Genomic DNA, 72089 nt, shown 5'->3' on the forward strand with positions numbered 1-72089 from the left:
TATTGGGAATCAGACTGTTTGATAAGAAGAGAAACACATGGATTAGGCAGCAAACTCAAGTAAAGGACATTCTTATCAAAACTAAAGAACTAAAATGGTCTTGGGCAGGATACATAGCTTGAAGACATGATGACAGATGGACTTAGAAAATAACAGAATGGTACCCAAGAAGAGCTAGAAGAAAACCTGGAAGACAACAACAGAGATGAAATTCATGAGTTTGTGGGTAGTAAATGGATAGCCATTGCACAAAACAGAAGGAACTGGAAAGTTGGTGGAGAGGCCTTCATCCTGCAGTGGATTGAAAATGACTGATGATGATGGCAATCGCATGATTCTCAATGCCACAGAAGAGAAAGTAGAAACAGTCATGCAAGACATCTTTGTGGGTTGCACGAATGCATAGCAACAAACACATGTTCACTAGAAACTCTATAAAATGTCAGTTACTGACACTGACATTTTACCATAGGAGTTCCCACTGGTCATTGGAAAGCCATATATCATCACTACCATGGACATTACTGATGGGCTCGTTAATGGTGCCATGGGTAAATATTATCCAAGATCGAATACAATGAAGAGCAACAGATAGAATGATTGTGGCTCGAATTTTCCACCTTGCCTAAGATCGGAAAGTTAGCTTGCAAGAAGGCGGCAAGATACATGCAAGCAAACAATATCATTCCCACAGCAGTGCTGCTCACAAGATGAACCACAAGTATATCATTGAGCAACAACCTGACAATCTATGCAAAAAGAAATTACTTTCCTCTCATACCAGCTTGTGCAATTACAATACACAAGTAGCAAGACGGCACGTTTGATACAGTGGTTTAAGAGTACAAAAAGGGGCATGAACAGCAGCTCTGTCGCACATAACAGACATCAATGGACTTTACATTGTCTCGCTGACTAGCAATAAGAGATCCTACCATGACAAACGAACAAGACAGGACAGCTTGCTCGAATTCATCCAAGATAGGAAGGAACTCTCAGTTCTCTCACTCAGCTGCCAAAGCTTACAAGCACACCATGCCAACCTCACCGACACACAGCAATACCAAATCTTGTTACTATCTGAGACTTGATTAGACAATAACAAGAGTGTCAGCATCCCAAACTTCAGTTGTGTGGTTCAATTCAGGCATGAAATCAAACGGACAGCTGGAGTCTCAATATATCACAACAAGATGGATGAGGTACACATTGTTAGCTATACTTAGATGTCATTCTATTAACAAATGACTGGTTTGACCCGTTGGCAATATATGTACAGTGAAGTGCTCGTTACCCAACGGCCAAGTGATACAACGGTTGTCTATTTCTCCTAACAGTGACATACAGGATATAATTGACTTCATTTTCGTTTTCCTGCCATACTCCTTCAAGGTGCAGTGCTGTTAAAGAAAGATTTACAGAAAATACCCATGATCATGAGCGATGATTTCAATGTTAACTTGAGATTGGAAGAAACTAATCCATTAATTACTTTCCTGCAAGAAATGTTTGATCTAACTCAAAATGGTAATCCCTCAATTTGAACTACAAGATCGGGCAGCTCAACCAATGCTGTTTTCCAGGGACATTTAAATATGTTGCAATTGCAAGTATATGTCTCTTACTTTAGTTATCATAAATCCATTGTAACTTGTCTTTAGCTAAAATTATGGAAATTTGTGAGTGATTAATAAAATATTTACAATACAAAAGCTCTTATTTCATAATCAATATATACAAATCAAAATACATAAAAGAAATGGGAAGGATGTTTCACATCTACTGTACATGCTCAGCACACATAATTTTTTTTTTATTTTCCTATCAAGGCCTGACATAACTGAGTTATCAGGAGTGAGAGTGCAATAGCACATGCTCTTTCAGAGGAACATGGTTCAAGCTCATGTGACTACTAAATACTGTTAGCAATTGTATTCATGATTTTCCTCTGACCTGGTGGTTATGCCAGAATATAACAAAAACATTTTTAAGGAAAGAACCAACATAGTGACATAGGAGAAGAATAAGGACTTGGTTGTAATCAGACCTGTCTTATTAGACTGGTGGTTGTTCTTTCGTCTACTCAGCCAATGAAAATGGAAGTATCTACCCTAATGTTCTTCGAGGACAGTTGGGATTACAGAATTTTTTTTTTTTAAACCTTGAAGAGGGTTTCTACTTTTTAATTGTAGCAGATTGTTTGTAATTTAAGTATTTTTTATTATTATATTATTTATTATACTATTTTTTTAAATTTATTGTTTATTTGTAGCAGAGATTAAAACTCTGTTCTGTACAGAAGTTTAAACATAATAAATCTGATATAGTATTATAATTACATATTTACTTGTCCTTTATTTCTGGACGAACTGTTGATTCTATGGAAAAGCTAAGACCATATTTGAAATCAACCAAAATCAATCTAACCCCGAGAAATGCAGATAAACAGAATCTTTTTGAAAATTTTTTACACAATGTAATAATGTGATTTTTCAGTAGTTTTTATACTGCACTTTAAAATCACTTCCTATGTTGATATTTCTGGTCGTTTTTTTTTTTTTTTTTTTTTTCTGGCCCTATCTTATGCACTTTATTATAAAATCAGCCAAATTCTATCTAACCCTGATAAAATACAGATAAACTGAACATTTTTGAAAATTAGAGCTTCCATTAATTTTTCTTGCATTTATAACAAATAGTTTTTATAAAAACTGTCATAATGCTTATAATGAGATTGCATATTTATAGTTTGTATTTTTTTTTTTTTTTTTTTTTTGGTTTGGTATGCAATACCATAAGCATTGTAAAACCAAAATTCCATATTCATAACTGCAGTATTTAATTTAAAAAAAAAAAAAAAATTGGAACATTATCCCATTCTTTTTTTTTTTTTAAATTTCATGTGTCACAAACTCAGTACACACACCTTTGTGAAGGAAGTATGTTAAAATATGTTTCAAAATAATGGGAGGAAGTATGTTTCCCATTATTTTGGAAACATACCAAAATAATGGTGGAGGAACAGTTTTTCCAAGTATCTTTTTGCGATACACCCTCTCAGAAACATGACACAATAATATCAAGTTTTTATACACATTAATGTGCAAATTTTACATATCACAAACAACCATACAAAAAACAATACTTTCTCCTGTTAGTAGGCCATGGCCTGCTGACTGAAGAGTGAAAGTCTTGTTTAGTCCCCAATTTTCTGGATGTTTTTGGGTCTGTATTTTGTATCCATCCTCTCCCCCAAACCAAAATTGCCACTTATGAACTAAAATAATTGAACATCTTTCTGTACAATGTTTCTAACAGTTTTTGTGAAAATAAGGAAGTAGAGTTTCTCTCCTGTGATTTATTCCACGTTTTTCAGCCTTAATCAGTCACTGAACACACAGATTAATAGATTAACAGTAGCCGCAGGCAGAAATGGATTTGATTTTTGTGCTGTTTCAATTGGAATGAGCAGCAGCCAGGAAAGCCAGTTACTGGGGATTTCAGAAAATGCTGAGACTCATGAAACACGTAAATACATGGGCTGTCTTAGAGTAACTAAGAGTAAGAACAGGTGCATGTATATTTGCATGTACACCAATGCTAGAAGTCCTTGAGGTTCTCTCAGATATGCCAGACATGCTGTACTTGCTACCTGGGAGTCTAAAACACTGATGGAACTGATATTCGGGTGACACTCAAGTCAGGTGGACCCAATTTCGGCAAAGTCTGGACAGTCTGTGACAGCCAAAATCCTCTGCTTGCACCTTCACGATGCTGAGACTGTTAGTAATCCTGGGTATAACCTCCATGCACAAGTACATGGTGGGTGACCACCCAGGTATGAACCAACGTAAGCAGGGGTCGAGATGTAGCATTCACACCACATGGAGGAATGCCGCCCCTCTATGTTACCAGGCAGTACTAGGTGGCTTAGATGACTCATCAACCAGTGCAATACCACCACTTTGCTTATTGGAGACTTGAAGTGGTGGAACCCATGTTTAGAGCTAAGTTCCGGTCAACCCTTCCCTATCTCTTCCATCATGCATTATGATTGATGACTTTTGAGGTTATGATGAACGTCGTGGCGAGATCCAATATTCCTTCCATTTCGAGGGTACAGCTCTAAAACGGTGTTCACAAGCTGGCCGCTAGTTAGTACACCGGACCGAACCTATTGGTAACTCTCTAGGAGGCTTCCGGATCAGCTAGTGTATAATCTTGCTACCTCTACTCTGCCAGATAGTGACTGGAGGGAGTCCGAGTAGTATGTGGGGAGCATTTTCGAGTCCACATTATGTCAAGGATCTGGGTATATTCTTACTGTGTGTACGCCGTATACAAAAATTTCGTTACTTCATACAGCATGTCCCACCCACTTTTTTTTACTATTGAATACACCATGAATTGTCAAACTAATAGAGCAAGCTTATCTGCGAAAAGATCTAAACCTCCCAAGCACTTCCTAATTCATTTCACAAATACAGTGAAACTTCTAACAGACACCTCTCTACAGTGGACATTTTCAAATTCCCCAAATCACCTCTATTGGTTTTAACGTGTTTGTAGCTTCTGTCTAGCGGACATTCTCTGTAACGGACGAGGACAGGCAATCTACACTGTTTCGTTTAGATTAGCACTTAATTTGATCTCCCCATAACGGACAGCGGGCGAGCTTACGGCCCTTTTTCTAAGAACATTTCTTCCACGTATTGCCTCAATCGTGTGTTTATTTTCTATTTCCGATTCTCTGAATTTTATCAAGGTTCTAAACCCTTTTTCAAGAATTTTAAGGCACGTGTAAAACTTCTGATGAATTTGGTGTGTGTGCAGGGGCGGGAATATGGTCGTCCTTTCGTCTTTTCAGTTTCAGTTTTCAGTTTTGTTCAGTGTCGTGTGAAGTGCACAATGTCTTCTCGTAAACATTTAACTTTAAAAGATAAAGTCAAACTCATTAATGTATAATCGGCAAAAAAATAGTGTTCGCAATCTCGCTGCAAATTTCAAAATCGGGAAGACGCAGGTAAGCGACATCCTAAAGGAAAAAAATGAACTGCTCAAACAATTTTGGCAACACGGAAATGATCAGGTTCAAAAATCATTCCCGAAAACTGTTGGACTTCAAATTGACAATGTTACGTATGAGTGGTTTTGTCGCGAACGTGCTAAAAAAATGGGAAAAGGCTTTGGAGGTTTCAAAATCTATGGGAGTAAATGAGTTCAAAGCTTCTGTGGGATGGCTAGACAAAAAAGTTCAAAACTCGGCATAAAATTTCGTGGAAAACCGTAAGTGGTGAAGGTGGATCTGTTGATACTGGGGTTGTAACAGAGTGGACCGTCCAATTGGAAGATTTATGTTGTGATTTTGAAGCTAAAGATATTTACAACTGTGAAGAGACAGGGTTGTTTTTTTAAAGCTCTTCCTGAAAAAACAATGAGTCTAAAAAACGAAAAGTGCCAGGGCGGAAAAATTTCTTAGGAACGCTTGACTGTACTATTGTGTACAAATATGCTGGGAGAAGTTAAACAACCTCTTGTTATAGGAAAACCACAAAATCCTCGTTGTTTCAAGGGCATAAAGTTGAATCTTTTGAATATTGACTGGAAGTCTAATAAAAAAAAGCGTGGATGACATGAGATATCATGAGCAAATGGATAAGTCACTTTAACCAAAACCTGATTCGGTAAAACAGAAAAATTATTCTTTTCATGGATAATGCTGCATCTCACCCACACATTGAATTGTCTAACATTCAAATCGTTTTTCTGCCACCAAACACATCTGCAGAGTGTCAGCCCTTGGATCAAGGGATAATAAAAAATTTTAAACTTCACTACAGAAAACGAGTTTTAAGACATCTCATTGCAAACTTGAACGATGTAACATGTGCGAGTGACCTTGCAAAGAAAATCAGCATCCTAGATGCGATTCAGTGGATTTCCTCTTCAGTAAACGCAATTAGAAAACAAACTGTTGTGAACTGTTTTGTAAAGTCTGGCTTCTCAAACGCAAAAATTGAACTTGTGAACAGCAATGTGGAGCACCAAGAAGAACAAGAACTTCAACATCTATTGATAATGTACGATACTTCCGCTACAAGTGACCCTGGCTACAAAGATATAGACTCGAACCTCACTACAGAAGATGGTGCTCTAGATATCAACGACATTATCATCGATATTTTTCAAGAAGTTCCTCATGAGGATGAAGAAATGGAAGGAGGTCATTCTGTCGAAGAACATATTAACGACGAACCACCGATGAAAATAGAAGAAGCGCTCATACAAATCAATCGTTTAAAAATGTTTTTTGCCACTGAAGAAGATACTGAAGGACTTTCAATGGTTTCTTCACTCCAAACAAATGTTGAAAACAAAATTATCAGCCGGAAGGTGCAGAAGAAAATAAGTGATTACTGTATGTATTTTTCATAAGATAAAGTCATAATATGCATAGCACAGTTGTATGTATATTATTTACAAAAATATTGTGCAAAATCTGTATATAATTTATTTTAATTTTACATTAAACGTTTATTCTTTCTTTCTTTTTTTTTTTTCCTCCCTCAGACTTCTTGTTAGCGGACACTTCTCTCTAACGGACACATTTTTGTCCCCCATGGCTGTCCGTTAAAGGGAAGTTTCACTGTATATGTGGTCTCAATTCTAATCTCAACGATGTCCATTTCCACCTGCAGTCTGCCAAACCCCATGTACTTTTTCTGACAGAATCTCAGTTATCAGTTGATTCAACTACTGCTCACCTCAGATGCCCAAATTATTCGCTGTATGATTCCTTTCGCCTCAAAGGTGGTACTTGTGCATATGTCCATTCTAATATTTCCTGTCAGAGACTTGGCAATTTGGAATCTCCTCTCTTTGATCTTCTCTGGCTTAAAATCTCTCTACCTCATTGTGTCAAATTCATCTGTTGTCTCTACCGTTCTCCCAACTCTACTAATCACTTGGAGCTCTTCGACTTCCTCTCTTTGCAACTTGATTTTCTCCAGTCCAACTTTCCTAACAGTGAGGTAATTTTTCTTGGTGATTTTATTGTTCACAACTCCAGCTGGCTTCCATTTTCTAGTCACACCGACCCAGCTGGTCGAGATGCTGAGGCTTTTGCAATTACTAATGACCTTGCACAGATTGGTCATTTACCTACAAGAATATCGGACAATCCTAATCATACAGCCAATACGCTTGATCTTTTTCTCACAAACAACCCTTCTAAGTACGGTCAAAGTGAGAGGTCCTTTAGGCACTTCAGATCATAACTTGGTGATTGTCTCTTCTCCAATGGAACCTTTATCTCATGGCTATTCCCAACCTAGTGTTGTTTGACATTACAAGAATGCAAAATGGGATGATCTGCGAGATTTATTTTCTTCTTTTCCTTAGTCAAATTACTGTTTCAAAACTTCTGATGTCAACGTTTGTTCAGATGGTGTCAGTGAAATTATTCTTGCAGGAATGGAATCCTATCCCACACTCCACTTTAAAATCTTGTCCTCTAAATAAACCTTGGTTTTCCAATAAATGAGCTGTTCAAGAGAAGAATGTTGCATATTGTAATTAGCTTGTTTCTAATTCTCCAGTTTCATTTTCTGCCTACACCAAAGCTCGCAACAATTGTAAAGCAGTTATTAATCAGTCCAAACTAGAGTTTGAACAGGCTAAGAGTAGAAAACTTGCTTCTTGCCCTAATGGTAGCCGAGCATTCAGGTCTCTTCCCAAAGCTATTGGCCGCAACTTTTTGGCTGGAGGCCTTGGATGGATTGAGCAGGCTCATTGCTGATGGTATTCTTCCTCTTGCTCAGATTACAAACCTGAGGGGGCATATTTTCAAACTGAGTAAAAGACAGTTGTAGAATAGATGTGCGGAAGTTTGCCTTTAGCCAGCGTGTAGTTGCTTGCTAGAACATACTTCCTTTTGTTGTGAAAGTTGATAGCTTAAATAAATTCAAGGCAGAACTAGACAAGTATTTGGAATGAGTGGATCATTTTTTTTTTTTTTTTTTTTTTTCCTCTCACAAACAACCCTTCTAAGTACGGTCAAAGTGAGAGGTCCTTTAGGCACTTCAGACCACAACTTGGTCATTGTCTCTTCTCCAATGGAACCTTTATCTCATGGCTATTGATGCTGAATGAGCTTGCTGTCTTGCATCATGTGCCTCTATTAATGATAATGTGTACAGACTTAATATACAGTGGTGCAATATGATCGAATTTGCTGATGCACCTTAATCCCAAGAACAAGAAAAATAGCAATTGACACCCTGCATCATGATATACAAAGATATATTGAAATTAGAGCTTCCATTAAAATTTATGAAAATGAGAATTTGCCCCCACTGATTATTTGTCAACATCACATCTGCCCTTTGGAGGGGGATCAAAAGTTCATGCAGAACTGCTAGATATCAATATAATGTTGGTTACATACGGAGACCTCTGCCAAGGTTCCCCCAGGGAATTTTATGTATCTGTCTTTAATTGCGAGTTTGCGGGTTGACACTACTTTGTTTTCATTGTCTTTCTGTTACCACTTGAATTTCTGTTTTCACTCCCAAATTTGTTATTTGGTAATATTAGATTTTCCTGTATTTTACTCCATTTTTTTTATTATGATGTGCAAAATATGTATATTATCACCATAATCATTATGATTGGTTCATTTTTTCAAATTCCATGAAAAGTAATCCTTTCATATTAAGTACTTATATCTACAGCCACTAGTTCTTCAGGTAACACCTTCTATTAAGCAAAAAAATGGTTCCATACAATGTTTTCCGTATTGATCATAACAAATGACAATAGTAGTTAAAATTACAGCTTCCATTAAAATTTATGAAATTGACACATGTTTATTAAATCCAACAATGATTTATTTTCTTTAGGACCACAAAAATGTGTGCGAATATGGTGAAGTTCAATGCACATTTTGCTCTTTGAAACTAAAGCAGAAGGAGTTCAAAAGACACATGCAAGATGAATGCCCAGAAGTGCTATCAACATGTCATTTTTGTGGACTGGAGACCCATAGAAGGAAACTTTGGGTAAGTTTTTGCATTAAAAAGTAATGTATAATTCCAGCTTAGAAAGGGCATTTAGCCTTCTTAAAAAAAGAAAATCAGGAGCACGTAATCCAGACTACGTCTACTTCTCTTGATCCTTAAAGAGTATCAGACCTACGGAGACCAAGTACAGCCACTCCCTAACTTACGTAAAGGTTGCATTCCATGGAACTCTATATAAGTTGAATATTACGTAAGCCAGAATTTCCCTAAATGCTTATGCAGAACTCAAAACCATATGCGATGAATTTTATTGAAGCAAAAAAGTAATGTTCGATGAACATGTAAATAGAATTATTTATTCAATATTTTATCTCGTGCGCAGGAAAAATTACAAAAGTGTACAAAATTTTAAAAATTATAAAATTACAAAAAGAGAGAGGAGACAGGCATAATGTCAGCAAGTTTTTACCTTTTGAGCATCATTGCCAGAATTAACTCTCCAGCTGATAAGCATGCCACTATGGAAGTTGAGGGCTGTGGAGATTTAGAAGGGGTTATTTTTTTAAAATACATCACAAAATTTCTCTGTAGCTGCAGAATCGGCACTGGCGACTTTGCCGCATACTTTAATGCTTTGTAAACCGGCACAATGCTTGAACCTATTAAACCACCCGTTGCTTGCCACAAACTTGGCTTGGAGTTCACCGTACTTATCCTTAATATCTTCATAAATACTTTTGTTTTGCTTGAATGGCCATTGGACTCGGGGGCACTTGCTTCTGAATCGGATTTTCCATCCATATTAATAGCTTTTCCATCTTCAATATAGCACCTGAACACTGTTTTGTGATCACTGTTGATTTTATATGCATTGATCCTTTAATATGTTCTTTTATGCGTGCACTGTCCCTTAAAATAGTATTCACCATTGAAGCAGCGAGACCTAATTCTATGCAATAGATCACAAACTTTATCCTGCTTCGTACTTCTTAATTAATCATCTTCATTTTTATATAAATTTTGTTTCATTTCCTAGCACTGCCAGCACTTGCACTTTCCATTGGTCTCTTTCCCCGTCACCATTGTAATAAGTAAATAGGAATGAAGAAAAGATTCTGAAAATTTATTTATGTTTTTTATATGATTGAATGTTTCAGTGAAGGAGAACTCATTTCACCATAATACCATAACATAAAAACCCACATAATTCCAGTTATCAGGATTATTGAAAATGCAATAAGATCAAGTTTACTACCTGTTTATAATAGATTATGCCAACAGAAAAGCCCAATAAACCAGAAAGTGCAAATTGTTTTATGGTAGTGACCTTCAGAAATATGTTTTAGAAAAATATCACAAAGGTGTTCAAAATTGATTCTTATAACAGAACATGATCACAATGAAAGTGTAGTGCAATTTCCATTATAAAAATAACCTTTTAGAGAGATAAATAGCTTAGTTATATAGTGAAAATTTCAACTTCCGAGGTCGTGAAACGAATTACCAAAAAAAACTGTTATTAGGTTCACATTACAGTATTTTCACAATATCTCCATTCATTCCTACAGGATGCAAAATATGTTTCCACAATTTTTTTAAATTTGCACCAGCCGGCAAAAAATTATAGTAGACTATTACGTAAGCTGGGGAGTGCCTATACTTAGCCCAAATGTTAGCAGATTACTAGGAACTAAAATCTTCTTTTTTGCAAAATAAAAGATTTTAGTATTTAATTTGATTTAAAACAAATATCTATGGAATAGGCAAAATGATGCAATCTTCAATAAAAAAAATATTGTATCCCATATCACCCTTGTCAACAATTTCATCCATGTATATATACAACCCCTCTTGGTTTTTTTTTTTTTTAGGAACATTAGTAACTAAGGTCATATTTCTCCAGGAATATGCGGTGGTCATTCCCTGACCTTTCCGCATCCTCCGTATTTGGTGGTGATGGGCTTGAACCTCAGTCTAATCAAGAAGCATGTGCTGCGCACTGCTGCTCCTTCCCACCTGGCTACAAAGGCACCTTGCAACCCTTCTTTAAATTTACATAAGCTGTCCAATTCCATAAAGTTAGGTGGCAGTTTGTTCTAATGGCTAATTACTCTTTGACTAAAAGAATTTTTTTTATTTGGACTGCAGTATCATTTTTTTATTTATTTATTTTTTTTAAGTTAAACACATCCTCTGGTTATGCCACTTGAAATGGGCATCGCAGAATAGATGGAAAATTCCTCCATCGGTGATATCACAAGGAAGTTTATACCAGATGTAACCCTGGTATATCCCAGGATGCCCAATTGGTTCTCCCCTGGTTTTTTTTTTTTTATGAAAACCCCAAACACGAAAGGTATCAAAACCTATAGTACTTAGTACTGTGCATGGGTTGAAGGAGAAGTATGGGGGGGGGGGATGCCGGAAACTTTGCTCTAGAGACTAAACATGGGTTTCACCACTTCAAGCCTCCAATAAGCAAAGTGGTGGTATTTCACCGGTTGATGAAAGTCATCTACAACCAACGTACCTGTTCACAGGCCACGGGGCCATAAACGCAAAACTGTCACTCCTTGGGATCCAGGAGGACCCCCCCTCTTGTGCCTGCAGAGGGATTGAGAACTGACAGCATCTTATGTATGACTGCCAGCTCTATGACGACCTATGCAGCATCCTGATCACCAAACTAACCTACTCACTTAGAGGACAAGAACAGCATCTGCTGGACAACAGGAAGGATTAGGACCTAGCCTTCACAGAATTTGCACAAAAACTATTCGCAAGGAGACCTTTCCACCAGATACAACCCAACTAGACTACTAGATCAAACCCATAAAATCTGGACAACCACGACCTCCAGGAGCAGCAAAACGTAGACAAAACAACCAATAATCATGAACATCAAAAACCATCCTGATGCAAATCACAATGGAACACAAGGGCTCCCATACAGGAGTCCATACCCAGGAGTTGATCCAACCACATTGGACTAGACCATCACGACCTGAATGTGACAACCAGAAGGATATCACAGGACTATGACATGACAAATGCCATATGGCAACCCGAGCTGGGCACTCTTGCCTGACTCACTTTGCACCCATTCCCTGGGGGAAGGGGAAAGCCATGGCCTCCCAACCCTCCCTCTCCTTCATTCTTCCCTCTGGTGAGGCAAGGGCCTGCCTCACTGAACTACTGGGGTCGCCTACTCTATCATCTCCATACTTCTGCCTTATTCCCCCAGTCTTCAGACTCCCCCCCTCTATCTTTATGCAAGCTTAAGCCCCAGACACCCAAATTTAAACTTTTTTTTTTGTCTAAATTAACTTTTGCCCATACTCTTGGCCATTCCAATTTGAGTGACATTCCCCCCCACCCCCATGCAATGGAAATAATTTTTTTTTTTTTTTTTAGGTCCTAGCCACTGAAATCTCAGGAAACTAGGTGGCAGGACCTGCTAGAGTAAATAGAAAGTACTGGATACCTGGTCTGCCTCCACGTGCTGAAAGTGGGGCAACATTGGGCCTCAGCAGAGGTCCAGCGGCTATATGCCAGAGGAACAATGGTACATGACATTACACATCTACAATATCCACACACTTTTAAATCTTTGGCCTTCTTGGTAAACTGGCACACCCACAATGTATGAAACACAGAGGTGGGGGAACCCCTGGTGCCGCTTGACATCAATACACTTTACTTTACTATGCCACTTGAAAAAGATAAAATTGAAAATCAGAGAATTTATTCCTGGGTAGGTTGCAATCTGCCTTACTTCTTAAAAGACAACAGCTAAACAGATTGGTACATTCAGACATTTTATGATCTAGTCCTGTATCACTTTCACTGCCACAAAGCTTACTTTTAGATTAGAAAAGTAAGAAACAATTCTGTTTTGTTTAGATGCTCCTGCAATACATCCTTAAACATAGATTCCATAATTTTCCCTGCCACAGATGTTAAATTGACAGATCTGTTGCCCATTTCAGTATTAAAACTCCCATTTTCCTCCTGGAAGGAATTTGGCTTTGCAAGTCTGGAAGTTGGATTGAGGTTAATAAGAAAATGCCTTGAAAGAAAGAAGAAAGAAATCCAAAAAATCAGGGGTATAAAAATAGAGGATTTGTGTGAGGTGTTACAATCAGCATGAAACCAAGGTGCATCAATGTACTGCGTGTACTGGGCGCCTCCGTAGCCAGGTGGGAAGGAGCAGCGGTGCGTAGCACACGCTTCTTGATTAGACCGGGGTTCGAGCCCGTCACCACCAAATACGGAAGATGCGGAAAGGTCAGGAAATGACCACCGCATCTCCCGGAGCAATATGGCCTTAGTTGCTAATGCTCCTAAAAACCAAATAACAAACAACAACAAACAACAACTGCGTGTACTATAAAGATAAGTTTGTCTGCTTCACTGAAAATGCCTAAAATTGGCTGTTTTAAGCTAAGTGACCAACCTACAGACATGTCAGTATATAGTGTCTATAAATTTTGTACGCTAACTTTATCTGCATGCATATAGAAATTTTTCAAGAGAAAAAGCCTCTCGTTTTTTGTATCTCCATCTGAGATCAGCCAACAGCTCCAAATAAAAAAAAGTATTTATAGATAATTGCTCTAGTCAAAAAAGCCTCAAGACATTCTTCTTTTAATAATTATTAAATCTGGATAATTTAGATTACGGTATAGTTTAGGGCTAGTTAAACTATTTACATAACCTGAGGCTTTAGCCCTAAACTATACTGTAATCTAAATTACGCCACACCATCAGGCATCTCTCATATTGTGGATTTATACTTCAACTGGATTGTCACCATTGCAACACCAGGGTACCTGCCCACCCACTGATGAGGAGCCAATAATCTCCGAAACAGTGCCGTATGAGTGATGGCATCTGCTGAGAATTAGTAACAATAGTCTTCTCCTATGGTGAAGTGTTACTTATTCGAGGTAGTGCAATATCATGGCAACTCGTGAAAGTATTCACAATATGAGATATACTTAATGATGCCAATTTATAACTACTTATGTAGTTGGCTATGTACAGAAATGATGCAAATGCACTAACTTGTACATTAGTTAAACTATTTACGTAACTTGAGGCTTTAGCCCTAAACTATACCGTAATTATTAAATCATTATAATTATGATTGAGATTCTAGAACTATTCCCTTGTCAGGTTCAATTCTGACCAATCTCTTGCACACTGAAAACAGCTGATGGATACATGAGACATCACACACAATTTATTTATTTATCCATTGAAAACCTTGTTATAAAAAATATGAATCTATTTGAATGTAATCATCTGGAAGATTTATATGAACAATTAAAAATATAATACTTGAACAGTTTTAATTTTCTGGTGCACTATTAACTTTGAAATTTTTTTATAGGCACATGAACAGAATTGTGATTTAGTAATGGTCACCTGTCCTCATTGTAATGACTGGCTTTATCATAAAGATATGAAGAACCATATAAAAGTTAAATGTCCCAAGACAATCCTCAAGTTCTCCAGTATGGAAAATGACTGCTTGCAAAAATGTTTTATACCAAAAAACAGCAAGGTTAATGTGGCAAAACAATTTTCATAATGTTTCATTAGTTTACTTTTTAAAATTACTCAAATAATTTTAGTTATTAGAAGACAATAAACTGTAATGTCCAAATGCAGAACCAATGAGAACTCCTATATTTTGAACAAAAAAAATATGTATATATAGAATAAACTTTAACTAAATATGCAAAAGAATAGGGGGAAAAAAGCAATACCCTTTATAATGATATAAAATCAATACCCTTTACTTGATATTTATATATCAAGATAAAGGGTATTGCTTTTATAGGATATTAGAAAAAGAAGAGTAGTAGATTAGTGAAAGGTGAAAGAATGTTAATATCCTAGAGGTTATGATGAATTAAGTAAATCATGGGCTGAATTGCCAAGCCAATATAAAGTGGAGGGAACTGTAAAGTAAAATTAGTGCAACAAAATGCAAATGAAAATAAAATGAAAACAGTATAGCTGTCATCAGATATGGGGGGGGGAACAATTTTAGTGAATGGTCTAATATAGGTAATGCAAAAAATGCTTGATCTGTTGTCAGCTGAAATAAATATTGATACATGATCAGGTATTTTATCAGGGGACTACACCTGACCATGTATCGGGAACTGCATTTCTATACTTGTCCATAGTAGTAGAATTTTGTGAAAGGCCAAAAAGGATTGAAATGAAATTAGCACTTTCTAATACAGTATGGACAAGGTATTCCCAATGCCGTGTAATTTATTTAGGTAAAAATAAGTATTGAGTTGGGATAAAAATGTTTAATATCAGTATTTTTAATAAAAGCATCGAGTTGGGATAAAAATGGTTAATATCCAATATATTTAATATAAATATGTGGAATTTAGTGTAGAATTTAATTTTGTATAAATAAGAAATCAATGTATTTTAAAAATAGATTTGGAACAAGCAAATGGTACCAAGGGTAAGGTGTTAAATTGTCTCAACACACATTTTTCCTTTCAATACAAGCATTTGGTATTAGCTCCCTTTTATGCTAATGCTTACAAATGCCAGAGCCCTTACTAAAAGGTTGGGCCTTAAAAAGTTATTAAATAACTTTTTCTATGTTTTTTTATCTTTCTGCTGTCTAATTCTTAAGTTCTTCCCGTTAGTTAAACTATTAGTGTAATACAAGGGTGAAATGAACATTCCTACTACCTACTTCTATTGCTATTTTTGTCTTTATTTATTTAAAATACTCCTTTTCCCTTCTCCATCCTCAGTTTAATACCTTACCCTTATACCATTTGCTTGTTCCAAATCTATTTTTAAAATAGATTGATTTCTTATCTATACAAAATTAAATCCTATGCTAAATTCCACATATTTGTATTAAACATATTGATATTAACCATTTTTATCCCAAATCGATGCTTATATTAAACATATTGATATGATTTTTATTTGCATTTTATTAGTATTTTGTTGTACTAATTTTACTTTACAGTTCCCCCACTTTATATTGGCTTGGCATTTCAGCCCATAATTTACTTAATTCATCATAACCTCTAGGATATTAAGATTCTTTCACCTTTCACTAATCTACTACTCTTCATTTTCTACTTTCCTTACCCTTATAGTTACTGGCACCTTGTGTAACTTTCACATCCATTTATGCATACTTAATTTCATTTAATACTTACATATGTACTCTTGCATCCTTTAATGCTGCTTTGCACTTTTAGGTGCATCTGTCATACCTAATTTATTAATCTTGCTTTCACTGAAACCATTTCATCTACTGTATACCTCTTTTCTGTGTAGCTCTTTAAACTTTTCCTTTAAAAAGTTACATCGAAAACCCATATATATATGGGTTTTCAATATATATATATTGATAAAAAGTAAAAGTGACAATATGGAGGTATATGTCAAATATGTTTTAAAAGTAAAAGTGGTTACATGGCAGTTGTACCAAAATGTGCAAAGCAGCAGCAAAGGATACAAAAGTATATAATTAAGTTTTAATTAATAAAGCAATAGAAAAATGCATACAGATGGATTGTAAAGAACACAAGGCACCAGAACTAGAAGGAAGAGGAAAGTAAGAAAAAGAAAAATTAAGGTGGAAAGAATGTGAAGTACCTAAAAGATGTTATTGAATCATCAGAAATTAAGGCTGAATTAATGAGACAATCAAAAGGAAAGAAGCAATAAGGGAGAAAAATAATAATAATAATATACAAAGAAATAGCGTGCATCAAATTGAAGGTGGGAAAATAATTTGTTGATAAAAAGGTCTAATAATAAGCAGAAAGGTTAAAATATTTGATACAACCTAAAAATATTGAAACATAATACAGATATTTCTGCAGGGGGAAACTACATCTGATTATGTACCAATTTACTGCATACTCAAAGTTATGAAAGAAAAATATTAAAAGGAAACATTAAAAATAAAGAAAAAAAAATTGATAAATTACTAAAGGGAGGGTAAAAGCAATAAATCTTACATAAAAAATAAGTAAGGTAGCCCCGAATGCAGTATTTGTAATTAAATTAAGGTAATTAAAAAATAATTAAAAGTGAAATATGAAGTAGTAGAAGATAGGTGACATGAGTAATTTTAGAATGAAAATTTGATGCAAACATAGGTTTGCATGTCAAAAATAGTATAGAGGCAGTATAGGAAATAAAACAAGGTGAGGGAAGGAAAAATTAGTAAAACAAAAGAAGCGAAGATAGCAGAGGAGAAGGAACGTAAGTGTGTCCATATCACCCTTGCGTTGCATTAATAGCTCAATGGACCGAAGAATGAAGAGTAGAAAGCAAAAAGATATAAAGTAAAGAGAAGAGTTTAAAGGATACTTGAGCAGGCTAGGGCCCTTAGCTTCCCTGAGGGCAGTATGGACACTTACTTTCCTTCTCCAATGCTATCTTCACCTCTTTTGTTTTACTACTTTTTTCCTTCCTTTACCTCATTTTATTTCCTGTCTCTATACTACTTGTATACTCCTCTTACTATTTTTGACATGCAAACCTACATTTGCACCAAATTTTCATTCTAAAATTACCCATATCACCTACATTCTACTACTTCGTGTTTCACTTTTAATTATTTTTTAAATTTATTTTTTCTCCTGTTTGGAGAAAATTGGTACATAATCAGTAGTCCCCCTGAAGAAATACCTGCATTTTGCATCAATCTTTTTAGCTTGCATCAAATATTTTAAGCTATTTTAACCTGTTTTTCCTTTATTATTAGGTCTTTTTATCAATAAATTATTTTCCCACCTTTAATTTGATGCACGCTATTTCTTTGTTTATTATTATTATAATTTTTCTCCATTATTGCTTCTTTCCTTTTGATTGGCTCAATAATTCAGCCTTAATTTCTGATAATTTGATACATTTTTTAGGTTCTTCATGTTCTTTCCCTTTTTTGCACCTTAATTTTTCTTACTTTCCTCTTTCTTCTAGTTCTGGTGCCTTAATTTTATATATTTATTATTTTTTTAATTTTTACCAATTTCAGCACTGGCCTCATCCGCTGAGGAACCCTTCAATTTTTTTTAGATAAGTAAACAAACCATGTATAGAATACATGTAGTTTAAAGACATAAAACATATTTATGTATAAGAGGTAACAATATATGCAATTATCAGCAGCCAAATTATAGAGATCTTTCCCCACCCCTAATCAACTCTAAGCAAATGAAGGAGGAACTTATCTTCCGTACCCTCAAAACCTACTTAACCTAGTAATATAAAGTAGAATAAATTTTTGTTAGCTACTGGTATTTGTAATGTAACCATCGGTAGTTAGCAAAAAAATAGTCAAATTTGCTGATCTGTAACATAACCATCAGTAGCTGGCACAGAAATAGTCAAAATTGGTGATCTGTAGCCATAAATAAATGTCCTAAACTAGTAAACTTAATAAGTTTTTATTATATTTTTAAGCATAGTATTATGTTTGAATTGGCATGATTAAATGAAATCTTCTCAGACATCACTTTTGCCATTGGTGTCTTAAGTTGCTGAACCCTGTGCTAATTATTGGCAGGCTACAACACCAATTATTGTCTGAAGTGTTAAACTATAAATCATTTCATAGCTGGACAATCTCTTTTGATCACAATGCACCTATTTAAGGTGAACATAACTGCATGGCTGCAAAAAAAAAAAAAATGTACTAAAGTGTTTCTTAAAAGTATTTTAAAATGAAAAAATTTATAATCATTCTGTTATGTTAACGAAGTGAAGAACAAATATATTTATAAATACGACATATTACTACATTTCAAAAATTTGCTGCTGATGTGGATCATAAACTTGATACAATCCAACAATCCTACATCCTTTACTAGTTTTCAGATTGTGTACTTACTGGAGTTATTACAATCAATAATAAATAAAACACCTTTGTTAATTATCTCTGTTCATATTCTCTGTCAAGTAAACTTAACAGTTGAATCTCTTTTTGTACTTAGTCTGAATATAAAAATGTACAAAATCAAATAAACTTTTATGAAATAAAATGTTCATTTTTTAATTAAAACAGCTGTGTAATTAATTTAAATTTTCTTCTGAAATACTCAACATTATAAAATTCCTTTGGCTTATAAAGGTTTTAGGTTTGTTTATATATACCTTGCTTTTAATTGATCCCTGCAAGAAAAAGTCACATGGAATCAAATCCAGTGGTCGCAGAAACCATTCACAGTTGAACAGCAACCAATTCAACATTGTAGAAACTTTTAATCCACACACCTTCTTACATTAACGGAAGCAGCAAATGAAGTAAGTAAACCCTTAGCCCTAATTATGAAAGCTTCCTTGGTCTCAGGGGAGGTCCCCATAGACTGGAAATGTGCAAATGTGTCCCCAATTCACAAAGGGATATTAATGAGTGACAAGTAATTACAGACCATTTAGTTTAACTTCTGCTCCAGGGAAATTAATGGAGTCACTGGTTAAAGCAACAATGCAGGATCATCTAGATAAGACTGCAGTTATAGTTCAGATACAGCATGTGTTTAAGGGAAAGTCTTATCTGACATATATTGTGACATATATTGTGACATATATATTGACTTTTAAGGCAATGGTCAGGCCACACCTAGAGTACTGTATACAGGCCTGGAGGCCTCATTTCAGGAAGGATGTAGAGCTGCTGGAACGAGTACAGAGAAGGGCAACTAGATTGGTGAATGGGACAAAGGGGTTCTCTTACGAAGAAAGGCTTAAGTTTTGCAAATTACAGTGTCTGGAAACTAGGCACCAGCGGGGTGATCTGATAGAGGTGTACAAAGCCTTGAATGGTTTGAGCATGCTCAATGCTGATGGGATTCTTCCTCTAGCTCAGAAAAATCACCTGAGAGGGCATAAATTCAAATTGAGGAAAGACAGATGTAGGATAGATGTGCGGAAATTTGCCTTTAGCCAGCGGGTGGTTGGTGGGTGGAACAGACTTCCATCCCTTGTCGTGGATGTTGATAGCCTAAATAAGTTTAAGGCTCAGCTGGACAGGTATTTCGAACGAACAGAGGGGTGAAGTGGAAGTGGTTATTTTTATTTATTTATGTTACTTTTTTTTTTTTTTTTTTTTTTTTTTTTTTGGCTGATGCTGCATAAGCTTGCTTTCTTGCATCAAATGCCTCTACTAATGCTAATGCTAATGCTAATATAATTGGATACTATGATGTGATCACAAAGAAACTGGATGCAAAAAATAATTTTGATACCATTTGGAATTTAGGAAATCTTTTGGTACTGTTGCACATGGAAGACTACTGTACAAATTGGAGCAGTATGGCATTAAGGGCAAGTTGCTACAATGAATAAAAGGAGGATGGTTGAGTGAGAGAAGACAGAGTGGTAATCAGTGGACACTGCGCTTCACGGACCAATGTTATTAGCGAGATCCCCCATGGTTCGGTGTTGGGCCCATTGTTGTTTTCTGTATTTATCAATGATATTGATGAAGGTATACCAGGGTTAATGTCTAAGTTTGCAGGCGATATGAAGGTTGGCAGGGTTGTTAATAACAGTACAGTCAGTCCTCATATAGCACAATAGTTGTGTTCCTAGAAACCCTCGTGCAATATAAACAATAGGCCCTATGGGAAAAGTAGGATTGTGCCGACCACCCAAGATTGAACACACATTTGTAACTAAAACATTACCAAACACAATAAATAATTGTAATAAAATACTTACGTATTTTATTACGACTATTACGTAATAAAATATTGCTAATGCTTTTGCTTCTATCGTAAGCAAACTTGTTTTTTCTTTGATTTTCTATCCAAACAGATGACAGCCGTTCCATCCCTTTCAACTCTTTGTGTCTTGATCTAATGGATTTTAATTGCACTTTGAGTTGCTCATGCTATGAAAGTTTTTATTTTCTCTGCATTCTTTCTAATTCTCAGTGTTGCCTCATTTATGCCTGTAGCACAAGCAATATCACATGGTCTTTCATTTCACTCAAAGTGTTTCACAATTTCATATTTTTTCGCTATTGACAGTGGTGGACTGGCCATAAGCCTTACCGGGGAAACCCCGGTAGGCCGGAGGCTGGTGTGATTTTGGCCATAAACCATGTTTGTTTGTTATTTGGTTTTTAGGAGCATTAGCAACTAAGGCCATATTGCTCCGGGATATGCGGTGGTCATTCACTGACCTTTCCGCATCCTCCGTATTTGGTGGTGACGGGCTCGAACCCCGGTCTAATCAAAAAGCGTGTGCTATGCACTGCTGCTCCTCCCCACCTGGCTACGGAGGCGCCCCCATAAACCATAGTATGGGGCCACTAAAAATTTTCTCAGGTAAGAATTTTTGACCCAGTCTGCCTCTGTTTATCGATATTGCTTTTCGTTTTCTCTCTGAATCTGTAGCGTCTTCACCAGGACGCTTCCTTTTCACACCTTTTAAGTATTTCACTCATTTTTAGGGAATAAAGCACAATTACAAAATAAGGAGGCAAGCTTGATACACATAAACAAAGCTGCGCACGTGTAGGAATTGAATAAACAACACCGTAAAGGCAGAGATACACTATTAACACCTCACATTTTACTAAAGCACATTTCTGGGGGTTACTACCATAAAACAATAAAAACAATTTCCAGTTGCATTTCTGCTAGTGGAATCTGTTATAAACTGGTAGTAAACTTGATCTAATGGCATTTGCGATATGGAATTGTGTGGGTTTTTACTTTATTATGGTGAAATGTGTTTCCCCGTCACTGATATAAAAAACATAAAATACATTTTTAGAATCTTCTCTTCATTCCTATCGTGTTGCGTTCAGTTGGGGTGATTCCGCGTTTGACTGCATTTCTTGTAAACAGAAAGGCGAATTGTGCATAAGCGAATTCGGTTCGTGTTATATACGATATCGTTCCCCTATTTATAAATCATGTATGATTGAATTTGTGTAGTGTAAACACGTGTTATACGAGGACTGACTGTACACTACTGCAACAGGATCTGGAAAGTTGAGCAATGGGCAGAGAGGTGCCAACTGAAGTTTAAGATTGACAAATGTAAAGTACTGCATATGGGTAGCAGTAACTCAGAGTAATGTACCAACTGAGTGGAACTACACTCAGAATAGTAGAGAATGAAAAAGGACCTGGGGGTAACTGTGCCGTCAGATATGAAGTTTTCTGAGCAATGCAAGGATAAGGAGGTGATTTCCCCCTTGTTTAAGGCAATGGCCAGGCCACACCTTGAGTACTGCATACAGGTCTGGAGGCCTCATTTTAGGAAGGATGTAGAGCTGCTGGAACGAGTACAGAGAAGGGCAACGAGATTGGTGAGTGGAACAAAGGGTTGCCGTTACCAAGAAAGGCTTAAGTTCTGCAAATTGCAGTGTCTGGAGACTAGGCACTTGCAAAGTGATCTAATTGAGGTGTATAAGGCCTTGAATGGTTTGAGCAAGCTCAGTGCTGATGGGATTCTTCCCCTTGCTCAGATTACACACCTGACGGGAGATAAATTCAAATTGAAGAAAGACAATTGTAGAATAGCTGTGTGGAAATTTGCCTTTAGCCAGTGGGTGGTTGATAGTTGGAACAAACTTCTGTATGTTGTAGTGGAGGTCAACTTAAATAAGTTCAAGGCAGAACTAGACAAACATTTGGAGTAAATAGATGGATGAAATGGGAAGGGTGTTTTTTTTTTTGGCTGATTCTATGTAAGCTTAAAGAGAGAGAAAAAGTGTGGGAGGTTTTGAGAAACTTGGAGATAGAGGAACATTTTGTGGAGATTAAGAATATGTGCACCAATACAGTGAGCAAAGTAAGAACAGTGATGGAGAGCTTTGCAATAAAATCAGGTGTGAGGCAAGGAGGCATCCTGTCACCACTACTATTCATAGCTGTCATGAATGATGTGCAATATAGAGTGGTGGAACAACTTGGATAGGACCAGATGAAAGTCATGCTCTTCGCAGATGATCTCTGCATATGGGAAGAGAGCAGGGAACAAGTGCAATGGCAAGTTGATATATGTGCAATGAATTTGGACTGGTTTTCATTCAGCAGAAGAGTGAAGTAATAGTTCTAAAGAGCAGTGGTGAGCTTGACAGATACATTACAATGGAAGGGAAAGAGCTAAAAATGGTTAACAACTTCAAGTATCTAGGAAGCATTAGTACAAAGACTGGAGTGATAGAAGAAGAAATAAGTAGTAAGTAGAAGGATACAAGTGGGCGGGAATTTCTATAGGCAGACAAGAGATCTCATCTGGAACAGAAACATACCACTGAAGTGTAAGAAGGCTATACACAGGCCTATTATGTACCAATTCTGACATGTGCATCTGAAACTTGAACTATGAGGAAACAGGATGAAAGCAGAATTCAGGAGGCAGAAATGAGATTTGTGAGGAGCATAGCCGGAAAGACAAGATGCAAAAAAATCAGGAATGATGTGATCAGCGAGAGAATTCAGGTTGAAAAGCTCCAGAATAGGTCCCATTAGAAATGGTTTGGACATGTCAAGAGGATGAACAAGAGGCGTTTGCCAAGAAGAATGTTTGATTTACAATTAAGGGACAAAAGACAAAGGGGGAGGCCAAGAATGAGATGGCAAGACAGGATAAAGACTGATGTCATTAAGAGAGGAGGAAACTGGAGTGAAATCAATGATGCAGAGAAGTACGTGACCAGGGCATGGTGGCGAGGCTTCATATGTCGACCCGTGGAATAGCGGAACGATGACAGATGATGATGATGAGCTATGTAAGCTTGCTTTCTTGCATCATATGCCTCTACTACTGCTAATTTCACTATAAGAAAAAAATCCTATTTTTGCATCCCACTTCTCAATCCTGCTTCTTTCTTCTAAACAGCAGTTTAGGTTTGTTATCATTCTTCACAAAGATCTTTTTAAAAAAATATGTAGAAAAGAAAAAAAGAATACTTTTTTTTAGTATGGAGTTGTAAATGAAAATTCTTTTATACATTTAGAATCATTACAGTTATAATGATTCTGTTTATCAGCTATAACATATATCATTAATTACTAATTATATTAAGAGTAGGAGGCCGGCAGAATTACTTAACAAGTACAGGCCACTGTTGAAAAAAAGCTGTGAATTAGGGTTGAATTTGAAAGTGTCTGCAATTCTGACCAGACACGATAGGAGGGAGTATATGATGAGAGCCTTGTCGATCAATTCGGCCCTGGAAAGATTGTGCAAGGCTCAAGGGGTAGAATTTTTTTCAGCCTGATCTGTACTTGTTAACAAAAGGGACTGCTTCTACAGGGATGGTATACACTTAAATAAAAAGGGTGTAAGAATATTTGCTGATGCTATCGAGGCATTGTTAGGTAGGTCGAAAAACTGCTAGCTTGGGGGGGGGGGTACAAGGACTAATAGATTAACAGTAGCCACTGGCAGTGGTGAAAGTGATTCTTGGACTGCTTCTATTGGAATGAGCAGAAGCCTGGAAAACAAGATGCAGGATATTTCAGAGATTGCTGGGAGTCATTGCAGTACAAGTAAACACATGGGTTGTGTTAGGGTAGCTAAGAAAAAGAAAACGTGCATGTATACTTGTGTGTACACCAATGCTAGGAGTTTGGTAAATAAATTTGATGAATTTGAGGTATTGCTCAAAGCATCAAAGGCGGATATTGTTGGGATATCAGAGATGTGGTGTCACACAGATATAAGGACTGCAGAACTGGAATTTGGGGAATACGTCTACAGAAAGGATAGACAGGATAGGAAGGGAGAGGAGGGGTTATGCTATCAGTTAAGAAACACAAAATCGAAGGAAGTGAAGCCAGTCGATATCGCTGGACAGTGCAGTGTCGAGTCAGTTTGGTGTGACATAAGCATTGGGAGATCAAAATTGAGAGTAGGAGTGTGCTATAGGCCTAATGACTCTGATGAGTATAATAAGAAGCTGTACAGGGAAATAGAGTGGGACAGTAAATCAGAGAGTCTTATAATGGGGGATTTTAATTTCCCAGATACTGACTGGAATTTGTGGGTTGGTCACTCACACACTAGCAAGGCTTTTGTGGATTTATTGGATGATTGTTTTCTACATCAGCATGTTCGGGAGGCAACTAGAGGGAGTAATACTCCTGATTTGATTATCAGTAGTGATTCTTCATGCATTAAGAATCTGCAGATACAGGAACCACTAGGTGGCAATGATCACAGTGTGCTGAAGTGGGATTTACTCAAAGAGGTAACTACCATTAGGGGTAAAGGGAAGGGTTATTGCTTTCGTAAAGGCGACTACGACGGTCTGAGACAGTATTTAAATTCTATACAGTGGGACCAACTGATGATGTTACCAACAGCAAACACAAAATAGAAAGCATTCAAAGAACTTATCTTGGAAGCTACTAGGTTTTACATACCAACTAAGAAATATTGTTCAAGGTTTAGGTCTAAATGGATGTCAGATGAACTAATGAGACACATGGCAGAGAAGAAAAATGAATGGGATACATATAAATTAACACGTAACACAGAAGCCTATGATAGATATAAGTTGATCTGTAACCAAGTTACAAAGGAGATTAGGCAGGCGAAGGCAGATTACGAGAAATCTTTGGCAAGGGATGCAAAGAAAAACAGCAAAGAGTTCTTATGTAAACTCTAGAAGGAAGGGGATGAATCAGATTGGTCCACTTGATATCGATGGTTCAACTGATGATCATCCTGCTCAGGTAGCTAACAAACTAAATGAATATTTTGCATCGACATTTCACACATGAGGAGTTATTCAGCGAGGGGAATGCCAGAGGTGTATTCAATTCAAATGTGACCCCAATTCACAAAGGAGGATCAAAGGCCGACACGAGTAATTATAACCCTGTGAGTTTAACTTCTGTTCCAGGAAAATTAATGGAGGCACTAGTTAAAGAAGCACTGCAGGATCAACTAGACAAGACTTCTGTTATAGCTCGGACACAGCATGGTTTTCTTAAGGGGAAATCTTGCCTGCCAATTTGATTGGATACTATGATGCAGTCACAAAAGAACTGGATGCACGGAATAACTTTGATATTATATACTTGGATCTTAGAAAGGCTTTTGATACTGTTGCACATGGAAGACTGCTGCACAAATTGGAGCAGTGTGGCATTGGAGGCAAATTGCTCCTATGGATAAAGGGGTGGTTGAGGGGGAGAAGACAGAGAGTGGAAATCAATGGACACTGCTCATCGTGGACTAATGTTATTAGTGGAGTCCCTCAGGGTTCAGTGTTGGGTCCATTATTGTTTTCTGTATTTATAAATAATATTGATGATGGTATATCAAGCTTAATGTCTAAGTTTGCAGACGATACAAAAGTCGGCAGGGTTGTTAAGGACACTATTGACACTATGCTGCTGCAACCGGATCTGGAATGGTTGAGCAGATGGGCTGAGAGGTGGCAAATGAAGTTTAACATTGACAAATGTAAAGTACTACATATGGGAAACAGCAACTCCAGAGCAATGTATCAACTCTGTGGTACTACACTGACAGTGGTAGAGAATGAAAAGGACCTGGGAGTAATTGTGCAGGCAGATATGAAGTTCTCTGACAGTGCAGAAAGGCTGCAAGAGTAGCTCATGGTGTCTTATCAATGATATACAGGAATTTTTCTAGCAGGGATAAGGAGGTGATTATTCCCTTGTATAAGGCAATGGTCAGGCCACACCTTGACTACTGTATACAGGTCTGGAGGCCTCATTTCAAGAAGGATGTAGAGCTGCTGGAACAAGAAGAAGGGCAACAAGATTAGTGAATGGGACAAAGGGTTGCTCTTATGAAGAAAGGCTTACGTTTTGCAAATTACAGTGTCTGGAGACTAGGCACCGGCGAGGTGATCTGAGAGAGATGTATAAAGCCTTGAATGGTTTGAGCATGCTCAATGCCGATGGGATTCTGCCTCTTGCTCAGAATAATCACTTGAGAGGGCATAAATTCAAATTGAGGAAAGACAGATGTAGGATAGATGTCCAGAAATTTGCCTTTAGCCAGCGGGTAGTTGGTTGGTGGAACAGATTTCCATCCCTTGTTGTGGAAGTTGATAGCCTAAATAAATTTAAGGCTCAGCTGGACAGGTATTTCGAACGGAGGGGTGAAGTGGAAGTTTTTTTTTTTCTGGCTGATGCTGCATAAGCTTGGTTTCTTGCATCATATGCCTCTACTAATGCTGATGCTAATCATATATGTTTGTTTATCAGCTCTGGGCTTTGGGGATGTTTTTCCCCCTTTGGATGATGCTATATAAGCTTGTTTTTTTGCAACATTTGCCTATTAATATTAATACTTGTTAAAATTTCATCCAATTTCAGCAAATGTAACCTAGATTCCTCTCTAAACCTGTAAGTGCTACACAACTTCTGAATTCAGCTTATTAAAATCCAAGAAATGTACCAGATTTTGGAGGAAAAATATCAAAAGCTTAAAATTTGTCCATTGAAAATCATTATTGTATAAGTGTATTGTCCATTAGGGGTTTCTATAACAGTGTAGTAGTTATCACCTTGCTATCTTTTTTGAACACGGTTTAATTCTTATTGCAGACTAGAATTATCTGTAAGGGATTTTCTTCCTCTCAGAACTATAGCCAGTTGATCTTGGGTGGAGTCCTTCTCCAGCCTAAAATATACACACATTTTGCAGACAAGTTTTACAAATGCCTAATTAGTTTTAGCACAAGTCACACATCAATAAGAATTGCTTATTATAGCAGACTTGGTCATGTATAGTCCTTGGTCATAATTGTCATCATTTACGAAGTTCTTCCGTTGTGGCTTTGCGAGCATCATTGTTGGACGTGAAATGCTTGCCTTTCAGAGCTTTCTTCAGACATAAGTAGTGTCCAAGAACAGACAGCTAGGTAGTTAGATTTGTATTTAATGCAGCAGCAATTACAGGTTTCATTAGCTGTTAAAATTGTTTCCCTTTCATTTTCCAAGTATTGTACTTCACTTCTTTCCATTTTTTAATGTTCACTGTTAGCACATGACAGGTCGCACAAAATTTCCATGTTCTTTTTTGAAATAGTTGCCAACTCTTTGAAAAACAAACTTATGCAGTGACTTTATAAGTTTACACAAACTTAAGGTAGTTTATATTTGAACAATGCCTTTTTATTCTAAATGTCAATAAGATATTTAATAGTAATTGCACAATATAATTTTAATGTAAGTTACTTATAACTGGGGTACCTTAATTATATAACAATACAGAAATATAGATAATTTTTGCTACTTTTCATGACGTTATAGATCGATATAATTAAATCATTATCTAACTGAGAAATTGATTATAAATTATCCAAACACCAGTTGCACATACTTTCTGTGCACCACACCTTTGTTATTATTTGCGCCCAGTATTAGCAGATAAAATATTTTATGTGATGCTCCCAACCTATTCCTGGTTGTTTTTTACCTGGATTTAATAAATAAAACGTTAAAAGTTTGCATGGTAAACATAAAATCTTGCACCACTCTATGAATTAACAGTATTATGACAATCCAGTTAAAAAAGTTTGCCCTTAACCCAAAACCGTAAATGTCACAGTAAGTCGGTAGATGGCGCCGTTCATCAGTTTGCGAGAGGGAAAATTTCTGGTTTACTCATTCAAGCAGTAGTTGCTGCACGAAGAGCATGCATCGATATATGAACTGTGAGCTGGCAGACATGCACCTAGTTGTATGGATTAGTAGAGGACAATGGACGAGCCGCTCAACGAATTTATGGAGAACGCTTCCTAGACAGACATGTACCGTACCATCATTTCTTTGCGTGTGTGCATCAAAATTTGTGTGATTATGGGTCATTTAGAGGTAACAGGAGTAGTGCGGGCAGACAACGTTCGGTGCAAACTCTCGCCATGGAATGATCCTACTATCAGCACACATGCCGTTGCAGTGTACAGCGTGTCTGGCACAACAATTACACCCCTTTCATCTCCAAAGGATTCAGTTACTGCTCCCCCAAGATCATCCTGCACATGTGGCTTTTGCGCAGTGGTTTCTCCAAGAAAGTGTTCAAGACTTGAATTTTCCAGCCTATGTTTTGTTCACGGATGAGGCTTATTTCACTCGGGAAGGCTTATTCAATCAGCACAATGCTCATGTGTGGGCTCACGACAACCCATACGGTGTGTGCCCCCATGCGGCACAACATCGCTTCGCAATAAATGTGTGGGCAGGTATAGTCAGTGACTGCTTAGTCGGCCCATACCTGTTACCATCCCGCATGAACTCCGCTAGATATCGGATCTTTCTTGAACAAGTTCTACCAGGGTTACTTGACGATGTTCCAGCAAATGTGAGATGCAACATTTGGTTTCAACATGACGGGACGCCTGCCCATTATGGAATGTGTGTTCATGACCATTTGAACAGGCATTTTGGGCGTCGATGGATTGGCCGTGGTGGACTCGTTGCCTGGTCCCCATGCTCAAATGATTTATCGAGCCTTGATTTCTTTCTGTGGGGGGCCCTCAAATCTATCGTGTATGAATCGCCTGTGGAGTGTCAAAGAAACTGCAGGTGTGTTCAACCGTGTCCGCCAATCCATGCTGCGTCGATGTCACGCATGCATCGCGTCTCATGATGGAACCTTCAAGCATCTGTTGTAACATCGTGAAATGCATCCATCTCGTACTCCATTGTTAATATGTCAAATAAATATTTACTACTAATTACTGTCTTGTGTCATTTCTGCTTCTTGTGCCTCTGCTACTACTTTCCCGTGATGTTTCCGGTTATGGGTTCCTATGCAATTCACATTCCTTTAGATGTTACCTATCTCCCCTAAACCTTAAACCTTTTTACCAATATTTTTGAGACACCCTGTATACTTTTTTTTTTTTTTTCAAGACAAATTGTTATACAGTCATATTTGGCAGTGAAATTCATAAGTATAATTGTGTGCAGAATTATGCAGCAACAAAGTTCTTGTTAGAAACGTTAAGTATTGTTACTTTTATTGTTATTGCTTGTTTTATAATAACAAGCATGCAATAACTGTTATACGAGGGATGATCATTTATTTTGCAGACTGGTGGAAGATCTTATCATAATTGTCATCATCTAAATCTTCTGCGAATTTCTCCTTCCCGAAATACTCTCCCTTGAACTTTATACACTTTCACCACTGTCATACCCATGGATTAAATCCTTCTTGCAAGACTATGAAGTTCTTCCGTTGTGGCTCTGTGAGCATCATTGTTGGACGTGAAATGCTTGCCTTTCAGAGCTTTCTCCAAACATGGAAACAGAAAGAAATCACACAGGGCTAAGTCTAGTGAATAAAGGAGATGTGGCAGGACCTTGGCATCTATGGAAGTGATCACTGCCTGCACAATATTAGCCGTATGGGACCTAACATTGTCTTGAAGAAACTACTTCGCACCAGAAAGTTCGGTCACACTAGAATATGGCCATCCTACCAAGGCACACATTACCATATGCTTCATTCACCTTGTTAACTGTTTCTGGTGCATTTAAGCCCCATCTGACGCATTTCTGGTGCATTTAAGCCCCATCTGACGTTTTGCAAATTACAGTGTCTGGAGACTAGGCACCGGCGAGGTGATCTGAGAGAGATGTATAAAGCCTTGAATGGTTTGAGCATGCTCAATGCCGATGGGATTCTGCCTCTTGCTCAGAATAATCACTTGAGAGGGCATAAATTCAAATTGAGGAAAGACAGATGTAGGATAGATGTCCAGAAATTTGCCTTTAGCCAGCGGGTAGTTGGTTGGTGGAACAGATTTCCATCCCTTGTTGTGGAAGTTGATAGCCTAAATAAATTTAAGGCTCAGCTGGACAGGTATTTCGAACGGAGGGGTGAAGTGGAAGTTTTTTTTTTTCTGGCTGATGCTGCATAAGCTTGGTTTCCAAAACCAGTATGCACCAAATTTGGATGTCTTAGGAGTTAAAACTGTGATGAGAGCTTGTACACATGAAATAGAATATTAACTTACGTATGGCAGTGTTAGTGAACTTTTTTTTTAAAGTCATGCTTGCTCATTAAGTACTGTAAGTAAAGTACATTAATAAAGTTAGTAGCAGATAATGAAAAATGTATGGCTCATTGCTGCTTTAGTAACCCTTAGGCTCAGCAAAACAGAATCCTTCAGTATATTTTTGCCTAAAGTTGTATTTTTGTACATTTTGCTGTTCAATCTGTATGTCCAACATGATACTTTTCTTCAAAACGATCGTCAGTGACACATGGGTAAAAAAAAGCTCTTTGTGCAACACTAGCTCGACAAGTACAGGCATGTGCCCACAGTCTGCTCAGTAGTGATCAGGGAGAGTGCCTCTAGCAGCAGTTATGGAAAGTTCGCGTGGTAAATGTAAAATCTTGCACCAGTCTACGAATTAAATGATCACGCGTCGTATTGTTGTTTCGGCTTATTTTTGACATACAGGGTAGAAAAGATTCGCCATCACTGCTCTAGACTGACTATCAGTTTATATTTAAGCTTTTATAACAGCTGTGTTTTTAGATGATAGGTTAGTTTGATGTTCCTTTTGTCTCTTGTTAGACATGCGGAACCAGTATTTTTTATTTATTTTTTTGTTGCACACTGGTTTAACACTATGAAACCAGTATGCACCAAATTTGGATGTCTTAGGAGTTAAAACTGTGATGAGAGCTTGTACACATGAAATAGAATATTAACTTACGTATGGCAGTGTTAGTGAACTTTTTTTTTAAAGTCATGCTTGCTCATTAAGTACTGTAAGTAAAGTACATTAATAAAGTTAGTAGCAGATAATGAAAAATGTATGGCTCATTGCTGCTTTAGTAACCCTTAGGCTCAGCAAAACAGAATCCTTCAGTATATTTTTGCCTAAAGTTGTATTTTTGTCAAAACCAAATTTATTACATTTCTATGAAGCCAAGAAAAATGAGTGAGATCCCTTATATTCAGAATTTCTGTATCTTGAGACTTCATCCTGGAATCTGTCGAGCAACCCACAACTATGTGTATCCAGAACAAAAGGGAATATTATAATGATATTTTGGTTAGAAAACCAAGATTTAGCAGCTTTATCACTAACTAGAGTGTATTGCTAAATTTGTATACTTTCCCATAAAGTCTTCTAATCCATACCAAATCCAAGAGCTATTCCTAGAAGGGAAGGGGGGGGGGTATTTCCTTCCTTACCATGACACAGACGTATACATAAAGCAATCAGTATACAGAAAACTTTATTCAAATCTTGACCCTTTCAAAGAGGCCTTTAAATTGCCTCACCAAGACAGGTATAAAATTCAACACTACTAAAAATAGTATTGAATCGCATACAAAGTTCTATCCTGTTCAGGGTGCCTCCGTAGCCAGGTGGGAAGGAGCAGAAGTGCGTCGCACCCACTTCTTGATTAGACCGGGGTTCGAGCCCGTGACCACCAAATACGGAGGGTGTGGAAAGGTCAGTGAATAACCACCACATATTCCCGGAGCAATATGGCCTTAGTTGCTAATGCTCCTAAAAACCAAATAACAAACAACAACAACAACAAACTATCATGTTCAACAATTGAAGGAGACAGTTTGTATCTCTGTTATTTGAAGCAAAAAAAAAAAAGCAAATTTTTATACATGTGGCTGCCAATTTTGGTTTAAAAATATGTGAATCGAATATTAGTTTTCAAATGATATTGTATTCAAAAACTTCACGTGCTATTTCATTAACTAGTAATCACCATATATAAAACACACAGAAGTTTAAATGTATTTATTAGTGAATCAGTGATGAACATAATGAAATCAAACTTTTATTTCAAGCATTTCATTACCTTACATTTTACTAATAAACACAACCGGTCCATCAGATTTATAATTCTCCTATTTCACCTGTCATTCTGGATGATATAATTACCTGACTGCTGCTTGGTATCTAGAATTTGAACTTTCTGAAATGGTACATATGGGACAGTCCATAATAGTGCAGTTATGCCAGTGGGAAAGGATCTTTTGTGAAGTCACACAGTGCGGAACTGGACATGAGGTTCCAGCTTGGCAGGAACTCATGTGGTTAAGTACATTTCTCATTCTTCGACATAGAGGAACAGAACACAAACGTGATTCAGTATTATCTGCTGGTATATGTTGGCACTGGAGGGCATGCAAGAGAACACGGAGCTGAGTGTTTATCATTTTTTGCCTCTCTTGAGTTGCATTATATGGTAAGCAATTAAAATCTTCTGATACCACAGGGAGAAGTGCTTCTTTTTTCTAGGAAGAAATTGAAAGATAAATAATGAAAAAAAAAAGTATTTATTTCTAAATAAATTCATTGCAATCATATGTGACTTGCAAATAGCACATGAAAAGATAAATAAAATTTTAAGTGAAAAAAACTTAGTGCATAGCTTACCCCAAAGTATTCTGAGATATCATGTAGAAAATCTTGCAGCCTGTTTGAAGTTACTTTCAATTCTTCTTTCAGTTCTTTAATTTCATTACGTAACTCCTGAAATGTATACGAGTATATTTAAAAGCAGACAAATTAAAATATATAAAAATAAATTTATAATTATTATTATTACAATTCAGTGAATAATTTTTACAGAAAAAAAAATGCTGCAAAGTCCTTTTCCTTTTATGTGCCTTTTATACATAGCCACTACAGATCACCAAACATAAAATTATCTGTGTTTTAGAGGACTGAAAATTACCTAAATTCAGTAGCAATTTTAAATTCTAGAGCTAGGGTTCGATTAATGGTTTAGCCCCACTGGTTGCACTCATACATTACACTGATTTAAGCTAAGCTAATTCCATCAAGTGCAGTTTTTAATGCAACCACATACGTGCTGTGGCCGAAATATGTGGCTGGAGTACAAATTCACATGTCATCATATCATCTTATCCCTCCCCCCCAACATCTTTAGAATTAATTCTAATATTGGTGTATACTGGTCTTGTGTTATTAAGTTTATGTTAACATAGAACTTAACACTAGATATCAAGGAAGGAAAATCATTAAATTCAGAAATACAGCATAGTATAGTAGATATAACTTTTGTTATATCTACTCTTTCAGATATGCTGGGATAAGTAACAATAATCTGGTTTGTTCAAAAAAGTTACCATATAGTGTATTTCTGATCCACATATTTCAGTCTGTATGAGGCGAGTTGATGTCTTCCGTGATAAGATAATTATATATACTAGCCCAATCAATATGCCTAAAGAGATTTTGGTCATACTCCTCAGAGTGATGTAGACAATAACAAACACCCACTATCATCTTCCCTACATGTATGTCACTTCATATCACATAGACTCAACATCTGCATTATCTTGATCTGACCCAGGGGAACATTTCTGTCATCTTTAGGCAGTTCTTAATCAGAAGCATCAGTCCCTAATATCCCTTGAGCACACAATATTCACTGCAACAAAATTCTTCATCTCACATCTCCAAGTCAGATGACCAGTTGCACAGGATCTATGGCAAAGTTTTCCAAAGGATAAAAAGGTTCCTTTTGATACTCTTGCCACCAATAGGTAGCCTGTTTTGCCTTGTTTCTGATATTCCCCATCCTATGTTAACTTAATGAAGTTGTTATGCCTGCTTAGTTTATGAAAATAGGGATAAGTTAATAAAAATATTTTTATTTCTAATTTGCATTTAAAAGAAGACAATGCACCTGCTCAGCAATATGATATTTCATGAAATAATCAAGTGTCATTGATCACAGTTTATCGTGCCTGCAGTGCACTATTTGTGGGGTTGATTGCACAAAATGCTCGCAAACATCATGCATGCATCATTATATCTGATTCCAGTCCACAAAAGATCTCCCCATCCTATAATGAAATTCCACTACATCCAGAAAATATTTTTCATGAATATTTCCTATCTACTCTCCAACAACCTTTTACATTTTAATAGAAACAAATTCTCCAAGGTAAAATCAAACTCTATATAGTTAGATAAATTTTGTTAATATGCAACATTCATAATTAATCCCATCTCACCCAGTATCTAATAAATAACAAAGTTTCTGTTTTGCATTTATCACAATACATGTATAAACCTACATCATATTTTTCACTTCTAAATTCTCAAACTTACTATAGTTTCTTCATTTCTACAGGGATTGCATGCACCAGTTTCCTCATAACACCCGAAAGCACTATCCCTGTTCAGATCTGTATAAGTAATTTCAGTTTGAGAGGCCACAGACTTGACTACTATTTTCTCACAGGACTCCTCATGGAGCTGAAACAAAGGCAAATTGAATACAATCAATTTAAAATTCATTATCTTTTCCTATAACATAAATGACATCATAGATTAAAATAACACGTAATGCAAGAGGTAACAATGATGTTGCAGCTATTAAACAACCTCTCTTGTAAAATACTTCAAGCAAATCTTGTTTCTTGATCTATTTAAGGTATTTCTAGTAATGATGTTTATTATTTGGTTTTTAGGAGCATTAGCAACTAAGGTCATATTGCTCCGGGGATATGCGGTGGTCATTCCCTGACCTTTCCGCATCCTCCGTATTTGGTGGTCATGGACTCGAACCCGGGTCTAATCAAGAAGCGTGTGCTATGCACTGCTGCTCCTGCCCACCTGGCTACGGAGGCGCCTCTAGTAATGAATATTTACATATCATTACAGATAATATTTAGCAGAATCTAGACCAGTGGTTCCCAACCGGTGTGCCGCAACCCTTTAATATTCGTCTTTTAACTTAGTGTGACTTGAGTGACAAAAGATTGGGAACCACTAATCTAGACAACTGTTTGATTACTGAAAATAGACTGGAAAAAATTATCATGCTTGCATATGAAAAATGTATGAGGAGTTAATGAGATTTTTCATGATATTAAGAGAAGCATCAAGACAGATTTCCAAGTCCTTATCTATTGCAATAGGCTTTTCTCTGGACTCATAAGATTGGAGTTGTACAAATGCATCTAGATTACAAAGGTAGCTCCAAGGGAGAAATGGATAATTACTGACCAGTGTGTTTAATAATTGTGGCACAAAATTATAGAATTCATGATCAAGGTATACTGCAAGTTTTCCTTGACAGAAATGAAATTATACAAGACATACAGCATGGGTGTTTTAAACAAAGTTGTGTCCAACTAGTTTGAAAGCTGTTATGAGGTTATCAAAAAACAACTGAATGCAAAGAATAAATTTGACATATTATAATAAGGCTTTTGATACTGTCCACATGAACACCTTTTGTATAAATTGAAACATGTGCAATTGTTTTTAGACTGACAGAAAAAGCAGATTACACAATCTTTGGCGAAGGGTGCAAAGAAAAACAGCAAAGCCTTCTTTACTTATGTAAACACTAGAAGGAAGGAGATGAAGAAAATTGGTCCACTCAATATCAATGGTTTGACCGTTGATATTTTTCAGGTTGCTGACAAACTGAATGAGCATTTTTCATCTACATTCATACATAAGGAATTCTTTAGAAAAGGGGATACTGGAAGTTAATCAAACTCTAACGAGAAGCTAAATGACTTTCTAAAAACTGAAAGGAAAGTGGAAGAAAAATCATTGAAGCTGAACATAAAAAATGCACCTGGGGTGGATGGGATCTATCCAATCATATTAACAGAGGGAGTAAAGGAGATCCCTATGGACTGGAGATGTGCAAATGTATCCTCAATTCATAAAGGGGATCAAAAGGAAACATGAGTAATTACAGACATGTTAGCTTAACATCTGTTCCAGGGATAATAATAGTCACTGGTTAAAGAAGTAATGCAGGACAATCTGGACAGAATTGCAATTATACTGCAGTCATGTATTTGATAAGGGGTAGTCTTGTCTAAACAATATGATAGGTTATTATGATGTAGTTTAATAATTTACATCATAACCTATCATATTTAGACCAAGGAACTGGATGCAAAAATTTATTTTGACATCATATACTTTGAATTCAAGAAGGCTATTGATACTGTTGCACAAAAAAGACTGCTGTATAATCTGGAGCAATGTGGCATTAAGGGCAAGTTACTGCTATGGATGAAGGAATAGTTAAGAGGAAGAAGACAGCGAGTGGTTATCAATGGGCACTCCTCTTTGTCACCTAATGTTATCAGTGGCATTCCCCAGGGTTCAGTGCTGGCCCATTTTAGTTTTCAATATTTATTAATGATATTGATGAAGGTACATCAGGCTTATTATCAGAGTTTGCAGATGATATAAAGGTTGGCAGGGTGGTTAATGACAGTAATCAGGGTGAGCTACTGCAACAAGATCTAGGAAAATTTGGTCAATAGTTACTCTGAGATTACTGCATATGGGTAGCAGTAATCGCAGAGTAACTATTGACCCAGCTTGGTTTGGCCTTGAATTCCGCAGCTCAGCTGGAAATAGCAAGCAGTACATGCTTGCTCATGAAAAATTATGTTCATTCTTTATTAAACAGCAGCCCTCATATAATTAATGAAGCACCAAAGGCAAAATGTCCCATGTTATGAGGTCCTCATTTCCCAGTTTCATCACTTCACTTGCATGTGTCTTCCATTTTTCTTTGGCAAAAAAATAAAGAACAACCTGTATGAATATAATTTCTCTATCAGTCATAAATGGAATGTCTATCAGGAAGCTGTTTTTAATGTTATATGATAAAACTTTGTTGAATTGTTGAATGTGCATTTCAACTATTCAAAGAAAAATGCACTGCATATATCTATCTACCCTTTTGCTCCATCAAACATAACCATGTTGTTCTTTACAATTATATATGCACTAACTACCAGAAAAACTCATAACTAATAGGTCACCAACAAAAAAACAAGAACCATGGTCTCTCATTCAGTGCTTGCTATGTTTTACTAAGTTCAATATCCACTTAAGTTATAGGCATAAAAAGTTGTCATATTACTGAGTTATCCTGCATATGGAATTCTGTTTTTTGGAATGATTTCATTAAGTTTTTACTCATTAATTTACTGACATTCATTTGACTGAAAGTTTGACTGGCATGAATCACAATGCATGCCAAGCAAGCAGCATCTGTCAGTTAGACTGATATGCAAAGTATAACAAATCAGCAAGAATAATGAGAAACATGATATTTTCAAAAGGAGAGAAAGCTTTCCGTGGCTCATTTAATACCAATCAATGAACATTATTAGCATAATTGGCAGCTGATAATTACCAGTGCTGGATCCAACTCTGTTGAGGCATTTGTATGTTTCCCATTCAGTATTTCAGATTAGGTGTACCATGCCCACCATTTGTTTCATTAGAGTATAAGCAGTGTGTATAAAACACAACTTTCCAACATGCCAATATTTTGAAATCATTAAAAAATGATGTAATGGTAAATTTCCATTCTTGTATTCATATGAACTGCATTAATAATATTGGTATTTTTTTTTTTTTTAACTCAAAAGTTAACCTTAATTCCATTCCATACTGTGGCAGACAGAGACCAGGAGAGGGAAAGACAGATTAATAATAATGTACTACTTCCATATTGATGGATAGTAGCAATCGGTACTGGTATATGTGTTTAAAGACACAAAGGTAGCTGAGGCCAGTGGCAACCATCCCTTTCTGTAAGTTAGGAATAATATAAAAATACCATCAATTTTTACAAGGAGTGCGAAGTTATTACCAGTTATTAATGCAAAGCTTGCTCAAAAACTTACATGGAGTTGACTTCTTTGAAACTCCTTTCCACATAAACAACAAACTAAAAGCACATTTGGACATTCCTTTTCATTATGCCAATTGATATCCTTACGAAATAGTTTTCCACAGCACAACTCGCATTTGACTTTCTCAAAATCACACTCTTTTTCATGGTCCTAAAAAAATCAAAAATAAAAATTAGCTGTAAATAAGACTCAATAAGGTTTGACAATGTAATCATGCATACATGCACATCATCAAATATAATTCAAACTGAACTAGAATTTAATAGAGAAACACAAAACAGGTAATGATATTGTTATCCCAGATGCATAAAAGTTTCAAAACCAGTATTTGTTTTCTTATGTCATAATGTATTACATTTTGTTTAGAATTCTGAAACAATAACATCATTGATTTTTATGCAAAAAATAATAACACACTTGCCTGAATGTCTTTTTGCAAAAATATTCCTTTACAATTAGGACATATCACTTCTTTCTTTGAGCACTCCCCATTTATGTGGTCTTTCAGGTTCTTACGAATCATCCAATCAGTGCAGTGGGTACAGCTGATAACTTCAAAATCACATCTCATTTCGTGCATCTATGAAGATAGTAACAAGATACCATGAGGATAGTTCAGAGGGAAAATTATTTACTTCAAGATATTAGAGAAATAGAAGATACAGTAAATGTACATATTCAGCACTGCTGTGTTCAAAAAAGACACTCAAGTCAATCTTATTTGGTCCCACTTTTATAGTCTCTCTTTCTCTTTCTGCAGTTGACATCATTATGATAAACACTGTGGAAGTCTGAAGATTCATTAAGGCAATGATTCCATACTCAAAAGAACACTTCTTTCTTAATGCAAAAAAAAAAAAGAAAGAAAAAGTTGGAAACTGAAATCCCTTCTCCAGTAATATTTTCATTTTTGGAAACCACTAGAAGTTAAGAGAAGCAGCAGGCAGACAAGTGATACTTGACAAATAAATGATATACAGTGAACCCTTAGAACTTACACATACACTTAGAACACAAATAAATAGAAAATTTAATGATATAGGTAGTTCTGATGAAATAAATAAGAAAAAATATCACTGTAGAGCCTTTATTTAAAAACTATAAAAAGACAATACATTTATCCATCGATAGAAGACTCAGAAGTTGTACAGCACATTCTTGATTTACTGGGACCTGATTAACCAGGACACTTCAAAACTCCAAAGTAAAAAAACATATACATCCACCGGAAACCATAAAATTCAAGTAATAAATAGAATAGGTATAAACAGATGTTTTGCAAGTCATAAAGCGACATTATAAGTCGGGAGATGTTGGTACCTATTATCCCACAATCCCTGCCATTAAAAAAAAAAACCACAATGTTTAGTTTGTTTTAGTATGTCACGTGGATTGTGTTCTGTTGCACCACAAAAAGACAAATTTTGTTTTGTTATTTATGTCATTTTTTATAGTAAATATTTTTTTTGTTTAGAAATCACAAAAATGATGGGTAAACGCAAAAGAGTTGTGCTTTCAATTGAACAAAAAACTTGAAATTATTCAAAAGTTTGAAAACGGTGCATCCGTTAAATCTTTAATAAACCATTATAATGTTGGTAACCAAACTATACACAACATCGTAAAAAACAAAGGGAAGCTATTAGATTTTGCGGCACACCTGATAGCATTAAAGGCATGATTATTAGAAAAATGATGAAAGAGTTTACATACAAAGACCTCGACATGCCAATGGTGTTGTGATTCAGCCAATAATTATAAACCCATAATATATAAAATATGTTAACTTATTTATTATTTTTTTTTTTCTTTGTTAGTTGTTGGCGCATTGGCTTCTGTGGCCATAATGCACCTCCCAAGGTTTTTTTTTGCAGTACTCTGATCCAAGCCCGAGGCAGGATTTGAACGCACGACCTTTTGGTTGCCAGGCAGGCATTTTACCCACCCAGCTAGCCCGGTCAGCATGTTAACTTATGTGCATATATATGTATAAAGAAGTATGCAAATGAAGTGATATAAGCAATAACCCTCATCTGACTCAGCTTAAACAACATTACTGAAAAACATGCAAGATAATGTGATGTATGGCCTACATCACATTATCTTGGCCTACATCACATTATCTTGGCCTCTATTAACTGGATAGATATCTCACAGAGAGTGAATACAATTGAATTATGATATACCTTTAAAACATTAATCACAGAAGCCTTGACTGCTTATATACCAATAAAAAAATACTCCACAAGGAGGACACCAAGTTGGATGAATAATGAAGTTTCCAAATTACTTGAGCAGAAAAAGACGGCATGAAAAAGGTACAAAGCAATAAAATGTACTGAAGCCTACAAATTGATCTATAATAATGGATCTGGCTGGCAAAGGCAGATTATGAGAAATAGCTGGCAAAGAGAGCAAAGTGGGGGGGATAAGGAATTCTTCACATATATAAATGCAAAGAAGGGAAGGACAAACCAGATCGGACCCCTTATGTAATGGATGTGGGATAGTATTAGATACCTCAGCTAAAGTTGCAGATGAACTCAACAGTTACTTTCCATTGATATTTACAGAAGAAAAACCCTTCACATAAATAAGAAATTATGGGAGTGAAGTAGAAAAAAATGTAATTAATGATGTTGAAATTTCACATGTTTATTTAATGAAAAAACTTTCGAACCTACGGGCCAGTAAGGCTCCTGGGCCCCCTATAACCTTAATCTTATAAACCCTATAATCTTAAGGGAGGCGGCAAGGGAGTGCATTGAACCATTGAGGCTAATTATGAGAGTATCACTGGACTGTGGAGTGATTCCATTGGATTGGAAAAGTGCCAATGTATCTCCAATCCATAAAGGCGGTTGTAAGAGTGAAGTGGGAAATTACTGGCTGGTTAGTCTAACTTCAGTAGTAGGGAAAATCATGGAGACAATGATCAAAGTTGGAATTCAGTATCACTTAGGTAGAAATGGAATTCTGAAGGATACTCAGCATGGTTTTGTAAAGGGAAAATCATGTTTAACTAATCTGGTTAGCTATTTTGACAGGGTCACTCAAGAGCTGGACTTTGGGAATAATTTCAACAAAGCATTTCACTCAGTCCCACATGAGTGGTTACTTTATACGCTGGAACAGGTTGGAATTACAGGGAAAGTCCTTAGATGGATAGCTGGATGGCTTCAGGGAAGGAGGCAGAGGTTTGTGATAAATGGTTATTCCTCAGATTGGGTTGATGTAAAGAGTGACGTTCCCCAAGGATCAGTATTAGGACCACTGTTGTTTTTAATTTTCATAAACAACATCGATGAAGGGATAGAGGGCGTGATGTCTAAATTTGCAGATGATGTAAAGATTGGTAGAGTAGTTAATGATTGCCGCCAAGCAGAGCTTCTTCAGAATGACCTAGATCAACTTCAGAGATGATCAGAAAAATGGCAGCTATGCATTAATCCAGCAAAGTGCAAAGTATTGCACTTGGGAATAGTAACCACAAAATAACTTATGCACTTGGTGGAGTTGAACTAAAGCCAGTAGTGGAGGAAAGGGACTTGGGTATTACGATGTGGTCAGATATGAAGTTCTCCGAGCAGTGTAGACTGGTTGCAAGGAGGGCCCATAGTGTCCTATCGATGATTTATCGAACAATCGCTAGTAGAGATAAGGACGACATACTCCCATTACATAAAACTATTGTTAGACCACACTTGGAATACTGTGTTCAAGTATGGAGACCGCACCTAAAGAAAGACATTCTTCTTAAAAGGTCCAAAGACGGGTAACTCGCCTGGTGTGATCGGCAAAAGGGCGTCCATATGAAGAAAGAATTCGAATATGTGGGTTGCAGAGCTTCGAAACTAGGCACCTTAGAAGAAACTTGATTGAGGTGTTTAAGCCTCTGAGAAGCATAAGCAAAATGAATTGAATAAGGATGAAAAATTTTCATGGTTATAAATGATTCTAGAACTAGGGGGCCATAATTTCAAGTTACGGGGGGAATTGTTTAGACTGGATTGCAGGAAGTTTTATTTAAGCCAGCGAGTTATAAATTACTGGAATAAGTTACCTACATGGGTGGTAGAGGCTGACAGTCTGAGGAGGCATCCAGACCTGTATACAGTACTCAAGGTGTGGCCTTACCATTGCCTTATACAAGGGGATAATCACCTCCTTATCCCTGTTAGAAAAATTCCTGTATATCATTGACAAGACACCACAAGCTACTCTTTCAGACTGTCTGCACTGCTCAGAAAACTTCATACCTGCCTGTACAATTACCCCAGGCCCTTTTCATTCGCTACACTGTCAGTGTAGAACCACACAGTTGATACGTTACTCTGGGGTTACTGCTTCCCATATACAGTACTTTACATTTGTCAATGTTAAACTTCAGTTGCCACCTCTCAGACCATCTACTTAACTTTTCTAGATCCTGTTGCAGCAGCATGCTGTCATTAACAACCCTGCCAACCTTCGTATCGTCTGCAACCTTGGACAATAAGCCTGATATGCCATCATCAATATCATTTATAAATACAGAAAACAACAATGGACCCAACGCTGAACCCTGAGGGACTTCACTAATAACATTAGTCGACGAAGAGCAGTGTCCATTGATTACCACTTTCTGTCTTCTCCCACTCAATTCTCCCTTTATCCATAGCTGCAATTTGCCTCCACTGCCACACTGCTCCAATTTATGCAGCAGTCTTCTATGTGCAACAGTATCAAAAGCCTTTTTAAGATCCAAATATATGATATCAAAGTTATTCCCTGCATCCAGGGAATCATAGTATCGACTTAACAAAACCATACTTGCTCAGGTTAAGGACCTGACGAGGCATAGATTCAAACTGAGTAAAGACAGTTGCAGAATAGATGAGGGGAAGTTTGTCTTTAGCCAGCGGATTCACCTCTTCGGAGTTGACTGCTGGAACAGACTTCCATCTGTTGTTGTGGAAGTTGATAGCTTAGATAAATTTAAGGCTGAACTAGAGAAATATTTGGAGTGACCAGATGGGTAAAATGGAAAGAGTTTGTTTGTTTTTTGTTTTTTTGGCTGATGCTGTATAAATTTGCTTTCTTGCATGATAATACCTCAACTAATGCTAACCGGAGAAAATAAAAAGACACTCTTTTCATATTTTTTTTTTTTTAACAATTTCCATTAAGTTTCATTATCCAAACTTACAGTTTGACACACTAAAACCTACAATTTCTCTCTCCCTGTGTGTGTGTGTGTGTGTGTGTGTGTGTGTGTGTGTGTGTGTGTGTGTGTGTGTGTTTTAAAAGCTACATAATCTGAATTTTATGATACAAACTTTTCACAAATACTTACACAAAGTTCACCTCTTCGGAACTCTATTCCGCAAAAGCGACACATTGAAATCACTTCTGGACATTCCTCACTGGTGTGTTTCATATAATTTTTGCGCATTACACTCGAAGAACATAATTCACATTGAACTTCACCATACTCGCACACATTTTTGTGTTCCTAAAAAACAAATAAATACATATAGATAAAAAATAACTGAAAAAAACTATATATTATCTATAACTATTTCTAAACACTTTTATAAAAGTTGTACTGCTGGAAAAAGTTAAGCATGCTTACATTAAATCTGAAATTGAACACATTCATAAAGTAACTGATGTAGGTGAAAAAATTTACAAAACTTTTAGATATGGAATACACACAGCAAGAATATATCCAGCTCCTTGACATAACATGGCAGTCTTGGCAATGCACTCTTGCAACAATCTGGACTTCCACTAGTTGATCTGGATATCTCCTAGAGAGATACCAATAGATTCAGTCCAGTGGATTAGCAGCCAGCATGTGAAACTGTTTTAAGGCTGTAACCTCAAAAGACATGACCCATAATACACAACAGAAGAAATGGGGAGATACTTTTCTTTGGAGACCAAACATAGTTTTCACCATGCCTCCGATAAGCAAAGTGGTGATATGGCACAGGTGATGAGATCATCAACCACCTAGCATTGCCTTGTGACAAAGAGGATTGACCATTCCTCTGTGTGGTGCATGTGCCACACCTTAATCCCTACTTATGTTTCTTCACATCTGCACGGTCACCTTCAGTATAACAAGTGCAGTTTTTGACCTTGCATACCCAGGATTACAAAGTCCCACCATTGTGAAAGTGTAAGTAGAGGATCTAGTTTTCACTGAATAATCAGACACTTCTAAAATCCAATCCACTCAGCTCACAAATCAGTCCTGATTTTCACTTCCATCAGAATTTTAGACTCCTAGGTAGCAGTCCTAGCTGTTGTTACTGGAGAAATTTCAGCAACAAACCTAAGGACCATAGCATTGAGTTTGGATATAGAATTGAATTTCTATGTAAAGAAATTCTTTAAAATGATGAAACAATACATAAATTTCAATGAAACATATATCTGAAAAGTGTACCAAGTTTAATGGGATCTATGGAAAGATATAACCTCTTCTGAGAACAAGATTATGTCAAAGCCTAGGGCCATAGATGACTAGGCACCTGCAAGGAGATCTGATTGACTGTTTAAAGCATTGAATGGACTGAGTAAGCTGAATATTAATGGCATTCTTATACTTACTGAGACTACGCACAAGTGAAGGGCATAAATTTAAGTTAAGGAAGGATGATTGTTAGATAGATGTGCAGAAGTTTGCCTTCAGCCAGTGGGTGGTTGATTGTTGGAACAGGCTTCCATCTGTTGCTGTCGAACTGGATGGGTTGAATAAATTCAAGGAAGAACTAGACAAATTCTTGGAGGGTACGGATGGGTGAACTGTGTAGGTTTTTCTTTTTTTGGCTGATGCTATATAAGCTTGCTTTCTTGCAAAATTTTCCATTACTTCTACTACAACTGCAACCTTAACTGCACAAACTAGGTTATTTAAATTACCCTAACCTGTGATAATTATCAAGAACCTAGTTTTGATAAAATTCACTTTCTGTATGCCAAACCTAAACTACAGTGAATTCAGAAATTCAATATTAATTAAATTCTTGTTCTTTGCACTTTACATATCATGTCGATGCCTAACAGATTCTCTGCATCCCTATGTCATATTTCCAGGATATACATACATGTTTCTATGTATGTATTTAATGATACACCGCAGAACAGAAATTACACTGTTGAGAAAGAAGGCAGAAGCCTTTGAAAGCTTCAGTTAGTATTTTAGCGCTTTTAACCTAGTATATTTTATTGCATTTTAAATTCGGCATTTTATTATTATCCTGTATATCACAGTTGTTTTATTTTAAAATTACTATCAGTAATATTTTGTTTGTAAATAATTTATTGTAAATATTAAATATTTTAAAAATTTGGGTTTTTCGTCTTTCGTTTTATTCCATGGTTGGTGGAAAACACTAAAAATCATAGTATGAGTATACCCAACCCCAGAGGCCTATTTGAAGAAATGTTTCTATGTATTTATGTTGCAGAGATGTAGATGTGACCTGATACATCAGTTGGATCAGGAGGCCAATCAAGATGGTTGACCTCCAAATTTGACTGACCTCAATCCAATTGAAAACCTGTGGGTTATTTTGGAATGGGAGGTAAGGCCTATGGATATGAAACCATATGCCTTACTTCCCACCACCAACTGTCATCTATTCCGACACTGTGGAAAGCCTTGCAGGTAGCATTGCTGCAGATCCCTATGCACTTCTTCAGACATATAGTGGAGTCAATGCTTAGGCAAATAGCAGACACTATCTATGTGAATGGCGGCCCAACACAGTATTAGGTAGGTGGTCATAATTCAGTGATCACTTAGCTTAAATTTTTAAAATAAGCAGGAATAATCCACCTTATTTCATACAGCAAACCATATAGCATAAAAACTATATGGTCTATGAAATAAATTGAGGAATTAAGGACTGTTTTTATCCTCAGTGTTAAAATAACTTGCCATAGCAGTGCCTTACATTTTAAACAAATAAACAGAATACATGGTGTTATTTGTTTAAAAGCAGTGCTTATCAAGGCAAGTCATGGCTAAGGAAGTTGTTTTATCTTGAATATTAAAATTATAGCATTTACTTATAGCAACTGATATCCTGCAACCAAAAAACACAGAGGGGAAAATTATAGTTCTCAAGTTACAAATCTATATCATAATCAATATTAGCCTTTATTATAATGAAAGTAATGGAAGAAGAAGTCTTGCCCCCCCTATTTTCATCCCCTAGAGTTCAAGAGGCTCAAGTGCAAGAATTAATGTTGGGGTAAAGGACAGCCAGGAGAAGTTCCTGCCTAGATTAGGGAGGGCGGTGCCCTTTGTTGGATTTTGAGGCCGTTTTCAGTCTAGGACCTTGGTGCATTGTAACCACTGTATCCCTTGAATGACTCGCCTTAGTATTAGTATTAGTAATGGCCGCATGGTGCAAGAAAGCTTATGCTGCACCAGCCAAAACAAAAAAATAAATAAACGAATAAAACAATGATAGAAAAAAAATTATAATTAATAAAAGAAAAGGAAATTAAACCTATCATCCTATGCACTTCCCCCACCCGAAGGTACTACCAGATGACCTTTGAATTTCCCCAAACAGTCAGCCTCTACCACCCATGTAGGCAACTTATTCCAGTAATTTATAACTTGCTGGCTAAAATAAAACTTCCTGCAGTCCAATCTAAACATTTCCCCCCCGTAACTTGAATTTATGTCCCCTAGTTCTAGCATAATTTATAATCTTGAAAATTTCGTCCTCATTCATTTTACTGATGCCTCTCAGAGCCTTAAACACCTCAATCAAATCTCCTCTAAGGTGTCTAGTTTCCAAACTCTGCAACCCACATATTCGAAGTCTTTCTTCATAAGGATGCCCTTTTGCCGATCTAACCAGGCGAGTTACCCTTCTTTGCACCCTTTCAAGAAGCTCGATGTCTTTCTTTAGGCGCGGTCTCCATACTTGAACACAGTATTCCAAGTGTGGTCTAAAAAAAGCCTTATATAATGGGATTATTACGTCCTTATCTCTACTTGCAAAAGTTCGATAGATCATCGATAGGATACCATGGGCCTTCCTTGCAACTTGCTTACAATGCTCAGAGAATTTCATATCTGACCGTATCGTAACACTCGAGTCCCTTTCCTCCAGTACTGGGTTTAGTTGAACTCCACCAAGTGAATAAGTTATTTTGGGATTACTGTTTCCCAGGTGTAATACCTTACACTTTGTTGGATTAAAGCATAGCTGCCATTTTTCTGACCATTCCTGAAGTCTATCTAGGTCTCTCTGAAGAAGCTCAGCTTGACAGTGATCATTAACTACTCTACCAATTTTAGCATCTGCAAATTTAGACATCACGCCCTCTATCCCTTCATTGATGTTGTTTATGAAAATTAAAAACAACAGTGGTCCTAATACTGATCCTTGGGGAACCCCACTTCTTACATCAACCCAATCTGAGGAATAGCCATTTATCACAACCCTCTGCGTCCTGCCCTGAAGCCATCCTGCTATCCATCTAAGGATTTTCCCAGTGATTCCAACCTGTTCCAGCTTAAAAAGTAACCACTCATCTGGGACTGAGTCAAAAGCTTTGCTGAAATCCAAATAAACAATGTCGAAATTATTCCCTAAATCCAGCTCATGAGTGACCCTTTCAAAATAGCGAACCAGATTTGTTAAACATGATTTTCCCTTTACAAAACCATGCTGAGTATCCTTGAGAATTTCAATTCGATCCAAATGATCCTGAATTCCACCCGTGATCATTGCCTCCATGATTTTCCCTACCACTGAAGTCAGACTGACAGGTCAATAATTTCCCACTTCACTCTTAGAGCCACCCTTATGCATGGGAGATACATTAGCACATTTCCAATCCAAGGGATCTCCCCAGAGTCTAGTGATGCTCGCATAATTAGCCTCAATGGTTTAGTGCACTCTCTTGCCGCCTCCCTTAAGATTATAGGGTGGCTCTAAGAGTGAAGTGGGAAATTCCATCAACTCCAGGAGCCTTACTGGCCTGTAGGCTCGAAAGTTTTTTCATTAGATAATCTTGTGAAATTTCAATATCATTAATTACATATTTTTCAACTTCGCTCCCACAATTTCCCATTGCCACAAAAGGTTTTTCATTTGTAAATATCGATGCAAAATAACTGTTGAGTTCATCTGCAACGGCAGCTGGTGTATTTAATACTATCCCCTTTCCCTTACGTAAAGGTCCGATCTGGTTTGTCCTGCTCTTCTTGGCATTTATATATGTGAAGAATTCCTTATCCCCCCTCTTTGCTCTGTTTGCTAGTGATTTCTCATAAACTGCATTTGCCTGTCGAACCTTTTCTGTGGCTCTATTACAGATAATCTTGTAGCTGTTATAGGCTTCAGTACTTTTTATTGCTCTGTAACTTTTCCATGCCACCTTTTTCTGCTCAAGTAATGTGGCAACTTCACTATTCATCCAACTTGGAACCCTCCTTGTGGAATATTTTTTAATGGTAAATATGCATTGAAGGCATCTGTGATTAATGTTTTAAAAGCATACCACAATTCAATTGTATTCATTCTCTGTGCGATATCTACCCAGTTAATAGAGGCCATGTAGTACCTTAAGGCATCGTAATTTCCTTTTCTGAAAATAAAACCCATTCCTTTGCCTTTTACTACTGCTACCTCTCTCATCATCATCCACCGTAGAACTCCCTGATCACTTCCTGCTACTGGTTCCTCTTCTGTCAGCCCTGTTATGTAATCTGATTCATGGGTGATGATGTGGTCTAGGATATTCTTTTCCCTAGTACTTTCCCTGACATGTTGATACAAATAACAGTCATCTAGTTGATTTAAAAATTTTGTTCCCCATGTTGAGTTTCCTTCCCATTTTCTCCAATCAATTAGAAGCAAATTGAAATCACCCATAATAAGACATTGATGCTTACTTGCCCATTCCATTTGCATATAGAGGCTTTCGTCATAATCTTCACAATCACCTGGTCTATAGATTACTCCTACTCGCATTATACCTTTGTTTCCAACTATCTCACACCATACAGATTCTATACTAGCATGTGAAACGTCTGAATCCGGGAAAGCTATTGTCGACTCAGGCTGCTTTTGATAAGAAGCATTACCCCACCACCCCTTCTATCCACCCTATCCTTCCTAAATACATTATACAAGCCATACTGAAACTCATCATCCCCAATTTCCAGGTGGCACCACGTCTCCGTAAGCCCTATTACGTCCGCGTTACTTGTTTTAACCAGCAGTTCGAATTAGCTCATTTTATTGACGACACTTCTAACATTACTATATAAACAATTAAGACTTACTGTTCTTGTATATTTAACAACCCTAACACAACCTTTGAAGTTTTTTTGGCTTGCTTCCCTGGCATTAGCTACCCGCTCACTTGAAATGTTTCTGCCCCCAGAACATCTAGATAATATGTCCAGTTGGGTAACAGATAAGAACTCTTGAGGTATGTGCAAGAGTTACTTTGACCAATATTATCAGATAAACGTGTGTCAGTATAAACGCTTGTCTAGAGCTGAAATATTTTGGTATAATCTTTTTTCCAATTGCAAATTTAAGCATCAGAATTACAAATACAAATTTGTTGTTTTTTTGTTATTTGGTTTTTAGGAGCATTAGCAACTAAGGCCATATTGCTCTGGAGATATGCGGTGGTCATTCCCTGACCTTTCCACATCCTCCTTATTTGGTGGTCACGGGCTCGTACCCCGGTCTAATCAAGAAGAGTGTGCTACGCACTTCTGCTCCTGCCCACCTGGCTACGGAGGTGCCAACACAAATACAAGTATTATCAACCAGGACAGTATTCATTATAAGGTGAACAATCAATAAAAGAACTCTATACTTTTATTAAAGTATACAATTAATACAAATAATAAAAAATTGTACACTTTGATTAATTTATAATAAATAAGGAAATGAATTTCTGAAAACTTACAGCTACTTCCCACCTCTCAAATTCCTTCTCACAAAAGGAACACTTCATAAGGGCTTTAGGGCAGCTATCTTGCAAGTGAGTATCGTAGTCCTTCCGGTATACTTTGGCAGTGCAGTTTCGACATGTAATTTTGTAAAATTTACAAACATTATTGTGTTTCCTATAAAAAAATATACAATAAAAAAGTAAAGACGGGTAAGTTATCTTTATAAAGAAGTCCCTTAACAGTTTCATAATTATCACTTAGATAACTACAAACATATGGCTCTAACTTACAATAAAAAATAAAAATTGTTTCATCTACTCTCACATATTGGCACAACAAAGACCAAGTTAAAACATTTAATAATGAAGATATGTATAACAATTTCTGCTTTAGTTTGGTAGTCTAAAAACTTTTCCTGTGGTCTATTAGTATTGGTAAATGATGCAAAGAAGCAAGCTTACACAGCATCAGCTCAAAAAAAAAAAAACCAAAAAAAAAACCACCCTAACTCGTTTCTTGTCCATCCTCTCTAATTATGTCTAATTCTCCCTAAACTTATTCAAACTACACATTTCCATAATACAAGCTGGTAACGATCAGTTACTCTCTGGACAAAAGAAAATTTTTGCCCATCTATCCCTCAACCATCCCTTTTTGATTTAAGTTTACATCCCCTTATGTGTGTAGTCCAAAAAAAGAATAAGAACACACCATCAGCTTTAGTCTACTCAATCCATTTAAAGCTTTAAATGCTTCAATCAGGTCTCCTTACTAGTTTCCAAGACTGCTGAAAACTGAACTCTTTTGTGATTAAGTACTTTTTGAATCATTGATAAATCTGATTTATTTTCTCTACACCCATTCCAAAAGATCCACTTCCTTCTTAAAATAAGGCTGACCTAACCTAACCTGTATGCAATACTCAAGATGTGACCTAACCACTTATACAATGGGATAATCACCACCTACTGGAAAAATTCTTGTAAATCATTAGCACAATCCCATCAGTTACCCTAGCAGCCTGTCTTCACTGCTCAGAAAACATCATGTCAGAATGTACAGTCAAAATTACTCCTAGATCTCTTTCATTCTCCACTGCCTTGAGTGTTGTACCACCTAATTCATGTTATTTTGGGATTACTACTATCCATATTACTTAAGTAGGTAGTTGAGGGTCACACAGATTGGGAAAATTCCAAGGTTAGTTCGATAGCTACCTGTGTGAGGAGGGAAACATACAGATAGGTTGTTTATTTTATTTTTATTTATATTTATTTATTATTATTATTTATTTTTTTTTTTTTTGGTCAATGCAGAAGAAGCCTGTGGCTTCCTTGCATTATACAGCTAATAACATATGCAGTATTTACATTTATCAATGTTAAACTTCAACTGTCACTTCTCAGCCCATCTACCAAATTTCTTTAGGTGTTGTTGCAGCATGGATTTGATAATGACAGGAATCATCACACCTGAGTCCAGATCAATTCATTGCAAGACAATTTGTTGTATGATAGTTTGGTACATGACAATTTTCTTTTTGCAACAATTCAGTGCATGAAAGTTTGGTGTATGAGACAGTTCAGTATATGAGACATTTTGGTGAAAGACAAATGGTAGGTATGACAATTTTGTGCATGTGTGACAATTTTGCTTTCGTAAAGGTGACTATGATGGTCTCAGACAGTTTTTAAATTCTATACAGTGGGACCAACTGATAATGTTACCAAAAGCAAATTCTAAATGGGAAGCATGCAAGTTATTAATCTTGGAAGCAACTAGGCTTTTCATATCAACTAAGAAATACTGTTAAATGTTTAGGCCTAAATGGATGCCAGATGAACTAATGAGACTCTTGGTAATCAAGTCACAAATGAGATTAGGCAAGAGAAGGCAGATTGTGAAAAATCTTTGGCAAAGGATGCAAAGAAAAACATGAAAGACTTCTTTACTTATGTAAATTCTAGAAGGAAGGAGATGAATCAGACTGGTCCACTTGACACCGGCGGTTTGATTGCTGATGAACCTGCTGATGTAGCAGACAAACTGAATGACTATTTTGCATCTACATGAGGAAGTCTGAAGGGAAGTGAAGGCCAGAAGCTTATCAAACTCTGGCAGGGAGCTAAATGATTTAGTAATAACTGAGAGCAAAGTGGAGGAGAAATTGTTGAAATTGAACATAACAAAGGTGCCTGGGGTGGATGAGATCTATCCAGTTATATTAAAGGAGGCAGCAAAGGAAATAAGCAAACCCTAAGCCATAATTATGAAAGCTTCCTTCGACTCAGAGAAAGTCCATTGACTGGAGATGTGCTCACATCTGGTGAATATGAGCTTTGCACACCCAGGAACCTGAGCTGGATGTCATCATTCTTCTCTTTCTTGTTGATTCCCTTCTACTTCTGACTCTTTTTCTCATTCTCTCTCTTTCTTTCTCTCTCTCTCTCTCTCTCTCTCTCACACACACAGAATTTTTTTTTTTTGGCTGGTGCAGCATAAGCCGCAGACATCCTTGCATCATATAACTAATAATAATAATAATAAAATGTGTCCCCAATTCAAAAAGGGTGACACAAGTAAATACCGACCTGTTAGTTTAACTTCTGTTCCAGGGAAAATATTGGAGTTACTCGTTAAAGAAGAAATGCAAGATCATCTAGAGAAGACTGCAGTTATAGTTCAGACACAGCATGCGTTTGTTAAGGGGAAGTCTTAAAAACTAATATTGATATCATATACTTGGATTTTAGGAATGCTTTTGATACTTTTGCACATGAAAGACTACTGTACAAATTGGAGCAGAATGGCATTAAAGGCAAGTTATTACAATGGATAAAAGGATGGTTGAGTGGGAGAAGGCAGAGAGTGATAATCAATGGACATAGCTCTTCTTGGCCTAATGCTATTAGTAGAGTCCCCCTTAATGTCGTAAGTCTGCACACATTACGAAAGTTGGTAGGGTCGTTAATGATAAACTACTGCAACTGGATCTAGAAAAGTTGAGCAGATGGGCTGAGAGGTGGCAACTGAAGTTTAACATTGACAAATGTAAAGTACTGCATATGTGTAGCAGTAACCCCAGAGTAATATACCAACTCGGTGGTACTACACTCAGGGTAGCAGAGAATGAAAAGAACCTGGGAGTAATTGTGCAGTCAAATATATAATTTTCTGAGCAGTGCAAACGGGCTGCAAGAGTGTCTTGTCAATGATATACAGAAATTTTGTTAGCATGGATCAGGAGGTGATTGTCCTCTTGTATAAGGCAATGGTCAGGCCACACCTTGAGTACTGCATACAGGTCTGGAGGCCTCATTTTAGGGAGGATGTAGAGCTGCTAGAGCGAGTAGAGAGAAGTGCATCTAGAGACTAGGCCCCTGCAAGGTGATTTTTTTTTTTTTTTATGTAAATCCCAAACACGAGAGGTATTAGGACCTATAATATTTAGTACCGTGCTTGGGCTGGAGGTTGAGAAGATGAAAGAAGATAAAGATATTTGTTGACATTGGACTTGAACTTCTATAGACTGTAATTTTCAGGAAATACGTATGAAGGAAGGTTGTTCCAGAAAACGGCAGTTGAATGAATAAATGAGGAAGATGAAAAGTTAGTTCTGTGAGTTTGAAGTTGGACAGTAAACGGATGTTGGCTGGTAGCGGCACGTGTTCGAAATGTTATGAAAGAGAGAGCAGGAATTATAGAAGCCAATTCAGAAGAACAGTGCTTATGGAAATATCTGTAGAAGAGGCATGCAGCAGAAACAGTACATCTATAAGACAGTGAGTGGAGAGACTCTGTTAGAGATGAATCATTAATTAACTTAACTGCCCTCTTCTGAACGGAATTAAGAAGCCTGAGAGAGGGTATTGGGGGCACCACCCCAGATGTGGGCACAATATTCCATGGTAGAGTGGATTTGCGATTTGTAAAGAGTGAACAGCTGTTTGGAAGAAAAGTAATGCTGAGAGCAAAAGAGAAAACCAAGTTTTTTTTAGATGCAGAGGAAGCAATATTTGTAATGTGCTTGTGCCAAGAGAGATTAGAAGTCAGGGTAATCCCCAAAAGAGATATATCATTTTGCCTAGAAATCGGAGTGTCACCAAAGATAAGCATAGGAGCAGAAGAATCCTTTTTGAGAGATATAAGACAAGACTGAGTTTTAGAAGGATTGAAATCAACTAAGTTGTCTCAGTTGACCACTGGAGAATTACCTGAAGATTGGCATTTAAGGAATTGGTAGCAGATTTTCGAGAAGTTGAAGCTGATTGAGCAGGACAAGGTTTCTCAAAATGGAAAGTGGAATATAATGTGCTATCATCGGCAAAACTATGGATAGGATTTCCAGTCAATGGAAGAAGGTCATTAATATACAAGAGGAAAAGAGTGGGGGAAAGAACTGAACCTTGGGGAACACCGGCATTAGTGAGAAGTTAGAAGACAGAGAGCCATCTACCATCACCCTCAGTGAGCGATCAGGGAGAAAACTGGATAACCAATTACAAAAAACAGTTAGCAAACCATAAGATGGAACTTGTTTAGAAGACCTTTATGCTAAACACGATCGAAAGCCTTTGAGATGTCAAGAGCAACTACTTGTGTTTCACCAAACTTTTCCATCGAATTAGTCCATAAATGGGTAACATAAGCCAGAATATCACCAGTGGATCGACACTGACAGAATCCATACTGGTGATCATTGATCAGATGGAAGGTTTCTAGGTAGTTTAAGAGTTAGCGGTTAATTGATTTCTCCTTTACTTTAGAAAGAGTAGAAGTAATTGCAATGGGACGATAATTGGATGGGAGAGATTTGTAACCCTTTTTAGAAACTGGCTGGATATGAGCAAATTTCCAAGCAGAAGGAAAAACCATTTGGAATAAGAAAGCAAAAAAAGGCAGCAAAGAACAGGAGTAAGTTCAGCAGCACAGCTTTTGAGAACAAGTGGAGAAATACCATCAGGACCTGGAGCTTTCTTAGCATCAAGATTCGTCAAAATCCTTCTGACATCCTTTTGACGGAAGACCACAGGAGGCATTGAATGGAGCGTGTTGGGAATGGTGGGAGGTGTTTTACCAAGATCATTAATACATGAGTTGGAAGAAAAATGGGATGCTAGCAGGTCAGCTTTATCCTTTGCTGAAGTGACAACAGAACCATCTGGTTTGGACAGAGATGGGCAAAAGCTGCGACCAATAGCTTTGGCAAGAGACCAGAATGCTCGGCTACCATTAGGGCAAGAAGCAAGTTTTCTACTCTTAGCCTGTGCAAACTCTAGTTTGGACTGATTAATAACTGCTTTACAATTGTTGCGAGGTTTGAGGTAGGCAGAAAATGAAACTGAAGAATTAGAAACAAGCCAATTATGATATGCAATGTTCTTCTCTTGAACAGCCTTAGCACATCTATTGGAAAACCAAGGCTTAGATAAAGGACGAGATTTTAAAGTGGAGTGTGGAATAAAGTTGTTGTTGTTTGGTTTTTAGGAGAATTAGCAACTAAGGCTATATTGCTCTGGGAATATGCGGTGGTCATTCCCTGACCTTTCCGCATCCTCCATATTTGGTGGTGACGGGCTCGAACCCTGGTCTAATCAAGAAGCGTGGGATAAAGGATTCCATTCCTACAAGAATAGTTTCACTGACATGATCTGAGCAGACGTTAACATCAGAAGTTTTGAAACAGTAATCCGACCAAGGAAAAGAAATCTCGCAGGTCATCCCATTTTGCATTCCTTTAACCAAACAACACGAGGTTGGGAATAGCCATGAGATAAAGGCTCCATTGGAGAAGAGACAGTCACCAATTTGTGATCTGAGGTGCCTAAAGGACTTTTCACTTCGACTGTGTCTTTAGAAGGGTTGTTCGTGAGAAAAAGATCAAGCATGTTGGCTGTATGGTTAGGATTGTCCGGTATTCTTGTAGGTAATTGAACAATCTGTGCAAGGTCATTAGTAATTGCAAAAGCCTCAGCATCTCGAGCAGCTCGGTTGGTGTGACTAGAAAATGGAAGCGAGCTGGAGTTGTGAACATTAAAATCACCAAGGAATATTACCTCATTATTAGGAAAGTTGGACTGGAGAAAGTTAAGTTACAAAGAGAGGAAGTCAAAGAGCTCCAAGTGATTAGTGGAGTTGGGAGAATGGTAGAGAGAACAGATGAATTTGACACAATGAGGTAGAGAGATTTTAAGCCAGAGAAGATCGAAAAGAGGAGATTCCAAATTACCAAGTCTCTGACAGGGAATATCAGAACGGACATATGCACAAGTACCACCTTTGAGGCGAAAGAAATCATACAGCGAATAATTTGGGCAACTGAGATGAGCAGTAGTTGAATCAACCGATAACTGAGATTTCTGTCAGAAAAAGTACATGGAGTTTGTCAGACTGCAAGTGGAAATGGACATCGTTGAGATTAGAATTGAGACCACGTATATTTGTGAAATGAATTAGGAACTGCTTGGAAGGTTTAGACCTTTTCACAGATAAGCTTACTCTATTAGTTTGACAATTCGTGATATATTCAGTAGTAAGAAAAAGAGGGCAGGACATGCTGTATGAAGTAAGGAAATTTTTGGATATGGCGTACACATGGTAAGAATATACCCAGATTCTTGACATAACGTGGCCTCGACAATGCCTCCCACATACACACTACTCGGACTCCCTCCAGTCACTATCTGGCAGAGTAGAGGTAGCAAGATTATACACTAGCTGATCCAGAAGCTTCCTAGAGAGTTACCAATAGGTTCAGTCCAGTGTACTAACTAGCGGCCAGCGTGCGATTACCATTTTAGAGCTGTACCCTCGAAATGTAGGAAGATTGGATCTTGCCATGATGTTCATCATAGCCTCAAAAGTCATCAATCATACTGCATGATGGATGAGATGGGTTAGGGTTGATCGGAACTTAGCTCTGGAGACTAAACATGGGTTCCACCACTTCAAGCCTCCAATAAGCAAAGTGGTGGTATTGCGCCGGTTGATGAGAGTCATCTACCACCTAGAATTTAGGTGTATAATGCTTTGAATGGATTTTTGAGGAAGCTGAATGCTGATGGGATTTTTCCTCTTGCTCAGATTCCTCACCTGAGGAGACATAAATTCAAATTTAGAAAAGACAATTAGGTCAACAACTTAAATAAGTTCAAGCAGAACTAGACAAACATATGGAGTCAATGGATAGGTGAAATGGGAAGAGTTTTTTTTTTTTTTTTTTGGTTGATGCTATATAAGCTTGCTTTCTTACATCATATGCCTTGGCACACTATGGCCACAGATGCCGATGCACCTAATAAATCCCTAAACAAACAAATAAACAAACAATCATATGCCTCTGCTAATGCTAATTCTGTCTATCACATAACATAGAGATCAGAAATTAACAAAATCAATTGAGTAAAAGTTTAGGAAACTTTAGAAAAAAACTCAGAAAGGAGGAATGCAGAAATTTAGAAAAAAGAAAATATATTTTTTATTCATTTATTTTGTAGAAAAGATTAGAAACATGCCTAATCCATCCATATTGTAACACCTTTAATCCAGATAAGATTATTTAATAATTTCTCATTTAGTATACCTACTCATTTGAACCCTACTTTTCCAGAAGCATGAATTGGTTTAAGGGTTGTGAAGCTAGAAAAAAATTACTGGAAGAGTAACCAGATTTGCCAACCCTCAAACAATCCATCCTGCTAGAACAGCATGGACTTTGATAGCTTCAAAAAGGCTGTTAACCTTAATTTTTTTTTCTTTTCTTCTAGTTTGTGTTAATAAATTTCCTTGTCAACCTGTGAACCAATCCTAGCTACTTCAGAAACATGGACTTCAAGAGACCTCATAAAAAAAAAAAGTATTTCTTTACACCTTGTCTCCATACTAACAACCTTTCAGATAGAACCATGGTTAGGATTCATGCCATGTGGAAAATTAGATGGTTTAAATCATTTCACAAAGGAGGAATTTTTATAGGTGGGTGTTTGGTTCCTTCCCTCACCTGGTAACTGCAGTTTTTTATGAGGCAACATACAACACAATATACGCAACCCACAAGTATTTATACACAGGTGCCTCATGACCTCAGTTGTTTGGTTCAAAAATAAACACCCTTTAAACTACCATCCTCCATTCTTACTAAGCATCTTTTGACATACCATTCCAATGCAATCCCTACACAATCGCAATTAATAACCACACTCCTGTCTCCTGCCATTCAACCATCCCTTAATCCATAGAGTAACTTGACCCTAAATGCCATACTGCTTCAATTTTTACTGCAATCTTACATGTAGAACAGTATCAAAAGCTCCACTGAAATGTATGTATATGATGTCAAAATTGTTTATGTCCAGTTCCTTTGTTACTGTATCATAGTAGTTAATTAAACTGGTTGGACATAATCATCCCCTTAACAAAGCAATGCTGTGATTTCAGTATAATTCATTCCTGTTAAGATTATCTTGCAAAACATAACAAATGACTGCATTATTTTCCCTGGAACAGAAATCAAGCTTATAAGTCTATAATTGCACATGTCACTCATTGAAACACCCTTTGTGAAGTCCCTCCAATCTATAGGGACTTATTATTATTATTAGTAGTAGTCCTATGGTGCAAGGAAACCTGAGGCTTATGCTGCACTAGCCAAAAAAAAAAAAAAAAAAAAAAAATCCCGAGTTACCCTGAGAAAGAAAGAGAGAGAAGTAGAAAGAAATCACCAAGAAAGAGAAGAATGATGATATCCAGCTGAGGACCCTGGGTTTGCAAGCCCATACTCACCAGATGTGAGCCTCTGGGGTTCCCCTGGATGCTCTCATAATTATGGCCAGAGGTTTGCTTACCTCTCTTGCTTTTAATACAATTGGATAAATCACACCAGCCCCTAGGTGCTTTAGTTACTTTTAACTTCAACAATTTCTCTTCCACTTTTTTCTCAGTTATCACAAAATTATAACAGTTCCCAGTTATAACTTAATATATTCCTTGTATTTCCATGCCTGAAAACAGTAGCGTAGCTACCCTTTTTTGGGCCCGGAAGCAAAGAACATGTTCGGGGCCCCTACTTAATTAATGAAAATTGCAAAAACAGGAGACAGCCAAAGATGCCGGGACCCTAAAAGGGCCCAATCCCGGAGGCAATTGCCTTGCCTGCCTACATGGTAGCTACACCACTGTCTGAAAACCTCATGCAAAACGGCAGATATGAAATATTCATTCAGTTTGTCAGCAATTGGAACAGGATCATCGATAGTTATGCCAGCATTTTCAACACATTTCCTTAAATGAACTGGTACACTAACTAATGCACACGGAAGGCCACTGTACAAATTGGAGAAGTATGGCATTAAGGGCAAGTTGCTACAATGGATAAAAGGATGGTTGAGTGGGAGAAGACAGAGTAGTAATCAATGGGTACTGCTCTACATGGACTAATGTTATTAGTGGTGTCCCCCAGGGCTTGGTGTTGGGCCCATTGTTGTTTTGAATATTTATCAATGATATTGATGAAGCCATATCAAGCTTAATGTCAAAGTTTGCAGATGATACAAAGGTTGGCAGGTTTCTTAATAACAGCAATAACAGTATGCTACTGTAACAGGATCTGGAAAAGACGGGTAGATGGGCTGAGAAGTGACAACTGAAGTTTAACATTGACAAATGCAAAGTATTGCATATGGGTAGCAGTAACCCCAGAGAGAAATGTACCAACTATGTGGTGTTACACTCAGGGTAGTGATGAATGAAAGAGACCTGGGGGTAATTATGCAGTCAGATATAAAGTTTTCAGAGCAGTGCAGACAGGCTGCCAGAGCAGGTCATGGGGTCTTGTCAATGATATACAGGAATTTTGCAAGCAGGGATAAGGAGGTGATTATTTCCTTGTATAAAGCAACAGTCAGGCCACACATTGAATACTCATACAGGTCTGGAAGCCTCATTTTAGGAAGGATGTAAGTTGCTAGAACGAGTACAGAGAAGTGCAACAAGACTGGTGAAGGGAACAAAGGGGGTGCTCTTATGAAGAAAGGCTTAAGTTCTACAAATTGCAGCTTCTGGAAACTAGGCACCTGCGAGGCGATCTGATTGAGGTGTATAAGGCCTTGAATGGATTGAGCAGGCTCAATACTGATGGGATTCTTCCTCTTGCTCAGATTACAAACCTGAGGGGGGGCATAGATTCAAACTAAGGAAAGACAGTTGTAAAACAGATGTTTGGAAGTTTGCCTTTTAGCCAGCAGGTAGTTGAATGCTGGAACAAGCTTCCATCTGTTGTTGTGGAGGTTGATAGCTTGAATAAATTCAAGGCAGAACTAGACAAACATTTGGAATGAATGGATCAGTGAAATGGGAAGGTTTTTTTTTTGGCTGATACTATATAAACTTGCTTTCTTGCATTATGTGCCTCTATTAATGCTAATGCTGATTGCAAACAGTTAAATGGAACATCTTTTGAGCACTTTGGTGATTGTTGCTTTTAGTTTGTTCAAGTTGCATGTCTTTTTTTTTTTTTCAACAAACCTCTTCCTTGGCCCATCACCATACAAAAAATAAATAAATAAAAAAAAATCACAAAGCATTAGATCCGGGCTGCAGGCAGACCATTCAAACACACGTCTGCCAATCCATTGCTCTGGGAAATGATACTTATGCAGCTGCATATGACTATCATTGTGAAAGGGAAGGGGTGCACCATTCTGCATAAAATTAAGTTTCAATGTTGTCGACTGTAAAATAACTAGCTACACAGTCTTGCAATATTTCTAGGTATCTTTTAGCATTTATTGTGTCTCATAGAATGAATGGTCCAACAACTATGAATTATGCAATGCCATACCAGACTAAATTCTCTGGATTATCCTAAGCATTTCTGAATTTTCTGTTGCCCAATAATCGCAGTTGTGCCAATTAACAAAACTGCCAACATGAATCACAGCCTTGTCACTCAAAACAATGTCATCAGACAGCTCTGGCCATGCCTCATTTCACTCCAACGAAATTTCTGCAAAATTCCATCCTTTTTTTCACGGTCATCAGGAAAATACTGCTGAACGAAATATGGCTTCCATGGTTTGAAAGACAGTTCTTTCCTGACAATGGTCACAACTGCATAATAGGAGAGTCCACTTGTATGAGCTCCTTCATGCACTGATTTCTGTAATCTTCTTGAGAACATCTCAGTTACTGTCACAATGTTGTCTGGTGTTCCTGTTCTCCTATAAGTTACTCAGCCTGTTCTCATTAACTTCTGATGGCAATTTTTTTATTGTTTTTGCATCCAGCATTGCATGGATTCTATATACAACCTTTTAACTCTTATAACAGATCTCCAAACCCTGTAACAGGCTGCAATTTTGGCCCTCTCTTACATACTGTTGTACATGGAAAACTACTGTACAAATTGGGGCAGTACAGTATTAAGGGCAAATTGCTACAATGGATAAAAGGATGGTTGAGTGGTAGAAGACAGAGAGTGGTAATCAATGGACACTGCTCTTCGTGGACTAATGTTATTAGTGGAGTCCCCCAGGGTTCGCTGTTGGACCCACTGTTGTTCTGTATATTTATCAGTGATGTTGATGAAGGTATATTAGGCTTAATGTCCAAGTTTGCAAATGATACAAAGATTTGCAGGGCTGTTAATGACAGTAATGGCAGTGTGCTACTGCAACAGGATCAAGAAAAGTTGGGCAGATGGGTTGAGAAAAGGCAACTGAAGTTTAACATTGACAAATGCAAAGTACTGCATATGGCTAGAAGTAACCCCAGAGAAACATACCAACTGTGTGGTACTACACTTAGGGTGGTACAGAATGAAAAATACCTGGGAATAATTGTGAAGTCAGATTTTTCCATCCATGCTCTGAAGTTTCCTGAGCAGTGCAGACAGGCTGCCACAGCAGGTTATGGGGTATCATCAATGATATACAGGAATTTTGCTAGTAGAGAAAAGGAGGTGATTATCCCTTTGTATAATACAATGGTCAGGCCATGCCTTGAGTACTGAGTACAGGTCTAGAAGCCTCATTTTAGGAAGGATGTAGAGTTGCGTGAGCGAGTACAGAGAAGGGCAACAAGATTGGTGAGGGGAACAAAAGGGTCCTCATACCAAGAAAGGCTTAAATTCTGCAAATCGCAGCATCCGAAGACTAGGTACCTGCAAGATGATCTGATTTAGGTGTATAAGGCCCTGAATAGTTTGAGCAGGCTCAATTCTGATGGGATTTTGCCTCTTTCTCAGATTACGAACCTCAGGGGGCATATATTTGAATTGAGGAAAGACAGTTTTGGAATAGATGTGTGGAAATTTTCCTTTAGCCAGCACATTGTTCATAGCTGGAACAAACTTCCATCTGTCATTGTGGAAGTTGATAGCTTAAATAAATACAAGGAGGAACTAGACAAACTTTTAGAGAATGAATGTGTGAAATGGTTGTTTTTTTTTTTTTTTTGGCCGATGCTACATAAGCAACAATGAATCATTTAACGTTGGTTTCATTAAAATTGGCTTAAAAATAAGTTACAATAATTTAAAAATAGGGAGTCATTTATCACACACCCTGTACTACTTTGTGATCACCCCTCCCCTTGATCTGCTGCTGCAGAAAATTTAAAACAAAAATTGTCACGTCACAAAATTTTTAGAAAAATAAAAATTTGTGGAACCCTGAAAAAAACAATTTGCAGAACATGAATTTTTCAAGCCCCACAAAAAATTCATTGCCCTATTGATGCTGTATAAGCTTGCTTCCTTGCATCATTTTATACCTACTGATATTAAATGCAGCTTCGGATGTATTAAAATAGTTCCCTACCTTTTATCAACAAACTTCTTTACTGCATTGAACAAAACAGATGGCCATACACATCACTGCTTTTCCACATAATCTGCAATTTATTTAGACACTTAACATATCAATGCTGGGTTTAGGCAGGTTCATGCAAAATAGGGGGAGAGTGCCCTAGCCTCAACACAAGGGGGAAAAGCATATCTATAAAATAACTTTAACAAAAAATTGGGAAGCTCAAAACCAACCATGCATCTGGGCCCAGATACCACTGCATGCCTCCTGGTATATAAATAAGGTAGCGGGATCCTTGACCAAAGTAGTTGCATTGTTCCAGGACTTGCCATAACTCTGATATCCAGAAAAATCAGTGCCACTGCACAACCAATCTTTCTCTACCTGCAATACAAAGTTGCATACTGCTGCCTTAACCATGCTTCTGCTACACATTGAACATCCACACTGGATTCAAAACTGATATCCCTGAAGATGTTTCTTTAACCTACCAAAAAAAGTTCGAGATTGGAGAAGTAAAAATATAACCTTTATAGCGAGCATTAGAATTTGCCGAAGATTGGGTTTCGTTTGGTTTTTTTTTTTTTTAGGAGCATTAGTAACTAAGGCCATATTGCTCCGGGGATATGCAGTGGTCATTCCCTGACCTTTCCACATCCTCCGTATTCGGTAGTCACGGGCTTGAACCCCGGTCTAATCAAGAAGCGTGTGCTACACACTGCTGCTCTTGCCCACCTGGCTATGGAGGCACCTGATGCGATTAGTAATAACTGTGTTTGTTATAAAACAAGGTTGGAAATAAAATAGATATTATTCATTATTTTAGTCAGCATTCATTATGTGAAGATCTATTTTAACCTAACACTGATTATTGCTAGGAATACAACAGCTTCATGGCAATTTAATATTCAGAAAAGATTAATATAGCTTTTGTTTCCGGCTCCGTTTCATATCAAATGCAATTATTAACTAATTGCATTTAACTCTTCATGGTAATATACCTAATAAGTTGATTTAATAATGTTCGTAAATTACATGAATTGATTTGTCTAATCACCAAATGAACTGGTTCATACACTTTTCCAAGCAAATTGCATTTGTAAATTCTATGGCCAGTTTGCCTGTTTCTTCACTGAAAAATTCCCCCCTTCCCCTTTTTGAGGAAAAGTAATGCTACCCTGGTTGTACTCGCAGGTAGCACATTGGATATAATCACCATTATGGTCAGTCCCAAGCTGGTTATAGTAGGTTTTTAAGAGTATCAGCAACTTAAGCCATACTACAAGGTATATAATGTGTCTGCCAACCGGGCTAGCCGGGTGGGTATGGTGCCTGCCTGGCAACCCAAAGGTCACGGGTATCGAATCCGGCCTCAGGCTTGGATCAGAGTAGTGCGAAAACCTTGGGAGGTGCATTATGGCCACAGAAGCCGATGCACCAACAACTAACAAAAATATATATATATGTAATGTGTCTGTAAATTGAAAATCTTTTATGGATGATTTGCTGTTTGCATACCTGGGTTTCTAGCAGAATAAAACATGCTACCCTGTAGAACAACTTTTTTTTGCTGCTACATGATGAAAAAAAGCTTAATAATTCCCCAGAACACTGATTTAGTCCCCTCTCTTTAGAAAATCCTAGGATGGCCCCTGATCATCATCCTCCCGGTGAGTGGAAAAGAGCTATATTCAAATCCGAACAATGACAAGGAATTTATGGTTTTTTTCACAACATGACTCGGTTGGTTTCAAGGAAAGGTTACATTTTAGTCCCCCCCCCAGAAGCTCAGATTATTCATCCAGCAAATGACAAAATCGATCGAAGAATACATTCAATTACAGACATAATTTAGTGATGCCTCATGGCATTAGGCAGTTAACACACATTTGAAAAATAAACAACTACCAAAGGCTGAGCCAAATAAGCATGGCTTGAGGGGGCCTTTATCCCAGGGAAGAGCCTTCCCTGTTTCTTTCTGTGAAGATCAGAATGTATAATTAAATATTCTGGGGCCTCTTCATATTCTTTGGCTTAGGGTCTTGTCATCCAGGTCTGGTGAAAGGACATTCATTAGCCATGGTGTGCTTAATTGCATAACCACAAGAGCCAGGCAGTTAGGAACAAATATACGAATTTCTAATACAGTAGCGCATCGGAAATCCGAATGAGCCAGCATTTATTTATTTATTATTATATTATTATTTTTTTTTATGCTGGCTTGATGTAAAATGGTAAGCGCCATTTGTTGTGATCACGTTTACGAACTGAATTTTGATTCTATTAAACAGCAATTGTAATAAATAAGCGAAAATCGGAAGAAAAAAGAAAATTATCCACAAGCTATGAAAATGAAGAATAAAGCACAAATTTACACATTTTTTTACCCTCTTACCAATTAGAAAATTAAACGATATGTGAAAATCGGAATATTATCCATAGGTTACCAAAATAAAAATTTACGCTTACGTACATATACATACAGTACTAACTAAACATAACACTTTGTAATCTGTTATTCAACGCACTCTGTAATCTGATATTTCTGTTCACTGAAATTTTTGGGGGAGAGGGTTGTAAAATCTAAAGCAGTAAAAAAAGATAAGAGTCAATCAATAACAAAACAGGCAGAAATCGCAACTAACACGATACGCGGGCAAACGAGATACGAAGTAAAAAGATTCTGAGCAGAGTTTTTACATTTTATTTTATTTTATTTTACTATACTGTAGTTTTCTTTGTCTTTTGGAAGGAAGCAGAAATTTTTACCAATTAAATCGAAGATGTGGATTTTAAACAGACTTTAGGGAGAAAGCGGGTCTTCATCAGCAAAATTTTAGAAGAATCCATATCTAGTTGTTGTGCGAAAAGGCGCTGGATTTTAATAAAAAATTAGGCGATCCCTCCCCTCAGATTTTAAAGCCAGCGTTTTTATTTCTAAACTTACTAAAGTATTTTTTAGTCTCCAGAATATTTTTGATAAGTTCGAAAATCCGAACTACCTGCCGGTCCCAATTAGTTCGGATTATTGACGTTCTACTGTACTTGTTACAGCCATAAAATCGGGGATATTAATCAAAATATATACCATCTTTCTAATGGAACCCTACTGAATCTTTTATTAAAGAGTATTATAATAAGACTCAATTACATACAGTATGGCACACAAAGTGTTGTCACACTTAAATGTTTCCTAAGACATGTATGTTTATTGTAAAAACATTATGAATTTGCATGCTCACAGTCATGGAAAACATTCTCGTTTTACATGTTCAATATGTCCTTCGTTTTGATGAACACGTTCCAGAAGGGGCACACCAATGTTGTAATGACGTATTGTTGTTGTGTTAAGTAATGTCATCGTCATTTTACGACATAACTGAACAATAATGGCTTTCAAGTCCAAAAGTAAAAGGTTTCCTTCAGAACAACCCTTTCAAGAAATCCAACAAGAAGGTTATGCGAATTCCAGATTGTACTCAGAACCAGGAGCATCTGGGAGAAAAAGGGCAGCCCACCAAGACATCAAGTTAGAGGGCATTCGGGACACCTGATCAATGACAAAGGTATAAAAAAACGGGAACTGTATGGGAGGGGGACATTCAGTGAAGCTGTCTTCCCTGGGCACATTTTAGCTCTTGACACACACCCTGCTAGAGATGCCAAAAATAACCGTAGTTTCGGCGATCAGGATAATGGAACAGCAATATGCGAGGATTAAGAGTAGCATGCAACATTAGCTGTAAATTATGTGGCATGGCACCAGCTTACATAAACCACTGGGAGTCAATGGAACGCTGAGTTGCCGTGAGCTATAATGAAATCATTTTGAAGTATATGCAGGTACCACTGAGTTATCAGTTTCGTTGGAGAAGGAACCAATTTAGGTTCATGAGAAACATAGGCCTTGACAGGCCTACTTTTATCATGAAGCTGGTAGGAATAGTCTGTTGCTGAAGACTACCATTTTGCTTCTTCACAATTTCATCCATATGAATGTAAGCTTCATCAAAAAAAAAAATCACTGCATTTGTTCCCTCTGCCCATACACCGAATTGAAATCTTAAAACTCTCTCTACACAGCTTTTCGGTGGGGGAACACACAACTTTAGCCTTCTGCTAAATGAGAAGCGACTTCTCTGATATTTCCTGACAGGAACATGTGTTGAGGGGGGATAAATAACTATGGTTTAAATTTATGAGAAAAACCTGCAGCTGAAAATTTATCCCATTTCACGTTTTATCACGGTTTTGGGGAAATAAAATCATAAAATAGGAAAAAGACAACATTCACCCTTGGAAATACAAAAAAAAAAAAACATGCCTTCCCTCCAAAGGAGATGCACCCTCATACCCACCAAAGTGGGACTGCAACTCTCCTAATAAAAATAACAATAAATAGAATTAAAGACGGAATTCACAAGCGTCACCTCTTCAAAAAGACGTCGTATTTCAGTCGTTGATCCAGCAAAGTGGCACTCGTGTTGGTGTATGGGATGGAACATCTCATTTGGGAGGGAAGTTGTTGGGTCTAAAGGGGCTATAGTATCCCACTTTATTTTTTTTTTTTTACGGCTACATAATGAATAAAGCTTAATTATTCCCTGGCATATTCCTTTATTTCTTTCTTTAAAAAATCGTGGAACCATCCCATTCTGAGAGCAAGCGTGGCTTTATCTTTTTCCTATTATCACAATTTTATTTCATTTTGTCTCTTTGGTTACCACCATTGCATTGGGTTGTAATTTGGCTAATCAGTGCCGGATTAAGGCACAGGCTAGCAGGCCCTTGACCGGAACGCCATTCTTTAAGGGGTGCCAAATTTTACAAATCATATATATATATATATATATATTTTTTTTTTTTTTTTTTTTTTGCCAATGGAGGCAGTCTTGTTAATTTTTGCCAATTAACGCATTAACGTGCAGTTTCTTACTACACGATCACCGTTGGCTAGTATTATTTGACAAATCTTGATACACCCGAGGCAGGGTTGCATTTCAGGAGATTAAATTAACATTTGCCTTCTAAAAGAAGGCAAATGTTAATTTAATGCCAACAGATTTTTTTTTTAACTGGAGGAACAGAGAGAGTTTCTGATCTACAGGTTACAGTGAAGTTTCTCCTTACAAACCAACCGATCCCCTCTGGAGTTGTCGAACTTTAATGTGATGCCAAACTGCAGGTCATCAGTAGGTTTAAGAAGCTGCACTTAATTCCTACCAGTCGATCCAAGTAGGCCAATAATAACATCATACACCCAGGGGCAACCGTTCAGAGGGTGCATTGCACCAGGGTGCCAACGTTCAAGGGACGCCTGAAAACCTGAAACTTACATACACATATGAAGAAAATTTAAAGGAGGGGGCAGAAAATTGCGATTGGCACTCTAGTGCCACATTCCCTAGGAACTCCCCTGCAAAGCCCATTTATCAGTTCTATTAATCTCGCAACCCATTTTAGATATTTTTAACGGTCTACAATACCAAGGGCTAGATTTGCCATTCGAATATAAATGGTCTTCCAAGGGTTCCCATTAAATAAATAACAAGAATATGTTTACTTAGCTATTGCATTTCAAATTATTAAGAAAATTTAACAAGTATTACAACTGATTCTATTAAAATAAATGATGATATAATGCCTCTTTCAACTTACATTTATTTCTGCCTTTCGAATTTCCACTCCACAATAGTGACAGTTCACTAATCGATGCGGGCATCTGAGGTTTACATGATCCTCATAATTCCTACGATAAACTTGAGAAGTGCAAAAAGGGCAGCCAATTTGGATAAACGGACAAATATTTTCGTGATGCTAAAGAAATCAAAATAAAATACATTCTAACTTGTATTAAATCACATTTACCATTAATTCCATATTCAGCAACTAAAAAACAAACATTTGTATTTAAACAGGACTTCGTAAGTGATAACAAGAAAATACTTCAGTAATTTTGTTCGTTATAAATTAACTTTGATTTGACAAGTTTAAGAACATTTTATAACCCATATAAAGCAAAAATTTCCATTGGTAAGACATTCAATAAATGTGAATGAGAACTGTGCTTAGCATTCTGCAATTTATATATATATATATTTTTTTTAATGTTTCATCTATAACATTCCAATTCATCCAGAAAATTAAAAATCATATTGACATAAATAACTCCTTTTTATTAAATAAAATATTTATTTCAATAATAATTTATTTTATTCATTGAATCCTGTTTACAAGTAACAAGTAACTTTGGACCATTGAAACAAGCCGAATACATTTTGTACGCCATGATGTAACCGAGAATTCAGTATTAGTATTATTAGTTATGGTGCAAGGAATTCCTAGGCTAGTGCACCAGCCATAAAAATAAATAATATTAATAATTATTATTAATAAAATAAATAATTAATTAATAAACTACCTATATCACTGCTCCTCATGTATCTCTCTAGCTGACCTTCGAATTTCCCCAAGCTGTCAGCCTAAATCACCCCCACGGAGACAACTTATTTCAACAATTCACAACTCGCTGGTTAAAAGAAAACTTCCTTCCTTCAATCCAGGAAAACCTTTTTTTCCATAATTCGAATTTATGGAGTCTAGTTCTAGAATCATTTAAATAGTGAAAATTTTACTTTCATTCGTTTTACTGTCCCCTCTCAGAGCCTTATAAACTTCGCTTAGATCTCATCTAAGGTGACTAGTGTTGCCAAGCTCTGCAATCCACATATGCGAAGTCTTTCCAGATATGGACGCCTTTTGGCCGATCTCACTACGCACATTTCTCGTCTTCGGACCTTTTCAACAAGCTCGATGCCTAATTTTAGAACCAGATTCTGGAGGGAGATGAAAATCTTATTGCAGTAACGAAGAGGCCAGCTCATGCGTGCGTGTTTAGAGATAATTTTTATAGGAAATAATCAATGCCTTTTCTCGAAATTTTTGGATTATGCTAAGAATGCTGGTATTCATATTGAAGTTTTATTTTAAGTTAAAAATTTCTGTCGGAATCTCCAATCTTTCATAACAAAGGATCTATTTACTGTCTCGCTATTTTTCAATCCTATGGTCGAGCTATTAAAATTTTAATTTATAAATCTTTTTGATATTGTTTTAATAGAGTTTGAGACCGACTAACTCGGCCACGTTGTGAAAAAGGCCCATAAAAATTCCTCACGTCATCGACGGAACTCGAACTGGGGACTTTTCCACCCGGTGTGGGGAAAACGGCGATTCCATCAACTGTGCTACCCACGAAGGCACATTTTTGTGGGAACCACTACCGACTTGGCCAACCTAATGTGACATCATGTATCCTACGTTTGTACAGGTCTTTGTCCTCAGGCCGTTTGGATGAAAAACAACCATGGATTACCTCACGGAAGCCCTATTCCCTCCGCCCTAAGCTTGGCTACAGAGGGCATTTGGTATACAAGCAATGAAAATAACGTGAAGCAGTTTTGGAAAAGTTTTAATATTCTGCACAGTATAAAAATGATTGGAGAAGCTTGGAAAGAAATTTTGTGTAGATTAATGAATAGCTCATGGAAAAAGTTATATCCCGATGCTGTTCGTGAATATGAAGAATGCAATGTGACCGGGTTAAAAATGTAATTGTAAGTCTTGCAAAAGAAGCGGGATTCTACGAAGTTAATGATGGGATTATTGCACAATTGCTTGAATCAAGCTCAAAACCACTTACAAATGAGGAGCTAGCAGAATTAGACCAACTACCCACAGAAGAAGAGGAAACCGAAAATGATGACGTTATTGAATCACCAAAGGATAAAGATTTGAAAATTAAAGGAAGCCTAGAGAAAATTGACCAAGCACTTGAATATTTTTTTGAGAATGACCCTCTTCGTGATCGTGCAGCAAAAATTAAGCACGAAGTTAAAGACATACGAGGGGGGGGGGTATCAAAAAGTTCGTACCCTTACCTAGAAATAATAGCCCTAGAAAGGTGAAACTTCACTTGATGGACATGGTATTCCTGTGTTCGGAATATCATGTCCATCAAGTTGTGTTTTTTTTTTTTTTAAGACACCTCCAAACACTAAAGATATTAGAATCTAAAGTATTTAGTACCGAGCATAGGTTGAATACTGTTAAAACAAAATTGTTAACATTGGGATTAAAAATTCTGTAGATTGCGATTCTCGGAAAATATATGAGAATACAAAAGCAGAAGGAAGAAACGAGGAAGATGAAAGGTTGGATCTGTAAGTTTGGATTTTGACAGTAAATGGATGATGACTGTTTGTGGCACGCGTTTGGAAGAGAGTGGAAGTATTACTGATGCTAATTCAGAATAGTGCCCAAAGAAAACTAGTATAAGCAGTGGCTTCCGGTTTGTTACCAGGATCGGACACCGTATAGGGGAGTTAAGGCTAGAGCCGAAACCAGGCAATCCTACGCCAGGGACAAAAGTGTTATAAGTATGCCCCCATTATACGCAGATGGGCAATCTTTCAGTAGAGTAGCTACGGTCGTCGACGCCAAGGGGCAACATGTCTTCCTGGCGCCCATGATTGTAATATATGTGTTTTAGCCCCTGAAGCTCAGAGGGCACAGAGGAGGTAAATCCCCCCCCCCTTTGCAACCCCTTGCTAAGTCTCTGTAATCTTTGTGAATTTATAAAAATTACT

At 37.1% G+C, this 72089-nt stretch overlaps 1 protein-coding gene across 1 annotated transcript; it reads right to left on the reverse strand.

Annotated features, from left to right (window-relative positions):
* Nucleotides 1-32891: 32891 nt before the first annotated feature.
* Nucleotides 32892-50804, reverse strand: LOC150079801 (uncharacterized). Its single transcript, XM_090382833.1, has 7 exons — nucleotides 50653-50804; nucleotides 44039-44197; nucleotides 39125-39283; nucleotides 38695-38853; nucleotides 35126-35272; nucleotides 33419-33514; nucleotides 32892-33276 (listed from the first exon to the last, which is right to left on the reverse strand). The coding sequence occupies exons 1-7, from the start codon at nucleotides 50698-50700 to the stop codon at nucleotides 32917-32919; spliced, it is 1128 nt and encodes a 375-aa protein (XP_090238959.1). The 5' UTR covers nucleotides 50701-50804; the 3' UTR covers nucleotides 32892-32916.
* Nucleotides 50805-72089: the final 21285 nt, after the last annotated feature.

This window comes from Mastigoproctus giganteus, chromosome 10 (assembly GCF_048544385.1).
Source record: "Mastigoproctus giganteus isolate SK-2022 chromosome 10, ASM4854438v1, whole genome shotgun sequence".
In the NCBI taxonomy this organism is placed as follows: domain Eukaryota; kingdom Metazoa; phylum Arthropoda; class Arachnida; order Uropygi; family Thelyphonidae; genus Mastigoproctus; species Mastigoproctus giganteus.

Excerpts from the sequence above, each read along its gene's own strand:
- LOC150079801 (XM_090382833.1), bottom strand. The coding sequence starts at position 50,700 with ATGAAGTGTTCCTTTTGTGAGAAGGAATTTGAGAGGTGGGAAGTAGCT. Across the intron at positions 39,284-44,038 it reads TCCGAAGAGGTGAACTTTGT|ATGCACGAAATGAGATGTGA; the intron begins GTAAGTATTTGT and ends CTATCTTCATAG. Across the intron at positions 35,273-38,694 it reads TTCAAAGAAGTCAACTCCAT|CTCCATGAGGAGTCCTGTGA; the intron begins GTAAGTTTTTGA and ends CCTTTGTTTCAG.